The sequence below is a fragment of the Papilio machaon genome, chromosome 3 (assembly GCF_912999745.1).
Source record: "Papilio machaon chromosome 3, ilPapMach1.1, whole genome shotgun sequence".
NCBI lineage: Eukaryota > Metazoa > Arthropoda > Insecta > Lepidoptera > Papilionidae > Papilio > Papilio machaon.
Genome location: NC_059988.1, coordinates 742,795 through 814,883, shown reverse-complemented (window position 1 = coordinate 814,883; position 72,089 = coordinate 742,795). Strand labels below are relative to the sequence as shown.

Here is a 72,089-nt window from a genome sequence, read left to right as displayed (position 1 = left end):
TATAGTAGAGTTTAGTGTAAACTTAGTGGAAAGTTGTAAAATTATTAAGCAAATAGTTTTACATATTACATATGTGTGCTTTACTGCATACTCTGATAGTCCGATAACATCTCCAGAACCGGGTCAATATCGTCATAACAACTACAGTTGCTCGCATGTCGATTACCACACTAATTAGAGTACATTGACACATCTAATATAATATTAACGCTTTATGTAATGTTACAAATAAAATATAACTGGCTGGCAATAATCACGTCTCGTTTGGTGTTATTGTCGTAATGCGAATTTTTTTTTGTTACTCTCAAAAATTGAGTATCGTGTTGGATAACTATCGTGAATGGAAGTGGAGCTTAAAAATATTAACTCCAATATGTCTATCACGTTAATAACTAGATAAATTATAACCTCACGTGGTTCGATTTTAAATTAAGATAACATTTTCTATCTTTTACAATGATCTAATTGAAATATTAAACAGTTTGGTAATTACCTCTTATATTTGCTGTTGAAACTAAGGGTCGCAATTCGTAGGGTCGCAAGCTCGTATTAAATTGTTTTAGCGGTACATCGCGTATTTACACTGTTACTTGCTCTTAATAAACTCTTAAAGTATACTTAACATGATTCTAAGTATCATAAAATGAAATATATCACCTGCCACTTGGTCTTCTACGGTCCAAAGGATCTGAACAAATAATCTAGAATATTACAAAAATCGTGCTATTTGGAGAGTAAAGATGAGAGAATATAATAGCCGCTCTAGACGGTTAGTGTTTGCTACAAATAGCCTCAATCTTCAAATATTTGCCAAACATGGAACACAAGCAATCATCTCCACGTTTGTCGAACATCCTTTTGTTTGTGTAGAAAAACACAAAAAGCGATCACGAAACAAAAACAGCCAAGCTCCAATGTACACGTTCATGTTTGTTGTTTAGTGTTTTCTGTTTGCCGTTGTTTGCCAAGCATCATCGGGCACAGAGTCAAAACACAGTTATATTAACTAATTTCAGAATTAAATACGTAATATACCTATAGTAAATTTTAGCCAGAAATTGACCATTAGCTAACCACATAGACCGCTTATATAACATTACAATTCTAATGCAATATGTATTAGAATTTATAATATGGTTTCCATCAACCGCTAAATTATGTTAACGCATCATATTACTGCATGCATCGTTCTGCACATAAATTACATAGTTAATTAATAAATTATCTGATATCGAATGGCATTTGAAAGGATATTTGGCAGAGCGTCGGTAGCTCGGGGGTAAAGCATTTTGATTTGTAATCTGCAGGTCCTGGGTTCGAATCCTACCATGTACAAATGTACCAATGTGATTTTCGATTTACAAATGTACATTTATCCAAAGATCTTATGGTGGAGGAAAACCATGCAACTTGCACATCTAAGGTATGTGGGGAGTCAACCAACCCGCACTAGGCCAGCGTGGTTGACTAAGGCCTAGTCACACCCCTAACTTAGGGTAGGCTCCGAGCTTAGAAGATGAAATGGTATGCTAGACGTGGTGCATCGTGATAATGTTTTACAACATAAAAGCCAAATAATTTGCGTCACAGATTGATTGCAAACTTAGCCACTTTTTATTACCACTAGATATTTTACAAAGTAACTGCAACTGTCGAGCTGAAGGAAAATTAATAATTTTAACGTACAATTTGAATTGTCGTAATAGATTTTCAGTGTGACTATTAAAGCAACTCCGAGTTTTAACATTAGCATCTCGTATCATTTTCCCTCCACAACCAATGAAAACAAAAATATTTAGACAGTAGAATTTGACAATATAAATCTAAGAGTACCTAATCTTTATCATAACGTAAGTCTCACGTATTCGAAATACTAGCTGTTCCCGTAAGACTTCATCCGCATGAAATTTAACTCATTTGGTACACAGGAAACTTGTTTCAAATGTCAAAATTCGAATGCTCAAATGACAACAAAGGCCTTCGCCATTTGCTACGTATTACCGTTACTATGGCAACCATTCATCTGTGCTGCTATTGGCTTGCAATTTTTGTGCCTTTCTCACATAACAATTTGTTTAAAATTTAAAAGCGTGAAAATATATAGCCTAAAGCGTGTCGTAAGTATAGGGTTTTTTATTACTAAAATAATTATTCAAAAATATGCCTTGATTGCTACGATACTGCGTGATTAAATGTGTGTTTCCGCTTTATTATATACGTATAGATGATTGAATTGTTTTGAAAGCTTTGGAACATTTTAAAATGGAGGCGTAATGATTGTAAAAGAGGCAACCGGCATTTGTGGAAGCGACGGAGCGAGCATTTATAAAACATCAAGAGCCCTTTTACATTGCTTTCAATTTTTTTACCCTCGTTAAATGAAATCGGCGAGTGTGAAATCTCCTTTTATGATCATTTATAAAACACACCACAATCATATCATAACATATACTAGCTGAGGCCCACGACTTCGTCTTAAAAAAAAAAACATGTTAATTGTCTTATGTGTATTCTAGACTATGTTCTACATCTATGCTAAATTTCATCGATATCCGTTGAGCCGTTCTGGAGATACCTTCAAACAAACATACATCTATCCATCTATCCATCTATCACTCGCATATATAATATTTGTATTTATGAAGTTTTTTTTTTAATTTTAATACATATATTTGTCCGTGCAAAAAGAATTAAGCATATATTTTATAATAGAAATTATTTTTTAAAAGTATCCATTTTGACAACGTAATTGCGGCAAGGTTTAAAACGATAAATGAATTTTCAGACAATTTCATCGGCGTTTTTTCTATTTCCCTTTAAGGACTTTTTTACATTTATAAATATAATTTTGTAAAAAACTCTACATTTGTTATTTTAAATTCTACGCACATTAAAAGGTGAGGTGAATTTATGTTTTATTCCATGACAGTTGATAAAACATTTAAAGCTGTAACCACTACAAGTAACTAAAAAGTTCAGTAACCTCTTTCGAGCCAGTATCGGATGCCAGCGTAAAACTTTATTCAGAGTTATTTAGGTATAACTACGGCTTCATTTATTATGGTTACTGTATAGCTTCTCCTTTTAATATACTTTCCAAAATTTCCGTCACCTTTCTCTTATATTTTCATATAATTAATTAATTAATTTATTTAAAACAGGATAACATCATATTAATAAGATTTACGCAAGGAGTTATTCAGTCATAATGCCATCCCGTTCTGATAAAATAGAAACAATAATACGTCTCAATACAAGTTTCATTGCAGTCGAAACCCACAAAAACATTAACAAGTGACAATCTAACAATTTAAAAATTCGTTAAGTTGAAGATTTTACATTCGTCATTTGTATGGTAACTCTTTTAAGTAGTCAGTGTTCAACTTCTCCTTTGAATCTCTTGTTATTCAAATGAAACGTACAAGTTCTCGCCTCGCGTCGCGGCCGTAACCATACTCCACAATTACTGACGTCATGAATATAAATGTAGAGCGATTGTTTTTTCAACAAAATTTCCTTTTGGTTTTATGATGTATTTAAATGGATAAGTTGCTATAAATTAGTACAGACTTTAATAGTAATATGTAAAGTAATTTTTTTAATTTTCAAATTATGTCTCATTTTATTTTAAACGTATTAATCTGGTATATATTTTTAACATATAAGCTTGTGAAAAAGTTGTAATAAGCGCGGCCGGATTAAATGCGACGGAGACACGAGCTGAAATAACGTCTTCAAACTTTTAAGCACTTACTGGCTAAAAGCCTTCGTTTATGTAATACATTTTATATCATAGCAGTAAGTTTAAGCTTTTTGCAATTTTAAAACATATAAAATTTTCATTTGTTTCGTAACCATTTTTTTATAATTTACAGTTTATTGTTGGAGCATTCAGAAACTAACCTAGTCATCGATTGCAGTAACTGAAAACAGTTGCCTATCATTGGTATTTGGAAGTCAGAACAGTTTGCGCTTGTCAGTTGTTAGTTGCAGTTATACAAGATGCTAAACTCTGTATGAAACCTTCGGAAGGACCTTCGAATTTCTGATTGAACAACTTATTTATGTAGTCATATAGCAGAATGTTAGTACAAATGTGCTTTGTAAAAATAAATCCAATTTGAAGTTCCGTGCGGTGTTTCAAATAAATGATGCAGATTCATGTAAATTATTCGATGTAAAATTTATATGAATAACGAAGTAAATAAGAAATTGACGTGTAACTTTCATTTCATTTTTTATTTTATTTCAAAACATGTTTTGTTAATAACATTTACAAAAATAACTTTATTACCATTGTAATAAATCAAATATTGTTATTATATAAAATTTTGTATTTCAATAAATAAAGCATCGCAGTAAGTAAACATCAAATATTCGGAATAGATCTCGTTGTCAACCCAACTTTTATAAAATGACAAAGGACCGTAGCCTTTGTCACTTAAATTGGTACATAATATCTCCATAGTGAGACAGTAGATGTATATGAGTTTCCAAACGTTCTTTCCTGTCGGCCGATCTATTTTTATACGATAAATAACAAAGGTTGATTTATGAAAAAAAAAATGATCCCTTATTGTTTGATATAACATATTAAACAATATAAACACTCAGTATAAAAAAATATTTAACTATTTTTATTTCATAAAATATCTCAGAATTCATGTATAAAACCTAAATACCGCTCAATTATTTGTGTAAAAACTTTGTACGACTGTTTTTCATTGGAAATTGTAGGATGTTTCTGTGTAGCTTATGAGATAAATTCTTTTTTTTCTGTCGAAATTTCTTCAAACCGTCGATTTCAAATGCAAAAGATCGGCTCTCGCAGAAAGCAAACAAAATTGAATCAGGCGGCGGGATATTAAAGCGTTCCCAAACAGAGAGGAACTCAATAATGCAGAGCTTCAAGCGTTGTTAAAATTCAATGGTTCGTTCTTTAAAGTGAATACAAAGACTGGCTTATTCGCGGTGTGGACTGTATTTAAGGTATGTTTCTGTCTTTATCAATGTTTATTTATTCTATGAAATTAAGGAATTTGAACGAGTATTCTTTTACCAAAGATGTTCAGTGACTAAAATCACAAATATCGATTCATATTTTTTTAGCAACGTTTGATTTGATAAGTTAATAGCCCAAAACCAAAATAACTAGTTCATCATCATCAGCTCACTATACGTCCCCACCGCGGGGTTCAAAGCCAACCCTAACTTAGGGGTGACTAGGCCATAGTCAACCACACTGGCCAAGTTGGTTGGTTGACTTCACACATATCATTGAATTTTTTCTCAGATATGTGCAGGTTGCATCACGATGTTCTCCTTCACCGTAAGAACGTCGGATAAATGTACAAATATAAATCGAGTATCGAAAAACACGTTGTTACATACCGGGTTCAGAACCCAGGACCTGCAGATTGCAAGTCAAGTGCTTAACGCCTGAGCCACCGACGATCTCACTAATAAAGTTATTTAACGAATAAATAAAACTGTACTAATACAAAAATAAATTGACAACCGTAATGATCTTATTCTCGTTGAAAAAAATTAAATTACAATAACTTTTCGTACAAATGTTTCGACAATAAAAACGTATAGTAAGTAATTCTGGAGAAGAGCAAGAAAAAAATGCCAACCCATTATTTAAAGTACAGAAATTCAGAAACACAACAGACGGACATACATGAAAAACATTATCGTCCTATGAGTCTATTACGAATAGCTGCGACAATCGCTTTCGTATCGTCATATTATGTTAAAATTAGTATGATATTTTTGATGTAATTTACGCCTGATTAACACAAATTTTAACAAAAATTTTGTCGACGACGATACGATAACGATTGTCACAAATATTCATGCTACGCTCACTGTCAATCGATAAACAAAAATAAACCTTACATTCCTATTGACTGAAGAATAAAGGTTTAAATACAATACGAAAGTTAATATAAACAAACAAAACAAAATTGTTACAGCTCCTATGTTGATTTGGGATTGTTCTGCAATTTACGAAACCAGACCGAATGTTATCCCGAATTGTATTACGAGGAATTTCCCAGTTGGTGAAATAATTACGTACCGCGCTTGCTGCGGGCACGACCTGACAATATATTAGGGTTGTTTAATATTAAAACGTTATTAAATATCCATCCAACAATATCCACGTTGTAGCTGATAGAAATTACTTTGTTGTTTTTTTTCTATTATTAGTAAAAAAACAACAAAGGGTTAAAGGGGGCATCAAATTAATGGGTTCTTAATTACTTACTCATATTCACCTGTCCTCGCCGTAGGACGGCCATCGGTAGATAATGCCAACAAAATTTAGTTTTACTCTATCAATTTGTTTTTAATTTTTAATTCCAGCTTATATGTGAAATGTACAAGCTTGTTTACTTAACCAATTTCTTGGCTAATATTTGTCAACGAGTGAATACATTTTTCAAACAAAACCAAACAATTTTTAGTGACGATCTAAAACACAAGTAGGATTTTATACCTATAAATTGCATTACCTATTAATAGAACAATATAGTTCATTGCATAAATCTAGTGCGTCTTCAGTGATTAATACATTCAGATTATCCACAATCGGTAACAATTACGGAATATCTGTCTCCGGCAATATTCTGCTCCACCAGACTGAATCATGTTAAGCCAATTAAAATGTGAAGACGAAGAGAATTACATTTGCATCAACAGCTGCATATATTCCAATTAAATAAGTAATTTTATTTTATTAACACTCAGGCTCTTGGGTAAAACTTAATATGACTAAAACTGTTTATTTACCCGACTGATTAAGGTAATATTTTTCGCGCGTCATTTCTGACCTCTGGTAGCATTAATTCTAACGAATGAGGTTTCATGTAACTACTATTCTTCCCCCTGATTGTCCTTGGGTAATACTAGGATTTATCTTATTAATATTATAAGTGCGAGTATTTAGATGGATGAATGTTTGGAGGTATCTCCGAAACGGTTTAACGGATCTTGATGAAATTTGGCTCAGATGTAGAACATAGTCTGGAAGAACACATAGGCAACTTATTAAGTTTTTTTTATTCTGCACGGACTGAGTCGCGGGCGACACGACAGCTAGTTGTTGAATAAAGATGGGACGATTACAGTGTCATGAAATATATTTTCTAGATTTTTAATCAAAGGATTTTCATATCGCTAAATAACCGAGAGCTCATTTAATTAACATTTTAAAATTAAAAAGATTTTAAATTCTCGGATATAAAAGTAGCCTCACCACGGCGCAGCCTCCGGCGCGACATTCTGAAACGCAACAGCTCGAGAGAACGAAGTTAACCTAATTATCAAAACTCATTTGAATACCAGAAACGCTTTGAATCATAGATATAAATTTTTTTTAATATTTTCTAGAATTTTTAATTCAAAATTGCGAGATAATTTTGTTTTTAGAATTTAAATATATCTCGGACTACTTATCTGCTGCATACAAATAGTATACAAATAGCTTTATCACTAGTATTGTACAATAATCAAGATGTAAGCACGAGACATTGCAATATAACTAGGTGTCGCCCTCGATTCTGTCCGCGCATTTAAAAAAAAAGTTCTTCCAGAATACGTTCTACATCAAAACCCGTTGAGCCGTTCCGGAGATACCTTCTAACAAACATCCATCCATCTAAACTTAAACATTTATAACATAATATTAGTAAGATTACAGAACGACAAAATTATCTGACCCGGTGGTCATAAGTCAAACTAAATTATGATAGTTTACCATCGCCCCCTGTCAACGTCAATAAAGTGTCACTAGATTCTTGTCGTATTGTAGCTATCTTATATTTTTTATGTAATTCTTTGTGTCTAAGAAGGTTCTACATATTTTGTGACAGAACTAACCGCGTTAGCAGCGCCTCTCTTACCGGTCCAGTTAAAGTTATACAACTTTAACTGGACCGAAAATTCAACAATGTACGAAAGTGACAAAAATCATTTTTACACGTTTTTATTTCATTTCAACTATCCCGATGCTTGTTAACAAATCCTGCAAAAATAAATTTATTCATTTCCCTACACCTTCTAGGTTACGGTGGTGAGTTATATTACTGTTTTTTTTTTTTAATTTCGACTTTTCGATTACGATAGTGTGAATATACTTTGTCTACAGGAGCTACCTATATGCCGTTGAATAATTTTATATAAATATATTTCTTTCTTATGTAAGTTACCAATAGATTTAATATTTAAATACTGTTGAATTTCTATTAAAGAGGCAAGACGTATGGAGCTAACGGTTAAGTTAAATCAGCAATAAATTGTTCCCGGCTCACCCTTCGATCGAAGGGATCGTGACCTTTGCCTAAATTATTACTTAAAGTTTTTTTTGCGGCCTTTATTATACGAATTATATTGTAGTCAAAAGGATTACTGAAAATGATCCGCCATAATAATAAATAATAAATTCCCGTTCCTTAATATTTATATGTAACTAGCTGTCACCTGCGACTCTGTCCACGAGGCATTAAAAAAAATATCAATAGCCTATGTGTTCTTCCACACCATGTTCTGCAACTGTGCCAAATTTCATAAAGATCCAATGACCCGTTCCGGAGATACCTTCAAACAGACATCGATCCATCCATTCATTTTTATAATATTAGTATGATCTAATTAAGTATTTTTGTTCACATTTTTTATGCATGTATGATTTTATGTACACAAACATTTTATTATAAAGCTGAAAATTGTAATATGTTCAAGTTAATTTGGGTCAAAGTATCACATATCATCACGACACTTCATTTTACAGCCGCTAACAAAAGTTATATTAGCAGTATCCCTGTTTAAATTTAATTAGTTCACTAACTTTAGTTATTAACTGAAGTTAGTTCCAACCTAGTTAGTGCAAAATAGCATATAATTTGCATATTATGATGACACTAGTTCGTATTACATAACTATATACATTATAGGTTACACATAACAACTAATTACCACTAGGAAAAATAATTAAAACAGATATTTACTTCTTTTTTATATCATAAGGTGGCAAACAAGCAAGCGGCCACCTGAATACGCTTTAAAAGCGAAGAGACTGCTGCCCATAGACATACGCAATGACAGATGCATTAACTAAATCTTTTTAATCTATTACTTCTAGAGTTCAACAAAATTGACATATAAAAGCGTGCAAGCTTGTAATTATTAAAATGTGTACCGAGTATTAGAACTTTTTAATATAATAGGGTTTAATAATACATAGTGATATGAGCGTGAGCGTCGGTGGTTCGGGAGTTAAACAATTGACTTGTACTCTGCAGATCTTGGGTTCAAATCCCGCTATGTACGAATGTGTTTTTCGAATTTCGATTTACATATTATATATATTTATCCAACGTTCTTACGGTAAAGGATAACATCATGATGCAATCTGCACATACTGAAATGAAATTCAATGATATGTGTGAAAAAAAACGTAATAAGTAGCCTATGTTTTCTTCCAGACTATGTTCTGTATTTGTGCCAAATTTCATCAAGATCCGTTGAGCAGTTCCAGAGATACCTTCAAACAAACATCCATCCATCCAAACATTCGCATTTATAATATTAGTAAGATTACAATATGATTTGTTAATTCCCTTTACAATATCGGTAGCGTATCTACATTATGTTAGGGTTACGGTTACATAAGCGGCTTGGCTGTTCAATTTAATTTGTAAATGTAATAAATTAGTGCTGATCGTGTGGTCTGTCGCTGGATATGTTCGCTAGCGTTGTCACTCAAATTATGTTCACCCTCATTTCGTATTCAATGCGCATCACCGTTTAGATTGTTAATTATTGCCAAGCAAATTATGTACAAACCTCAATTTATTGCTACCACACGTTATGGTAATGAAATTAGAGTTATAAAGGAATAGTCATTCATTGTGACGTTTTACGAAGTTACTGTTTACATTGTTATATACTTGTAAGTTTATTTTCATCATCAGAAAAGTCATCACCACAACCATCATTGTAGTCGACATTATTATCATGAAAATTATCACCTATTGAAAAATCAACATCTTTTAAATTCTGGAATTTTTTGACATAGAAATTATTTCCAGTCTCCTTCATACAGTATACCATCGACTTTCTAAACTAAATAATATCATTGAAGAGTTTAAGTGCGCTTATCTCAGAACCTAAAAATTGGATTAAAACAGTATCTATCCTTTAAATATGATGTTTCATTAATAAATTGGTTTTTATTTCCTCAAATTTTGTGCCGTTACTAAAAAAGGCGGGCTCCATTTACTATGTGTAAAGAGTCGTGAAACGTGTGACTTTGGAAGCAATGGCCCGTAAATCCTGCGTAGAAAATAGGTTACTTTAGGTGATCGTTTATGGAAATTCAACGACCCAACTGGCACAACGAAAAAGGCTTTTGAACTTGATTCAGAAGTACTACGAAAATAAATGAGAAAATAAACACAACGCCTCGAAATCCAAGCAAATTTAATTCCATAAAACATTGATAAATAAAGAAGTTAAAATAGCTAATTTACTCCACGTTCCCTTTCCACCCTTTTTTGTAAGGAAAGGATGGGAAGGGAAAGTGGATTCGACGGAGGATAGGACGCATAAGAAGAGGTTATATATCTTCTTTCTGTGCGTTTCTTCCTCTGTCGATTAAAGGTAGGCAACGCATCTGCAATTGTGGATGTCTATGGGCAGGGATCGCTTCGCTATTAGGCGTATTCAGGTGAACACTTGCTCTTTTGCCACCTTGTGATATAAAAAAGTAAAAAAAAAGTCTATAGGTTGGGTAAATTCTGTGCGTCTATTCCCGTTTCATTGTTATTGATATCTTGTTCTAATAAAATGATGTCTTTATTTTATAGGTCTTATAAAAACAATAAATAAACAACATAAATTTGTATTCAGTACTTAACATTTGAATTTCTAATATAAACATATTAAATTTACTATATGCTACTAACACATTCAAAATATTCATGGTACAATAAATGTTGGAGCAATTTGTTGTGGTAATCTCGTATACGTAAGTCTACGTTAATGTCGTAGTATCTTTTGAACAGTAAACAGATTATCCCTTAGACCCAAGCACATTACCTTACCAGTCCTGAATACATTATGTCTTGTTTCAAGCCTGCACTAGTTTCATCATTCTTACAATTCCTTACAATAAGTTGGAACTTGCACACAATCTTCTCTTACATTGTTTGTTGTAGTAGTGTATTATAGTGCTAGTAACTAAACAAGAAGTAATTTACTGAGTCTAGACTTATCAGCTTACCACACCACATAGAAACAATCTAAGAATTAATCAGCTCAAAAAAACAAACCATATGTTTTATGGGAAAAGGGAACAAACGAGCAGTGGGGACACCGATCTTCGATGCCCATGGACATCCACAACACCAGAGGAACTGCAGATGCTTATGGAAGGCAAAAGACGATCTTAAGAAGAACACCAAAAATATACCATTTAAAAAGTTTACGAAGTTTATTATTGTAATAAAATGTATCCGTAAAATCAGTTCCTTTTAGTAGTGAATCTTTATTAGCAGCTCTTCTTTACGAACGGAATGAGTTATGACATCGATTGAAACGGAAATTGATGAATTGAAAATGCTCTTCGAACCAAGATTGATTGATCGAGATAACCGACTATTTGCATACGATGAAACTGTTACATTGAGCAAAACGTTTTTGTCAATCAAATAGAGATACGTTCTTGGATTTTTTTTGTTTTTTTTTTTTTAATATGAGAAGGGGGCAAACGAGCAGCGGGAACACCAAGGTGTCTTAGTTAATTCTATGCCTCGTTTTTTAAATAAAATGCTTAAATCTATTTCATTTGAGCATTCAAAATTATAAAATGTATTTCTTCCATAAAACAAAAGAAATGAAGTTCAGTTTTTAGCCGACTTCAAAAAGAAGGAGGTTATCAATTCGACTGTATTTTTTTTTTTTTATGTGTGTTACCGCGAAACTCCGCCCCTGGTGGTCCGATTTTGATGAAAAATATTTTAATCGAAAGGAAGTGCTTGCAGGTGGGTCCCATTTTTTTGATTTTTTTTTAAAATAACTAGAAGACTAGTAGATTTTTAATATAGCTTCAAAATTTGTTGCGAAAATTAGGGACATTTTTGCTTTCAGCGCTTACGTAGGCTAAACTATAGGACCTACATAAAAATGATGTATGGCGAATTGTAGCTCTTTAAATGTGCTAAATAAAAGTCAGCGATAGCATATATCTATCTTTTATAGTTTTCTCACAATAACCATTTTTTTCTTCAGAAACATCAATTAAATTCATGCCCTATTTCCGACGCTATTATTCGAGTTCAGTATTAACCCTTATGTAAATAAACATGTTCATTAGCAAGAGAATTTAATGTAGATTATATTTGCAATTGAAACTATATCATTCTGTCTAATAGTTTAGGAGATATCGTAAGAATAAAATTACGCGGAAACGAAAAATGCTACACGAAAAGCACAATTTTGCTTTCTGGGCTTATGTAGATCAAACTATATGACTTACATAAAAATGATGTATGGAGTAATTATAGATCCTTAAATTTGCTAAATAACAGTCTTCGGTGGCATATATCTATCATCTGTGGATGTCTCACAAAAACCATGTTATTGTGAACAAACTTCCATTAAAATGCACACGAAAAACAGCGTCGTAAGCTTACGGCGCTATTATATTACATTCGATATGAATCCTTATCCAAATAAAGATGTTTGATGGCTAGAGTATTAAATGCAGATTACATTAGCCTTTAAACTATGTAATTCTGATCAATAGTTTGGGAGATATTAAATAATTAAAAACTACGCGCATTCGAAAAATGCTAGTGCGGCGCGCGGCTGGACAAAATTAAAGGCACGCTACGATGTATTAGTTCGTTAATTTTCAATTTGTATACCGATTTTGATAATTATTTCATTGTTTAAAGGATAAGTGGTTATCTGCTGCATTCTAAATTAGTTTTTGAATTGAAGTACACACATATCAAATAGGAAAGTCCTTTTCTTTATTTGTCTTATTTATGTCTTTGTATGTATTAAGGAAATTTGTAATTGAACTTCAAATTCACTAAAAATTGTGAAATAAAACAAAAATTTTAAGAAAAAATAAAAATAGCCGACTTCAAAAAAAAAAACAATCTCAAACAAAATGCACTCAAAAGTAACCTAAAAAAACCAATTTCAAACAAAATGCACTCAAAAGTAACCTAAAAAAACCAATTTCAAACAAAATGCACTCAAAAGTAACATAAAAAAACAATTTTAAACAAAATGCATTCAAAAGTACCATAAAAAACAATCTCAAACAAAATGCACTAAAAAGAAACAAAATAATGACATGAAAACTTCTTTCTTTCTTTCTTCTCTCTTTCAAAAACCCTCTAAACTCTAAAGAAAGTTCTCTTCTTTCTTGTAACATGTCTATATTGTATAATTATTGTTATTTTGGAGTCGGTTTCGGCCTAAGTAGGGACATAAACGTAAGTATGTCTCATACATCTCAAATATAAAATGTATAATATGTATTATATTTACTTTGGCCGACACCGACTGCGAAATAACAATAATTATACAATATAGACATGTTACAAGAAAGAAGAGAACTTTCTTTAGAGTTTAGAGGGTTTTTGAAAGAGAGAAGAAAGAAAGAAAGAAGTTTTCATGTCATTATTTTGTTTCTTTTTAGTGCATTTTGTTATGAGAATAAGTAATAAGGCGTTAATTGTTTTGAAACGCCAGTTTTCAATGCTTTCATTTGGACCCGAGACAATAAAAACCACAATTTTATCCTCGGTAAGGAACAATACCGTAAATAGAATGTAGTGAAGTGAAATAATAAAATATTTAAAACAGTGCTAAAGTACTTTGGAGTTGTATCTTTTTTTTATTATTAAAGCCCAGTCTTCGTCGGTTGAGTATTTTTCTTTCATAAAAAAATTTAATTTTACTTTTAAACTAAAAGACTTTTGTTTTTGTTAAGTTTATTGTGACAATAACATAACGTTGTTTAAATTTTTAATATTTATTATTTTTTAAAGAGGAAAGATTTGTTTGTTTGTTTGTTTGTCTGTATTGGAGCCTATTCAGCTCCGAATCTACTAATTCAATTTGATTTTTTTTTTACTGTGAGCGGGTGACTTAGACAATATTTATTACTTGATTTTTTTTCAATTCCTCGTGGACGAAGTCACGGATAACTGCTAATGTGTTTTTTTTTTTTTTGGAGAAATCGATATCAATAACAATAAAATTTGTAATTTTATTGTTTATATAGTGTAATAAAATATAAAAAGTGCTTAAAGAAGTAATAAAATGGGCGCTATTTTTTTCGTGAGCGTACACAACTTGAGATTTAAATCTCCCACTAAGAGATTCTGCAAATAAGCCAATGCAAGATAAGCTCCATTGCGAGTGAAAGAAGCAAACAAGGATTACGTGAAATTATATTTTTTGTAAGATCATCTCGTAGATTCGCGGAAAAACTTTTAAATGTGAGAATTTTGGGTTTAGTTTTCAGCTCAGGCAAGATATTCTCAGACGTTTTTCAAAATGACATACGCTTTGGTTTGGTTATTATCACATTTATGGTTATTGTATACGGAACCTTTAAAAATCTTGAAATAATAAGCTTAGTAAAAGAAAAAAAAATTAAATCTAAAGAAAAAAAAAGGGCCAATAATGAATACAATTGAAAAGTCACCAAAATTTAAAATCACATAAAATGACTGCGCTTTATTTGTCTTTTATTTAGATGTTTAAGTAAGGTTATAATTTTAAATTTAAACTTTTTCGCTTCTTGTTACCTGACTCGCTGCAATAGGCGAGAAATCACAAGGAAAGTATTCAGCACTTTCCGATTTTGGCTTGTTTCCAGTAGCTAACTGCAATTTGCTGTCGTAAATTTTATTTCTTATGTCCATGGAGACTGATAAAGTATTGCTCAAACGCCTTTCTCAGCTTACGAATGTTTCACTTGTTTACTATTCAGAATGTAGGTTAATTAAAGTTCATATAATTAACATTTCTTAACATCAGAAACGAATGAAAAACTGTTAGTTAAAGAAATTAATATTTGAGATTTCAGCACATTTATAAAACAGATCCGTCTTTTTTTAATTCTTTAAATTAAGCTAACATGATCAATAACTTTTGTATTTACGTCATCTCTTTTGTTTTAACTTATTTAAAGAGTTCATTTCCCTTAGTCTGTTTATATCCTTTGGAAATAGTTGCTACGATATTTTAATCAGGCGCAGCAAAAACTGTATAAGTAATTTTTGTAAAGACCCGTTTCTTTATTATACATAAATTTTACAGACATAAATCTAAGAAAACATCAGTTTATAAGCTTTTATAGTAATAATTGAGTATAAACTACGACGATGAAAAATAAACTTCAGGTCAAATGAAAACATAATCAGAAAAGTCCCTGTATTTTAATGGCGCGTAATTATCTTCATCTTTGCAATATTAAGTTTTCAAGAGCATCATTAAAACTTGCTCGCCGCATGCTCACGGCGTCTCTGCCTCGGCCACTGCCACAAACTTTACACTCTTCTATAGACTTCCCACTGAATCTTTCTCATTTAGAATAGCTGCAAGATTGCTAATAATATTTTACTCTGTGATTCTCATATCGCTTCTCCGAAACAAATTAAAGAAACCTTAACAATAATAAATACATTTGGAATAGAAAATTGTAAATATTTTTTTCGGTATCGTAAAATAACCATAGAATAAAGTATTTATACGTTAAATTCTATGGTTCCTTCTCCGGTCTTTTACCTACCTGATACTCCCTAGTTCTAGCCAAGCCTAGATTGAAATATTCTCTAACTTTTCCTAATGATAACATTAACTAATAAAACATTTAGAGCGGAATTAACTTGTAATGCCAAAAATATTATTGTGCGAATCTACTGTGGCATACTTTGAAAACAGATATTCCACAAAACAAGGCATTTATTACTGGAACTGTTCTCGACGACAGACAAACACGACTCACTCACATAAATAACATTTGTAATGTAATTAACAGAGCGGTGAACCATTTGTCACTTGTTCTAGCTCCAAATTTATTTTCATGTCTGTAAGCCATCTAAAATCAAATTTGGCAAATGCCAAAATATTAATGTTTACTTCTGCGTTACAATTAAGTCTGTGACTTCTATCTCTTCTTCATTTGTTATTCTTTGATCCATGCTTTCGAAAAGACTTTTACGTACATCAACAGTTACTTATACCTACTTATTTGCATCCTTCTTGTGTAAACATACCAAAACTGTTCGTACGTCTACTTTCTATGCTTGTGACTTTATACCTTGAATACATATAAAATGAAAGAACCATAAAGTAGACGCTTACAACCTTACTGTAGGACCATAGGGTCCCTAAAGATGATTAAGGACAGACACTGGCTCACCACTACCACACTGGAGCGCAGGCGCACGTCCGCTTCGTACCGCGTTCGTCACTCAACTACCCAGAGACAGCCGTCCCTTCCAGTGTGGTACATGAGACAGTGAATTGTATCTATTCCATAGACACAAACACTACATCCCTTCCTTGTTAACAAGTTTTATTTTATTATTATTTTCAACTCAATCAACATCTTATATATATTTTTTACTGTAATTATAAATTAATAATTTCCAACCAGATTGTTTCATTCATTAATGTTTGATGTATCTTCATTTAAATTTCCATTACATTTCCATTCCCCTTCCACTCTTTTTAGATGTGTAACGTTCATTCTTAGTATTTGTCCAGTTTCTTCATTCCTTACCGTGACATGTAGTTTTTCCGACTACATGAGGCGTAGGGATAAATGTACTTGCAAGTTTGTCCTATCTAATTCTTTAACATAAATTTCGAGTCCTCTGGGGCAACCTCAATTCCAATTGAATGGAATTCTCTGTAGTCAGCAATAGAAGTGTTCCAATTTAATGGTAACCGAAGTGTTTCCAATTTAATGGTAACCTAAGTGTTTCCAATTTAATGGTAACCGAAGTGTTTCCAATTTAATGGTAACCGAAGTGTTTCCAATTTAATGGTAACCGAAGTGTTTCCAATTTAATGGTAACCGAAGTGTTTCCAATTTAATGGTAACCGAAGTGTTTCCAATTTAATGGTAACCTAACTGTTTCCAATTTAATGGTAACCTAACTGTTTCCAATTTAATGGTAATCTAAGTGTTTCCAATTTAATGGTAACCTAAGTGTTTCCAATTTAATGGTAACCTAACTGTTTCCAATTTAATGGTAACCTAACTGTTTCCAATTAAATGGTAATCTAAGTGTTTCCAATTTAATGGTAATCTAAGTGTTTCCAATTTAATGGTAATCTAAGTGTTTCCAATTTAATGGTTACCTAACTGTTTCCAATTTAATGGTAATCTAAGTGTTTCCAAGTAAATGGTAATCTAAGTGTTTCCAATTTAATGGTAATCTAAGTGTTTCCAATTTAATGGTAACCTAACTGTTTCCAATTAAATGGTAATCTAAGTGTTTCCAATTTAATGGTTACCTAACTGTTTCCAATTTAATAGTAATCTAAGTGTTTCCAATTTAATGGTAACCTAAGTGTTTCCAATTTAATGGTAACCTAACTGTTTCCAATTTAATGGTAATCTAAGTGTTTCCAATTAAATGGTAATCTAAGTGTTTCCAATTTAATGGTAATCTAAGTGTTTCCAATTTAATGGTAATTTAAGTGTTTCCAATTTAATGGTAACCTAACTGTTTCCAAATTAAATGGTAATCTAAGTGTTTCCAATTTAATGGTTACCTAACTGTTTCCAATTTAATGGTAATCTAAGTGTTTCCAATTTAATGGTAACCTAAGTGTTTCCAATTTAATGGTAACCTAAGTGTTTCCAATTTAATGGTAACCTAAGTGTTTCCAATTTAATGGTAACCTCAATTCCAATTGAATGGAATTCTCTGTGTTCATTGACACTGTATTAATCCAATTTAATGTATTCACATCTACTGAAAATCATTACCACCAATTTAATTTTTTGATTACCGAACTCCAACTAATGAACTTTATAACAAACAAAATTACTTAATGTCACTCAAATGTTTAAATTTAGGACTTGTACTCTCATAATGAACATAACAAATAAAAACATTAAGTCTAACATTAAACTCGAAAAAAGAGATAACAAACATAACTGACGTAACAAACACAAATTAAATCTATTACTCCGCGAACTATCTATGGAATAAAACTATTTCGTTCGAAGGCCTTCAAATGTTTAACAACTGTCAGACGAGATAAAGAATTGTAACAATATTAATGCTTTCAAAAATAAACTTAAATCATATATCATCGCTGAACTGTAATAATCTCTCAATCTTTTCTACATATATAACTTTGTCATTTCTGTCAAGTTAGATTCTCTTCTATAGTTGTGTTAAGGTTTATTTTGCTTTATATTGATCCTGTATTCTGTATCTATATTACGTATTAACCCGCAAGCCTGTATGATATACATATTTATTTTTCGGGTATATCAATAATTGTTCAGCATAGTTTAATAACATTTAAAAACTTCACAAAACATTTGTTTATAGCAAACGCTTTAAACTTACACCTTCCTTACAACGCACAGAAAAACTATAACTATTACTTTAAATAAATGCAATTACTCATAACTATTTTTTTAAATAAAATTACGAGCACGGATTTACAGAAGTTGTTTACGCACGGCGGTACGGTTCCGAACATATCTACTCCTTTTTTTTTTTTCATTGTATTGAAGCATTGTGTTTTTTTTTTTTGAGAAATAAAGATCTTTAAACCTAAACCTAATGGTAGTCATAAAAAATAATTAAATTAAAAGAAATTTACATCATCTGATTAAATGATGTACTCATCGAACAACGCCATCAGAAGTCATGTCGTCATAACAAGAACAATGTTTACATTTCCGTGCATGTGACTGTGCAACCAACTTCATGGATATCTGCAATAATTAACAACTGATATAGGAGAACGGTAGGTCTTGTTGCTAACAAACATTTTATGTATAATTTAGATACATTTTGTAGTACAGAAAATACAAAACAAAACAAAAGTGTGAGTCATTGTCACTATCAGTGGCTGCAATGAACTCCCCTCGAAGATATACTATGATCGCCATGAATAGTACGAAGAAAAGTATATAGATTAACCTTAAATTAAGTTGAAATCTAAATTTTTTTCATTATTTTGCATAATAATATGCATTATTATGCATAAATTTCATATAAACCAAACGGCTATGCCAATAAAGTATTTACTATTTAATCATGATAATTATGCATTATTCAAATGCACACTTAGCTAATCCATTTCCCTTTTTTTTAAAAAAAATTGCAGTTGTTGCTTTACTAAGTATCAATGTTATCATAAGTCATAAGATCATTGGTTTAAGTATGTATCAATTCACTAATCACTCAGCGTTCCGGCTGACGCCATGATGTATTATCAAGCCGGCGTATCAACAACACTCAAGCTTAATGTCAAAATTAAGTATTGAATTAAATAATTGAAAAATGTTGTATGTCGAAACTAACCCGAATAATAATAATAATATCATGTAGCATCGAATCTTATCCCTATTTTTTCGTTTAAAGAAAAGTTCTGAAGGGGTCTTTCCTGTTACAGAGTGAGGAGTACAGTTATACATCACAAAATACTAATATAATGTTTCTCTTATATTCGTGTTTTTTTTTTTTTTCGCTTGCACTTATTCTAAGGCACATTAAGATATCTTTATTTTGAAGCTCAACTTCCCCATTCATTTGTGGCCAATATGGAACAGTACTAAAAGTTTAATGTTGCAATCTTCACAAAAAGTTTTAAACTCTTCATTTACAAACTGCTGGCCATTATCTGCAGTGATTGAATGTGGATAGCCCAGTCGACTAAAGAGTTCCTTCAGGATGTTAATAATTTGTGAACTTGTTATGATCCTGGTCACAGGTGGGCACAGTTAAGCAAAAGTTAACTTCGTTAATCTATTATTCGTTAAATAAAAATGTAACTTCGTTAATCGTTAAAGCCTTTAATTAATAAAAATTTAACGCAAGTTAAAGTTGACAGTTAAAGTTAATTTTTGTTTATATTATAAGGGACAATCAGGCAAATGGCCATATGAATAATCTCCGAATCGCATGGACCGATTTTGTCGAGACTATCAATAGAACCTAGGCTATATTTTTTTCCGCGCTTACGAAATCACGGACGAACGCTAAACCTATCTATAGTTTAGTTATATTTTAAATTCAAATAAAACTTTGACGATTGGGCCGATGTACTACTGCCTGTACAATACACATGACAGCGTGCACTAGTTACACACACTTACTGAGTATACTACTACTACTACTACTACACTAGTATGCTACACTGACAATGATGGACAAATGACCTTTTCAGTCATTTTTTTTTTCGACATTCCGACGTCACGGAATTAGAGAGTTAACTAAATTTAGACAACACAAATTTTCTATTAAACTGTGAGACCTGGTAATATTCAAAAGAAAATAATCAAACTTTTGTGCAGTATTTACATGTATCTGTTACTATTTGCACCCGTATATTCATTTGTTCATGCTCCCACAATTGAACATTTAATTTTACGTATAATTTGGTAATATATATATATATATTTTTTTGCTAAGGACCCACGAACAGACTTTAGTATTAACTACTTTTTTATTTATTAACATAGGTTTATCAATAACACTTCTTAACATCAGAGGGAACTTATTGTAACATTGATAAATAAACTATATAACCAATCCAGTGATACATCTCAACGCATCAAACTATACAACTGAGATGCCATCGATAACTTCTAGCATCTAATGATATATCGTCGGATCTAATGTTATATGTTAAATAAGTTAAATTGCTCTCAGTGTACAGAGTGTACGTCACATGACCACGACATAACGAAAACAACCGATTGCGGGTGATGTCTTCTATCTTTCTTATCACCTATAAAATCGTTATAGTCAATTAGTAAGAATATGTTTTGACTTATTTTCAACAACATTCGATAAATTTTAAAACAATCTTTCTATATACGCAAAAATCATAATTACACTAACACAATTATTCTATCTCTTTCTTCATTTTTTCTCGTTTTAGCATATACTTTTTTTTGTTGTAAACAAACAAATTATCTTCGCTATTGTAATAATATACCTCTCTTTTTAGCAGTCGTTCAGCTGCTTCCTACTGAAAATGTTCGATTTAAATCTAAAATACCTTCAATTTAATGAAAGTTCTTTTGTTTTTTCTAATGCTTCTTATTTAAAAGAAGTCGGAGACACATTAAATTCAATCTAATGGATTTCATTTTGTACAATGTAATAAAATAGTTTAGAATATCTCTAATTTAATAGAAATCCAAATTATAAATGTATACTTTTCAATACTCCGAAGGTACCTTATTAGGTTTACCTATTTATGCATTCATATATCCAATTTAATGGATATCCAAAATAGACGAAGATATATATATCTCCAATTTAATGGAAATCCAGAGCACTACATATCTGTATTATCTATATATATAAAAGAAAGTCGTATCAGTCACACCACTCACAACCCAAGAACGGCCGAATCGATCTGACCGAAAATCGGTGGGCAGGCAGCCCAGAACCAGGAAACGGATATAGGATAATTTTCACCCCGCTCTCCATCCTTTTTATTCCGCGCGGACAAAGTCGCGGGTAAAAGCTAGTTTTAGTTAAAATGATAGCCGATTTTCAAAATACGGCCTGTACCTGTCATTTTACGTGAAATACTTAGTTGCAGTTAATAGATAATAGACCCATATTTCGTATGACACTGTCTTAGATCCTAGAACGGTTCGTTGAAGAAGATTCACAAATACCTTTGCCAGAAATATAATTATTTCTGAACAAAATAAATATGTCAGTTGATACTTATTGTAGCATTTGATGTGTCTCGTTACAGAGAATATTTGATGACCAAATAGTGAGTAGATTAATATAACAGATTTAAAACATCTTTACAAATAAATCAGGCCACCCGTTGACCCCGCCTTTTATTGACGTTCCTTACACTTATGAAGATTGATATTGTTAGTACTCGAAGGTATAATAATTTACAATAATTTCAATCGCTTTTTTTACAATTAATTTTTTTTACAGTTAGCTGTAATAATTTGTAAATATTATTGACAATTAATATTTTTGTGAACTAAACTTTAATAGACAAATATTCCTACTCATCATAATAAATAGATACGGCGGAAGTGATATCGCATGCTTGCAATATATCATCATTACTATTTTACGCGTATACAACTTATAAAATCGGTTAATACTGTAAACTAATGTTCCCCATATCATATTGTCATCTTTCTTCTATTATGAAATCTATAATAATTGTACTCTACTTTTAGGCATAAAATTAAATATCTTGATTGCAATGTTTTAATTTACACACAAGTATTTTATTACTTAGGGCGCAAAATACGGACATAGTTACCAATTTTCTATTTTTTTTTTTTTTTTTTTTTTTTTCACCTCGTCGCCATTTGTAGGACCATAGGGTCCCTAAAGATGATTAAGGACAGACACTGGCTCACCACTACCACACTGGAGCGCAGGCGCACGTCCGCTTCGTACCGCGTTCGTCACTCAACTACCCAGAGACAGCCGTCCCTTCCAGTGTGGTACATGAGACAGTGAATTGTATCTATTCCATAGACACAAACACTACACTTACGATAAGCTGTAACCATAAATTATTACGACCACTTTTATGTGTATCATTATTTTGTGTTTTATACTATTTCATAAAATGATGACATAAAGAAGCTTAATTATGTAACGTATGTAATCTAAAACACTATGTTTACTTAGAAAGATCACGGGTACATTGAATAGAACGTCCATTATCTCATCAGTCAATTATACGTCCCCGCCGATGGGCCAGGAGTCTACCTAACTCAGGATAACTAGACCACCCGGACCACTAGGCCAATCGGGCCGACCACTTCGTGAAACAGATGTTGTTGTTCTGGCGTTGTAGACCACGCTTGCCCAGTACGTAGACAGTTGGTTGACTTCACATATGTCTTTAAATTTTCTTCCTCGATAGGTGCAGGTTGCATCGCGATGTTTTCGTTCAAGACTACATGGCGGAGATCGTGTCCAGTCAGGTAAAGTGCTTAACAACTGCGCCACCGATGCTCTGGAATGTCTGAATGAATTGTGGATTTGTCGTTAAAACTTTCCGACGTACATACCAATTTTTCATAAAGTGACGACACCAAACCTATGCTTATTTATAAAACAACAAGATTTAATGCTTAATCTACCAGAACTACTTAGTATCTTTAAGGAATAAATTTATTTGTACATTATTGTTCATTTTTTTTTATAACGTGAAAATGAAACGACTAGAAGGGTTATAAATCACATTCACAAATTATGGAATATAAATGTGTTTATTTCATAAATGCATTATTATAATCACCTTTTATAAAAGATCTCTAGTTATAAATCTAGGTACATAAAGGAATAATTACAGATAAAACTTGTGTCGATGAGAAACACTATTAGTGCAGACTTTTTATTATTTTGTAAAATATTACTGTTTTAAGTCAACTTTTTTTACAGTCCCAGTACTGGTCTCTGTGTCATTGGAGGATCCTGAATTAGAATGTTCTAGTTTTGTTGTTGGGTCATTTCTAATACTGTCACTTTTACAACTCTTTAAAGTTTTGTTTAAAATTACAGTAGGATTGATTGTCTTTTTTTGCTTTACTTTGACAGTTTTTTCTAGAGGCTTATTAATACTTTCACTTCGTTGTTGAAGCTTATTCAAACCAAAATTAGGTTTAATTTGTGCAGTTTTTTCTGTATCACTAATACCGGGTAGAAAGAAATCTGAGACACAAATGTAATCTTCTTTAGGCATCACCTGGACTGTATTTAATTTTACAGGTACGATTTCTAGTCTTTTTTCGAATATTGTTTCTGGTCCCTTGGAATCTAATGTTACTGAACTGGTCGGTGATTCTACTCCTCCTACTAACTCTTGAATAAGTTTATCTTCAGCGAGATCTTCAAGAAAATCGTCATCTTCGTCTTCTACATTATCATCTGAACAAATAGATGTAAATGATTTAATAGATCCAGTTGTTTGCGAGTGAAAATCATCTGGTAATCTAACTCGTGGTACATTTGTCGATATTTCAACCTGACTATATGAAGGTTGTATTAAGATTTTTGTATCTGAATTACTGGGGACATCACTAGATGCTATTATAACTTTTGGGTATTCCCGTCGATGGTCATTTATGCTGTAATTACTTTCAAAAGATTTTTTTGAGTTTTTGAAATCATCGTAACACGTCGGAAGGGATTCTATATTTTCATAATCTTGTACTGACTTTGGTTCACAATTTGAAGTGTTCGACTTAATGCCGAATGAAGAAAATGGCTTAGAATTTTGATAGGCAAGTCGTCGTTCCAATGTTGTCGTACGCGGTGGAGGTTGAGGCGGAACTTTAGGTTTTTCAAAAATATTTTCTGAATTCCCTTGAAAATTCCTAAATGTTTGCAGATTTGTAGGTTGTAATGATAGTCTTTTTTGTGCTTTTGGAAAATCTGGTAACACTTTCGGGAAATTTCTTCTTTTAATAATCATCAGTGATTCCTCAGGTGATAAGGGTTCTTGTTGAACATTGTCTTTTGAAGTAACGTTTATGTCATTTCGAAATGTTACCGGAGGCAGAACATCAAATACGTTGGCTCCCAAATTCATTTTTTCCCTCATCAATAACTCGTAATTAACGTCGGTAACGGGATCTGACGATGAATGTTTATGGGATATTTTCAGCGGCGTTTCTTGCTTCAATGATAGTGTAACCACATTAGTAAAAGTCTTATTTTCGTTTTCTTTTCTTCCTTCGCATTTGAAATCTCCTTCAGTTTTTGATCGTTGTAGTTTGTTTTGTTTTGTTTCATCCATTGTATAATCAAGTGATTTAGAAAATTCTATAGGTTCTTGTTTTAAAACAGAACTTGTACGTGCACCAGGAGTAGCGTCAATTGCCACAGAAACTTTCTTGGACTTGATACTTTCAGTTCCTTTACTCTTCAGGGAATCATTTGACTTTGTAGTATGTTTACTAACCAATGACTGTTTATTACTACCTATTGAAGAGTGCGAACCTAATGCAGACGTGGATGTAGTTTTTTCTGAAGTTTTAGTTTTATTGTTACGGTAATTTTTCGACAGCAAATTCTTTGGTGTAACACTGTCACTTATAATTAAACCATCTTTATTGTTCTTTTTACCATCTGATAGTAATTCTTCAGATCTTGTGAATGGTATTCTAACATTTATACTTTTAGCAGTATCCAATTCTGAGTTAGATTTTCTCAGTATATTTGGAGAACATCTATGCATAACTTCATTGGTTATCCAATCTCTAACTTTAGTGTTAGCATCTAAAGTACTAGTAGATAGATGTCTTCTCAATTGAAATCTTTCACGAAAACCCCCAGAATCATCAGATTTTGGAGTTTTACAAGGTTCTTGTTTCTTCTTATTTTTCTTACTATTTGTGCTGCCTCTCATTTTATTAAGTCCAATAGTTTTAATAACGCTACAACTATTTTTAAGTGTTTTAAGTGCACTTTTATCATCTTTGGAACACTTTTGTCCAATAACATCGACTTCACCAATATCGGCACGAGAATGATGCGTCGTTTCAAAGGTCCTTTCACGCAATCTAATTCGTCGCTTCTTGAAATATAACACAGCACATATTCCGACATTAACAGCTAAGAAAAGAATTCCCAATGTAACAATAAGAGTTACGGTCGCGCTGGAAGTTTTTACGGGCATATTGTTTAATGTCGTAGGCTTAGCAGTCGTCGTATAAGTATTGTGAACGACTTTTTCCATTAGACCGGGTGGAATGGGCCTGGATGGTGTTTTTATTGACTGTATTTCTCGATATATCATATTCGTGTCTGGTCTATGTTCCGGCTGCGAGATCGGGCGTATTTTACCATAAGAAGTCGAATAGTACGGAGGATTACTTATTTGAGGTGACCATATTTTTCTTATAGGATCTGAAATAAATAGACAATATTACTTTTAGGTTCACTTCTAAGCTCTTGGATTGGTTCTTTATTGCAAAATATTAAAACTAAATTGCTGAAAACTAACCTATAATCCTATGTGTAGTTTTAGGTTTTGCTGTAGTTGGTCTTGATGTGTACTCAAATAAAGGATCTATCACATATCTTTTTGCTTTATTAGGTAATGTTTCTAGCCAAAATTTGGTGAAGTTTTTTCTGTATGAACTGCTTATTGATGGTGGAATGTCTGCAAAATTCAAAACAATTAAACATTTATAAGATGCATACAATTAAAGCGAGAAATATTAGTTATACATTTTGAACCAATAAATATTTCAAGAACTTTGAAAATTACCTAGTCTTAAGTATGGCTGCTGCGCTTCTGTGTACTCGGGCCATTCAACATTGTAAAGTGACCATTGTTTTCGATCCAGAGAATAGTATTCATTCACGCTCTGTGTGTTGGGTGACCTGTGTAAATAACACTTTTTTAGATTTAGATGTTTCGTTTTCCAGACAAGAATTTTTCTTAATCTGTACAACTATTTGTTATATACTTCACTTAGATATATCGTTATTGTTAATTTTTTTCGCTAAATGTAGCTGAATATTTACCCGTTTTTAACGAAGTTGGTCCACAATCTCATGACAACCTCGCTAAGTAACTTTTCTTGGGGAGTGTACTCAGTATGGAAATGAGAGTTGGCTCCTCCGAGCGGTATGCCTAACACGTATGGCATTTCTTCTCCATGAACACTCTTGTTTAGCTGAAACATCGTTTGGCAAACTTTACTTGTTTACACTTAACTTACCTTGTCTTTAGAATAATAATTATTCTGACGAAAATAGTACTGGATAAATCAAGTATAACTTTAAATGTACAAAATAACATCCTTTACTATTGGGTCAAAATAAACATTTGAACTAAATTTAATAACAAATGCATGTTTTATTTTATAAATATCAAATAGAACAATACAGATTCCAGGTATAAATAAGAAAATGTGCATACACATAATTGAAATAAATATAAAATGCGGATAAATATTTCCTACTAATGAAAGTTTTTATAAACATATTCAATAGCTATATAAATATTAATCAGGTTAATGGCGCTGCTTCGCGAGATGAACTGATTAATTCAAGTGGACTATAAAACGACGCGAAATTGATATTTTAATGATGAATAAAAAATCAGAAATACATGTATTTAAATCCACATAATACTGCATTCCAAGTTTGCGCATTTTTTAATGATGTAGAGAAAAGAATTCACATGTGACATGAAATCTGTAAACCATTACCAGTGAGTGCCAAGTTTGCTCATTTAATTCTTACCCATATTAAAATATTGTTAGTCCTGTAATGACGAAGAAAATTGAATAAATCTCACAATAATGAAAATTATGTAGGCAATCTTTACTTCTTCAATTTCATTTTAACGCAGATAATCTATATATATAAAAGAAAGTTGTGTTAGTTACACCATTTATAACTCAAGAACGGCTGAATCGATTTGACTGAAATTTGGTGGGCAGGTAGCTTAGAACCAGGAAAAGGACATAGGATAATTTTTACCCCGTTTTCTATTTTTTTTTATTCCGCGCGGACGGAGTCGCGGGTAAAAGCTAGTACTTAATACTTAAACAACCACTTACCGCTGCGTACTCTGTACTTATTGAATTATGTCCAAACACATAAAAGTACGATTGTCGATTGGCTTTTGACTGGTAATTAGCAAAACTGATCATGGGAGCTAATGTCCTCGCATCACTAAACAAGTCAAGTATGACGTCACGATTCGTATCAACATTCCAACGTTGCGGGTCCGCCTTCGACTTGGAATACCTGGAAAGATGAAGACAAAGGTATATAACACGTTTCCTGCTGTATTTTTCTTTTAGAATACTTTTCACATTCTACTTCTTTATACCAGAAGGTAGCAAACAAGCAAACAGCGTCTCTTGGTATCACTGAAATTAAGAAGTAACTGTTGCTCTGAGATTTTTGCAATTGAGAAAACAGATGCACTGCCCCTTAAATTGACAGAGAAGATGATGCACAAGAAAAGAATACTAGAGATTTCCTTTTCCTTTACATCCTGTCCTTCTAGCAATCCACTTCCTAGTGCTATTTTCTCATTATTATCTAATTATACTTACTGCTTAAGTATATCTTTCACTGCTTCTTGTTCGGCTCCTTCGAAAGTTATTTTCATGTATTTCTTTATGAAATCATCTCTTTGATTTTCTAAAATTCCAGAGTCTAATTCTATGACACCAAAGTCATGGTAGCTCTCTAATTCTGTTACACCACTTAGTAATTGATATCTGAAAAAGGATAAAGCATTATATGAACGGATTGATTTAGAATATAATTTATGCGTATTGTGAAAGCAATGGGCTAGGCCTATGGCCAGCAGTGGGCAGATAAAGGCTGATAATGATGATGATGATGAATTTAGATGTTTTACAGTCAAACTTAAAGTTAATAAGAAAACTTAATACAAATATGTTATGAATATAGTCTTCAAATATTATAACTACAGCATAATCAATAGTTGATTTTTTATATTTATTAAAAGGAATAGAAACCTTTATGAAAAAATCAAATTAATCTGACCACAGCGTATTAACTTTTAAATTGAAACATTAGAGAGGTTATAATTCTCACTTGCTTAGTAAATTGGGAAATGATTCCATTGTTTTCTCCGGTTCATTGGGCACGAAATATCCGGCGACGCTCGGACCGAGCGGCGTTTCAAATTCTCGAGCCAGGATTTGTACTTTCTTTATATCAGATAAACTGAAAAAAAAAAACTATTCAAAGAAACTTTTTAAAGATTATATATAATCTGTAATGTGTATCGTAGAAGTAAAAGATGAATCTGTTTGTGAAGAAATGTCAGCTCATTCTATGTTACATCCCAAACGAGGAGGCTCGAATTATACCATATAAGAAAAGACTAGGCCAGACAACCACTCTGACAATGAGGATTGAATGTATACACTCATCTTTACATTTCTTCGCATATAGAAGCGTGCATCACGATGTTTTCCTTTACCGTAACGATGATAAATGTATAATGTAGAAATAGAATATATTTTTCACAGCTACGCTTCAATTCTATAGTTAGGGCCCAAAGGTCAAATTATGTACATCTCCAAATTTATACGAAGCTGTAAGATGTCTCACAAATCTTATCACAAAGGAAGGCGGAGTGTTCGGCAGCTAATGCATAATTTATGTCGAGCTCTGATTCTTATAGTTACGTTACGATGTTAAGAAGCATATCTGCTCCATAATAATAATAATAATAATAATCAATTTATTTGCCAGAATATGGTACAAATGGTGTTACATGATTAGACGAAAAAACATATTCTGCCACGTATGGCATGCAAATATTATATTGAATGCAAATTTAACCTTATTATATAAAATCATATTAGTAGGATTATTTTAGTCATTAATTATTTATTTATTATTAGGTCAACATTTTGTAAATTGTCAGCTAGGAAGTGTTCAACACTATAATAGCATTTATCCAACAGCAAATTAAATAATTGATTTCATATCTTATCGAACTATAAAACAAAGATCTTGAAATAAACTTTATTTCTAACATGCAAATCTCATCAGTGATATCGTTTCAATGTTAAACTTTGTTCCAACAAAGCTTATAGCAGCTTAGAGAAGTGAATAATATTTGTAATAATCCTAACAATTTTTTTGTTGTGTGTCAGAAAATGACCGAAACTTAATTGATACATATTATTTTAATAGGTACATCGACTACTAACGGTTTGTTCTGCAAGCACGTCATCATGTGCTTGGAGGTGGGGTTGCAGCCGAGACCCTGGGCGACTTGCAAGGTGTACTGAGCTGGGTCGCGAGTCATCGCCCAGTCCGACAGCGCCGAACCCGACATCAGAATCGCTCGGTGGAACAACGCTGTAAATAATTATATCATTATCAGCCTGTGTCAGTCCAATATTAGACTTTTTTCTTCTAAAATGCCTTCTACTGTATGCGGAAAAATTAGATAAAATATCCAAATGTGCTTACTTTATTGAACTGAATAATCGGTATATAAGTTACAATAATAATTGAACGGCAATGATAAGTTCCACTTGACTATAATGCCTTACATGGATAAAAAATGCAATTGTTGCCAGGCTGAACAGTAGTACAAAAAGTAAAACATCATTATGAATTCATTGTATTGTTATATCTGAACATATTGGAGTTTGATGCAGCACTAGCTTCAATTACCGTTAGAGATGGGTGAGAGCATGAGGAAGTTAACGCAGGCAGCGCCGGTGCCGTGGCCCATTAGTGTGACGGAGTCAGGGTCGCCGCTCAGATCCTCAATGTTGTCCTTGATCCACTTGAGCGCCGCCAGCTGGTCGAGAAGGCCATTGTTGCCGTACTCGTGCTCTGTCAGACTTGGCTTTACGAAACCTAGAAATAACATTATATTATTCTTATTAGAAGTAGCAGCAACAAGCAGTTCAACAGTCAGTGTTCCAAATTAATACAGACGTGAAATATAATACTGCATTTCGTCTAATTAGTGAATTACTATAGACCTCAGTTCTGAATGTGAGATCTTAGATCTGTAACACCGATGTTTCTTGCTTATTCTCCATGTACATATAAACATATACATGCAACAATTAGAATAAGTTTCGGCAATGGAAACTCACATTATATATATTTACTAGCTGTCGCCCGCGACTCCGTCCGCGCGCAGTTGAAAAAAATTTAATAGGTTTATGAAAAATAGATAGTAGTCGATTCTCAGATCTACTGAATACGCATATGAAATTTGGTAAAAATCGGTAAAGCCGTTACGGAGTTGTACGGTAACTAACATTGTGACATGGATACGTTATATATAAGACTAGCTGTCGCACGCGACTCCGTCCGCGCGCAGTTAAAAAAAAAATGAAAAATAGATGTTGGCCGATTCTCAGACCTACTGAATATGCTCACAAAATTTCATGAGAATCGGTAAAGCCGTTTCGGAGGAGTACGGGAACGAAAACTGTGACACGAGAATTTTATATATTAGATGTACCTACCTAGTATTCCGAGACGAAAGTTGACAGTGATAACCATAATATTGCCATAAGCAGCCAGTATTCTGCCGTCGTAAGGGTTCCCTGAACTCCATTCAAAGGAGTCGCCGTGTATGAACACCAGTACCGGGAATTTCTTTGATTTTTGTTCTGAAAACAAAAATATAATAATTTTAGAATATCGTATGTTTGCTTATCGAGATTATTAAGACATATAATAAATATATTTAAACCCTAATGATTTCGCTATAAGACTTGTAAAGATTTTAATTGCAAGCACTAACAAATTGATTAATTGAGAACGACAAAACATACTATTCTTCACATATAAAAGTTTTATCCGATATAAAATAAATTGTCAGAGTTAGTAACTAACTAAATGAAAGTTAGATGATGTAACTTTACTCATATAAGAAGAGCTGAGTTGGCATAAGTCAAATAAATGGGGAGCCTCCATTACGGGCATCTATTACGGTCCCTCCATTTGGCCGGAAAACGTTTCTTATGAGGTAAATTTAGCGGCGAAGTAAATTGACCGCTATTTGTATCGGTTGCAAAGTGGAGAAGTTTCGCCGAACATCCGATAGTCGGAATGCTTGATGAACTTTGCTTCAATGTTTGTCTTCTATAAATCTTTGATTATACGTTGATTAACCTTAATAATGCTTAGAATTGGATCTACAATATAATTAAATCGTGTTTAGGAATATAAGTTTCAATAAAAACCGGAAGGCGACGTAACTGAATCCGGTAACATTGATCCGTAACCCCGGATATAAATAAAAAATAAAATAACTTTATTATTCTTCCCCTTTAGGTAGGCGACTGGTGTCCAAACTATGTATACCCTATGTGATTGATCAACCCCCCCTTCACACTCCACAACATGAGTATGATTTTAAAAATGTATGGTAATCCTATTGAAAGTTACAATGGTGTGTGTGTGAGTGTGTGCATGTGTGTTTGAACTATATATCGACGCTGGAAAGCATAAACGTTGTAACCCTTGAAATCGCGAATATGTTTTTCACACGTTAATAATTTCAACCATTATCAAACGATAATGATTTTATTATAGGTTAGCACAAACTACACAACATTGCTAAATACCGCATGCTTGTTGTCGTATCAGCTCACGAGTTATGATTTTTTGGCTCTCCTGTAAAGTTTATACTTTCGGAGTTACAGCGTTTACGCTTTCCAGCGTCGATATGTTGTGGTTTAATTCTTGTACAGAACGTTCTTTGTTCATAATCTAAGTCTTCAATATGTACCATGCAAACCAAAATGAGTCAGGTTGAACCCGAAGAATGAAATCTGTGTGAAAAATGTAGTTTCCTTTGTTTGGTTGCAGTTGAACTGCTGAGTTAATTTTATTACAGTTAATGTTTATTTTTTATTTATTCCATAATAAAACATGTAACACGTAATGAAGCTATTGTCTATAATTACACGAGTTAAAAGGATTCCTTGCTAATGCATTTTGTGATTTGATTGTTTAGAGAAGATCAAAGGCGCGTTTGAATGAAACTCGCCACTCGGAATTATGGTTCTACTTTGATATAACAATGCTTTACTCGACCCAAGCTGCACGATTCAATTCAATAGTAATAACCATTTTGCAAAATTAAGTTAATGCGATATATTATTTTCAACCTCATTCCTTTGAATAATTTTTAATTTATGTTAGTAAATTTATGGAAAGATGTGTGAAATAAGAAAAAACAGTTTTCGGAATATAGTATAATGTTTGTGACATAAATAACATAATTTACATACCCTCAAAAACTTGACACCCTTATCAGTCGGACAAATATGACGTGATGGATCATAATTTTTGGTTAAAAGGTTTTTAAATAACGTTAGTTATATTTTGAATAATATCGCCATCTACGTGACACTCAAAGCTTTCGTCAAATTGACAAAAATGTTGAGGATTTATGATGTTGCTATTCGACAATAGATGGCAGCTAACTAAATTTAGCTATGAAAAGTAAAATAAATTATTTTATTAAAATTTTAACATTATCGTAATAAAAATTACTACTTTATACCGAATATCGTAATTTTTTTGTAAAAATTAAATTTAAAAATTTCAAAAAACTGACAATGGACTGGCTAGTAGATATCGAAATTAAACTTTTGTAAAAGTGCCATCTATTGTTGTATATTCGAACGACAACAAACGTTTTGTTTCAATCACCATTTTCCTAATAATTACACTATTTACCAATAGATGCTGCTAATTTTTTATTTTTATTCGAAAAATCAAATTTTTAATAAAAAAATGTAATCCGTCACGGGACGCCTGGCAGATGTGAAACATCGTGTGTGTACAATATGCATAAAGGTAATATTATTAAAATAACAATATATATATATATATATATATATTGTTTATTCTATGAATAAAAACTTAAATCTTCACAAGAAGTACATTTATTTTCTACAAATTTTCGTTATCTCTTGTCACGTCGTTGCTATGGTGAAGTCGCGCTCATTCGTCGTTAACATACTCCCCTCCCTTGAAACTTGTGGTTTCAAGAAGCTAATAGGAATCCTTTGTAGGCAGATAGCAGACCCTGTTCAGGGCTCTCTTGATGACGCCCTTGGATGTTGTTACATCAACGACTCGGCATATTCCGTCTGGTCCATTGTGCAGTGCGTGAATACGTCCCAGTATCCACTTCATCGGTGGTTGCTCGTCCTTCACCACCACCATGTCGCCAATCTTTATATCTGTTCTACTGTATTGTTTCCATTTGACCCTCTGCTGAAGCTCGGATAAGAATTCTCTGGACCACCTTGACCAGAAATGTTGTCTCAAGCGCTCCAGCTGCTGGTACCGATTAATAGACATCTTGGTTGTTATTGGAGATGGTAAAGACGACAAAGGACGTCCGATAAGGAAGTGGCCAGGTGTTAGAGCAGTAAAATCGTTAGGATCCGCAGACAGAGGTGTCAGCGGTCTTGAGTTTAATATAGCCTCAATTTGAGAGAAAAGGGTAGTCAACTCTTCAAAAGTTAAGCTAATCCCTGGTCCTAACGTACGTTTTAAATGAAATTTTGCCGACTTTACGCCAGCCTCCCAGATACCGCCAAAATGAGGTGCATACGCGGGACTGAATTTAAACTCTATACCCTCACCGGCACCGAAGTCAGTGACAGACCCGTTAGCGGCTTTAAGCATTCGACCTAGCTCGTTATTCGCTCCTACGAAATTCGTGCCGTTGTCACAGTGTATCGTTCGTGGTTTTCCGCGTCTAGATATGAATCGGCGTAAACATAGAATGAATGAATTTGTACTCAATTCACTCACAACCTTGGCAAGCAATCGCGCACCTAATAGAGCACCCTTTAACTCCAGCCTAGGTATAGTCAATTCAGGTTTTAATGTGGTTACCTTTGTTTTGGCGCAAAACAGATGGACTGCAGTCCTGCCTAATCTGTCAGTGGACTTGAGGTACAAACACACTGCGTAAGCCATTTGCGAAGCATCCGTGAAGCAATGTAATTCCATACAATTTGGAGCCTGACAAGCGACGTGCCTAGGAACATCAAAGGTGGATAAAGCGTGTAAATTACTAAAAAAATCTTGCCATTCTTTCGCGATTTTATTTGGAATAGAATCGTCCCAGCCGTTTTTAGCAGCCATAATTTTTGTAGCAACATTTTGGGAATTATAGTGGTAGCTGACAACAACTAAGAGGATCAAATAGTTTTGACGATGTTGAAAGAATATTACGTTTAGTAAAGATTGGATCAACGTCGCTCGTAGTTAAAAAACGTAGCGTATCAGTCTGAGGAGACCAGTTAAGACCTAGAACCGTAGACTCTTTACAGAAATCCTGACCGTCATTGGTTGTAGGGATATCATTGAAAATATCAGGTACATTCGTACGGAACTTCCGCAATGGCAAACAAGCTTCTGATAGTTTATTAATTACTTGTTTGACGTTACGTTGTAATTCTTTATTAATTACGATAGGGAAGTCTCGATATTGCGTGTAAAATGACAAGCCTTATTAAGGGGTCCAAAACCTACACCGGTTGGTCCAGATATCAACCACCCCAACTCGGACTCCTGAAGAGTGGGCTTGTTTCGCCCGAGTCTTATTTGTTGATCGCGTACGATCTCCCAAAACACGTCCGCTCCCAGTAGCACATCGATGTCGGAGGGACTAAAGAAGCTCGGGTCAGCTAGCTCAATGTTCGCTGGTAAGTTGAACGTCGATATATCTATTTCTACACATGGTAGTCTTGTAGTTATTTGCGGTATAATATGACAAGGTACGTTTACATGGAAATTATTAATACGAGATTTAATTTGTAATGTACATTGCTGAGAAATATTACTTATATTATTATTAATGTCAGATATTTTAATCGGATAGTTGGTTTCAGAGATGGATAAATTTATTTTCCTTTGCAGATTTTGTGAAATAAACGACGACTGGCTGCCATTATCTAAAAGCGCCTTAACAGAAAAATATTTATTCGAGATTGGGTCTAAAACGTCGACTTGCGCAGTACATAATAACACTGGGCCGGGCATCACGGCGGACAACGAAACTTCGGTATTATTATCGTCGCCGTGAACGCTGCCGGGTGAGTGAGGTAGTTCACTGTCTTTGCCTGGAGAATGAGATAGAACATTATCTTTAATTAATTTAGTATTACCTACCTCTTCCATATGCAAAAACGTATTGTGTTTTATGTTACATAGACGACAGCATTGACGAAAGCATCGAGAGGGACGATGGCCCGGTCGCAGACAGTTGGCGCAAAGATTAAGTCTGGCAACTTCACTCAACCGAGTTTCCACTCTCATGTTTCTAAACTGATCGCAATTATGTAATAAATGATTCCCTTTGCAAACAACACAAGATTTATTATTTGTGCGTTTATTGGTTATTACAAAGGATCTTGTTACTTTTGGATCATATCTATGAGAACCTTTTTCGTATTTAAAATTATCAGATTTGTTAAATTGTAGTGTTTCTAAAATATCAGCTCGATTACGAAGAAATATATAAAAATCGTCCAGGCAGAGAGAGTCCGGTAAAGAACTTCTATATTCCTCCCATTTACAACTAGTGACGCCATCTAGTTTGGTCGTCATCATAAATATAATTAATGTATCCCAAGAATCGGTCGGTTCATTTAAAACATTAAGTGATCGTAAATTTTTGGTAAAATAATCAATCATATAACGTAATGATTGGTGAGATTCCTTAGTAAGAGGTTGAAAGGAAAATAATGATTTCAAGTGATTATTCACTAACAGCCTAGTATTATCGTACCTATTACAAAGCATCTCCCATGCTAATTTATTATTTGCAGCCGTAAAAGCAATTGAGTTTATGACGACAATAGCGTCATCTCTTAGCGAGGAACGTAAATAATGAAACTTATTAATCTCCGGAATTTGGTCATTTTCATTTACTAATGAATTAAACGTATCGCGAAATTCTAACCATTTTAATGAATTTCCATCAAAGTGAGGCAAATCTATAGTCGGCAATTTGATATTAAATGATTTGGAGTGTTTGGATGAATGTGAATTAACTACCAAATCATTTTCGCCATTATTATGAAAGTTATGAAACCCTTCAATATATTTTTTCACTTGACAGATTAATGAACCAAAATTATCTTCCATAACATCCCTTTCATTTATCTGTTCTTCAGAATCAGAAGACAACATTTCGATCTTTCCTTGAATTTCATCAAATTGCGACATTAATGATTGGAACCGATCTAGTTTAAATTGAAGTTCATCAATTTGTATTTCAGTAATAGTTTTATAGTCATTCGTTTTGACATTATTAAAATGTTTGGTGAATATAGTAATTCTCGATTTTATGGTACTACGAGCACGGACCAGTGCCTTAAGTCTTCGGCCATTGTTAAAATCAAGATAAATTAAAAATACGTACGAGCGAATAACGTGCCAAGTAAAGCGAAATAAACAAAGCCAAACCGCGCAGACTATTGCTAAAAGAACAAAACGGCCAGTCAGCTGATCCCGATGCGGACACCGCGGTGGCGCGGTGATCGGTGACAGCGAGGCTCGGCGCACTCGGCTGACCGGCAGAACTACGGACAGCAGCACGCAGGATCTGGAGGCTGGTGCAGCGGCGGCAGCTGGAGTAGTCGGCATACACCGATATACTAACTGCGATTTACAAAGTATAATGTAGCTATGATTTCTTTAATAAGAACGCCACATACTTATTTTTTGTATGTATAGGCGTACATAAGTGCGCGAAATCAATTTTTATTTCGATTCTAAGCGAAATTAAGCAAATGGAGGCAAATTAAACTGGAAAAAGTCAAATTAGAATTTACGTTTTTAACTAAAATTGTTACTTCCTTTGTCGTTTGTCAAAGTCCAATGCAGCAATCCTTTATCGTAATAACTGTTCTTAATGATTTGTTCTTGACGTCCATCCACGTCGAAGCCTGGCGTATGGAAACGGTCTACTTCCACAACGGGAGTCGTCGGGTACGAGTAAACCACGTTGTCCCCTCAGCCTTTATTCTCCAACGTCCCCAGGTAGCGTCGGTTCGTTGCCGTGATGTATATTCTTCGACGATTATTTTAATAAATAATCGGACCTTTACATCACGTCGGCAGGGTCACCAATGTTTATTCTATGAATAAAAACTTAAATCTTCACAAGAAGTACATTTATTTTCTACAAATTTTCGTTATCTCTTGTCACGTCGTTGCTATGGTGAAGTCGCGCTCAACAACAAACAATATTAACAATATTCTAAAACACGATATTGAAGTTTCTCTAGTAGCTTAATATATATGCAAAGCAACGATTTAAAATGTTCGAGGTTCCGATCAGTTCAATTATCGGGGTTCCTTCATCCTGTGGAAAGTCCCCGGAGACAAGGACGGAAAGCATCATATTATGGTGGATTCAGGCCGGGTTCGGTATATATGATGTATACCTTAGTATAGCTTGGCGACCGTCGCCACGGCAAGCGTCGCCAACTCAACGATTCGGTTTACAAGTAATCCTATAGATGTTTCACATCAAAAATAAGATCGCATGTAACGTGTTGATTGACATAACATGACGCATAGGTGAAATTGTAAAAGAATATATTTTGTGGAAACAATAACAATTGAAAGGCGCTCGTTTTGCCCATAGCTTTTATTGTAGCTTAGCTTTTGTTCAAAGCTTCCATTGTACGCGGGCAGTTAAATAGAAAATTCGCTTCCATATACGATTTATGACTAACTTCCGACTTACCTTTTGGATTCGATTCAACTTGCATGATATATTGAATTAACTAGTTTGTTCTACTGGAATAAATAACATTATGTATATGTTATTATAACAATCGTTATAATATTTTAAAACGACGTATAAACAAAATATTAAATTAAGATTTGAATGTGGCTTATAGATAGAGGACGATCCAAGAAAGTATGGATGGATAGTGTGAGAATATGTCATCATCATCATCTTCATCAGCTCTCTATACGTCCCCACCGAGGGGCTCCGAGCCTACCCTAACTTAGGGGTGTCTAGGCTATGTTGGTTGACTTTACACATATCATTGAATTTCTTCTCAGATATGTGCAGGTTGCATCACGATGTTTTTCTTCACCGTAAGAACCTCGAATATATGTACATAAGTAAATCGAAAACACATTAGTACATGGCGGGATTCGAACCCAGGACCTGCAGATCGCAAGTCAAGTGCTTAACCCCTGAGACACAGACGCTCAGACCGGTGAATATGTACAAGAAGGAAATGTATTGAGATCTGACCGCTGATGGAGATGTAGAAAAGTAATTCGGACAGGAAGGTGACGACAAGCACTTTGTAACAGTCAAGCACTTTTAAAAAGTTTCTAAATATCATTAATATAATAAAGCAAACTACACTTACATAAAATTCACATGTAATTCATTTTAATGTTAGTTAATATCTGTCAACGTTTTTTGAATAAGAACAACTGTAATAAACAGTTTATTTGTATTATAAATAGAGGAGAGCTGTTAACGAATTCGATGGCGCCAGCGCATATATCGATTCATATGTTATGTATCTATTATTAAACATATCCGTCGCGGTCGTGTGTCCAAATTCTTAACATAAGCGAAAATAGATGTGTCGCTTTTAACAAGTTTTGTTAGTGGAGTAATAAAGGGACACACGGCTATTTATCTTTAGGTAAATTTTAAGATATTTTAACTATAGCACGGTTATTTTGTCGTGTTCTTACTTTGAAGTATGCGGATCGAATCGGAACGGAAAAAATAACTGGGAAATTTATACAGTGGAAATATATCTTCCGCGACTTCGTCCGCCTTTTCTATCCGTAATTTAATTTAAAAATACTTCTTCTTGGTACTAAATGCATTATTTATATCACTGAAATCATCATCATATGAAAAGTGATCATAGTTTTTTTTTAGTTAAAATAATTTTTTGGTAATTAATATTAAATATCAGGTCTTTAATAATTCTAGTAGATTAATATCAAGAGGAATTGTGGGTATTTTACCTGCAAATCTAATAAATATTTCGAGAACTATAACATCTGCCAAATGGCACTAATATTGCGGTGGATTTGTCCTCATTCTCAAGGAGTCGTCTACCCACATGTGAAATTGGAACTCGCTTTACTTCTAATTAAAAAACTTATACTGCGACATAATCTCTTATTCGAATGCTATAAAAAGAGTATAATATGCTATCTTAAAGTCACATCATATAGACATAGGTAAATTATAGATGTGCCTTTCTCAAATTCAAACTTTAGTGGTGTTTACTAATATACTGTTAGTAAGAAAATTTATTCTTGCCATGATTAAGTCGGTTAAATCCCAATATATCGGCATAGTTACATGCGGAATAGTGAGAACGCGGACAGTAGTAGTGGTCGCCGAATCAGAAAAATAGACCGATATATCTATATCTTTGACATCTATTCACACTACAGCAAAACACCAGTCAGCCCGTGGCCATGGTGCATGCCACTGTGCCGACATATCGGGAACTCAAACAATTTAATCGTGGTAAGAATCCCGTTTCTTACAAACAATGTATGTGCCTTACTTGATTTAGCAACTACGTTTTGGGTAAACCGTACCCGTAAACCGTTTGGAACCGACGCGAAGCATTTGAAATTAAATACATTCAATTAATTCCGACCATACTCTTAATGCTAAAACGAAACTAATATCAAACTCAGCGTTCCGTTTTCTCTTTGTATTCGTATTTCAATGTGCTAACAAGTTAGAGGTTTCGTTTCGGTTTCGGATCGCTTTCGCAGCTGTTTGCTATAGGCGTTACTTTAAAAATAAATCCAACAAGACATACTGTCAATTAGTACAATCTCAATTCTCCGTTCAAATAACGATGTAGAACAGTTGGCGGCAAAATAGCAACGTGACACGAGCTGTGTATAATTAATGAAACCAAATGGGATTCAGAAATACGTAAATATTTGGCGAACCAAGTACTAATGACATCTTACTAATATTATAAATGGGAAAGTGTGGATAGATGGAGTGATGGATATTTGTTATCCAAAACTTATAAATGGATTTCGATAAAATTTGTTACCGATGTAGAACAGTCTGAAAGAACGCATAGTCTATGGACTAAGTATTGTTTAATTCCGTGAGTATGAAATCACTTGCAAAAGCTAGTTTATAGTAATCAGAAGCTGTTGTTGTTTGTTCAAGAATTTTAATAATAAATATATTACTTATAGGAATTAACAGAGTTAGAAAATCTTACTTTTACTAATATTATAAATGCGAATGAATGGATGTTTGTTTGAATGTATCTCGAGAACGTATCAACAGTTCTTAATGAAATTGGATATAGATGTAGAGTATAGTCTGGAAGAACACATAGACTTCTTATTTTTTTTTTTATTCCACGCGGACGGAGTCGCGGGCGACAGCTAAGAAAGAGACATTAATTATTAAAACCACCAATAGATTTTTAATCGACAATATTTGTAGCTATGACTTAAAAGTTGTAAGTGTTAGAGACAAAAATCAACACTGTGCCGGTGTATCGGCGCAGCACTAGACATGTCAAATATCAACGCTTACGTCGCCTCACTACAGCTATCTGTCACTTGGTTTTGGGAACTTTAGCGCGCAATACGCTCGAGATGATCTTGACTAACAATTCTCTAAAATAAGTTACTTCATTATAAAGTTGTATTGTCTGTTAAGATAAATTATTGAAGGTTCGGAATACTTCAAATATACACCAAGTTATGGAAAGTACAACTTCCTTTAGGAATTCTTTACGTTTTTGTTCATATTTTCTGCCTTTCGGTTGAATAATGTTTAAGATTAGATATAGTTTAATGAGTAATTTTCCTACCCTTAATCAACTTAGCAGAGGACGCTCAGAAAGAAGACATTTCTCCTTCCTATGCGTCCCCTCTTCCGCCAAGTCTACTTCCCCTTCCCATCATTTGGTAATAAGAAAAAGGTGGGAAGGGAATTTGACGTAGATGTAGAACATAGTCTGGAAGAACAGATAGGCTACTATTTTTTTTTTTAATTCCTCGCGGACGGACTCGCGGGCGACAGCTAGTGTGTCATAAAATTGAAAAACACTTAGTTTTAAGGCATATTAACCTTCTCTACATTCCTATGAATGTCCTACCAAAATTTCATCACAATCTGTCTTGCTTAGGAGTGCATAAAAAAAAACATATAGTCATTTTATTTAGATAGGTTATTATCAATATTTAAAATTTATACACGTTTAATAATTCCATCACAATCGTAAAACGTTTTTATTAAATAGCGCCAAAAATTTTCTAGTCCCGCGTTAATTTTAGATTTGGGGATTATGGTCCGTCGTTGACAGTCGCTGGCATGTGTACTCTAGTTTGGTGACATGCTTCAACAAAATGGAAATAAACGAGAATTTATGTAGCATTTGCAGTTAAACGTGATTTAAATGAGCTTATTTTTGTCTAGTTACTTCTAAGAATATTGACAGTAGTAGTCTTTATTTGGTTAGTTTCCGTATTTGAAAATGTATTTTATTGTGAAATTTGATTAATTTATTAGAATCGCTGTTTGATTTTAATAATTTTGCAGTTGAAATTATGTTGCATAACGAAATGTTTTTTTTTTGCAAAACCTTGTAATTTTCTTTTTATAAAATGTTATGTTAATGTCATTATAAAGTACAAAGATAAAAGAAAAGTGACTTAATTTATGAAATACCAAACAGAAAACAAAGAATCAGAAATCTAATATGTCCCAAGATTTTTTGTATCTAGGCCAAGAAGCAATTTAAGAAAGGTAAGTACATCAATAAGATTGAGGTGAAAGAATATAATTCTTCATACCTTATTTACAGCATAAATATTTATTCTATTTTAAGAAATAGAGTTTCGGTGGAACAACAAAAAGATTGATTGGCGTGTATTTACTCTAGAAATTGGGTTGCCGGATCAATCGCACTGTTTTTTATAGCTTTGTTTGTCCAATACAAAAAAACATTAGCGATGCCTGGGATTGCTGAAATATTTGCATCTAAATTAAAAAGGTAAACAAATAAACATTTTATAATAAAAGATTTATCGATAAAGATTTAAATTAATTTTTGGTATGGAATTTTAGACTTTTTATTGTTACTATTAGGTATCTAGCATGACACTACAGTGGGTAGAGTATCCCTGAATGCTTATAGAGTTTGTAGGGAAATTTTTTCTAATGTCCGCTCTATACTAAATTTTACATGATTCTCTTTATTTTATTCTATGATACTTGAAAGTACGTTGATACTTTTATTTTGCTCACGTCTTCACATTCATTTAAAATACTACACATTTTGATGAAATAAAAATTAAACGTATTTTTATATAAGTTTCATTCGTTGCATGCAAATTTTACACTAGGACATGGCTTATTAGGCTGCTTGAATTCCAAGCGAACCTACGAATGAGACATTTTAATGGAGCTAGTGACTTGCACATAGCATTTATTTTCACTACTGACCTACTTTGGAATGTTTGACGAGCCTTCAGTGTAAGTTTCATTCAATTACTACTTTCATAGGTTGTGAAAAAATAATACATATTGTAGTAATTGTGAAGCCAAAATGCATATTAGATTAATGAATTCCAACGTTGAAAAAATTAAAACTAGTAAAGGAGGTACTACCGTAGTAAACTAGTAATGAATGGACTGTAAGAAAGAGGAAACGGGTAAAAAGAGAATGCATTTTGATGACATACGATGTCTGATAGAGATGTATGGAACAGCGCATACTGTGTCAACTTACGAAGGAGAGCAGGAAGGTGACGATGGAGAACATTATTAATCACCAGACGACAACATTTTTGGTTAAGAAATATAAAAACACTCACCTCTATAAGGAACGTAAATGTTTAAATATAGACAGTCTTCTGATTCTTCTTTAAGGAATTTCTTCAGTTTGTTCATGTAGTTCTGTCTTCCTAGTGATGGAGGATCTCCTTTCTTTATTACTGGCAATGATTGTGGGCACACCGGCGCGAAACGGGTAGCCATTTTGACACCTGACCAAGGTGGCGCACTTACTGAAAAAATTTAAGATATTTGTAATTTTAACCTTAACACTTTATACATAAAGGTGATATTTGAATAGCAAAATTATGTAGCAGTAATTAACTTTGCAATAGATGAACATCAGACAACCTACTCTGGGCGTTAGATATGCACTAAAGCGTGTACGATGGAGTTCAATGGAAATTTCTATTAAAAACAAATATTAATGACTAACGGTTGTTTTCTATTGATGTATTTTGAAATATGTATAATCTACATTGATCGATAATCATCTGTGTATAAACCATGATTTTTTTCTTTGGTTTATCATAATTTTTGTTTATAAAATTACAGCTTGAATAAAGGGGGACACCTGCTTACAAACAATATTAGTAAGTTTACTAGAATTAAAAAAGGTAGTTTATTCCTGGTCATGGAATCTCTTACTTCCTTTGGTGAACTAGTTAAAGACAGTTTTGTATTTCGATTATTACCGAATGAACTGATGTTACGTAATACTTCGACTGATGATTTTTATCTTACTGATATCAGAAATGCAAAAGATTAGATTGATGGATGTTTATTAGAAGGTATCTCCAGAATGTCTCAACACTTCTTGATGAAATTTAGCACAAATGTAGAACATGGTCTAAAAGAACACATACGCTACTTAATGAGTTTTTTTTAATACCGGAGTCTTTATTATTTAAATAAGTGATTATTATTATTTTCGCTTATTTCTTTCTTTTTAAAGTTCTTTTCCGTCAAAGCCTTGTAACTTTTTTAACTTTATACAATATTGTGTATAACAATGTATACTTCACACAAAAAATCAGGCGTATTTTACAATTCCAATGCCATTATTATTCAGAGGTCTGAGTTTACTTTTCATTTCTATGTAAATTTTTTTCTGGTGTCTAGTCCAAACGGCTTTTTAGTAAGCATACTTTCGTTATTTTTTGATATTTTAAGTCTTATTAAATGTTTAATTTTTGCCTTTTATTTCCTAAACGTGGTGAAGCATATTCTTACGCGGTTATTTCTTGTTTATTTAGGACTTCTTTGTGTATTAATGGTTTTATTTATGTTGTGAAATTTAAGAAATAACTGAACATTGTTAAAAGTAAATACAAGAAATTTATTTTAAGTTTATCCGCACTAACAAGTGAAGCGACCGAAAGTTTGTTAGAGAGCAATGTGCGAATGCCAGTGTCTCTATTCCTTTCTCTTGCTTCCCTGACTCCTTCCTCTCCCCTGAAAAATATCTGGCCTTATCTAGCAAGTTAAACCTTGATAAAAAAAATAGCTGTGTTCGCATCGTATCACTTAATAATTACATCTTGGTACGAATATGTCTTCTTAATGACTTGTCATATATGTCATATATTGTATATCTTGATATGCAATAGTATTTTCACTTTGTGAGGTTCTTTTCAAAACACTAGATGAACAATTAAGCATTTACCTGGAGGCATAAACCTCAAGGATCCAACAGGAGCAGCGGCGTAGGGTATACCTAAGAACATTTCCACTTGCTGCAGGTCGTACTGCCGGCCTGGCTTCACTATTAGCCCCCGCAGTGCCCCTTGCCTTAGATGATATTCTCTCGTCAACCTCTTCTCCTCATTCCCGAAGTTTCGTGTGTTGTCGTATATCTTTGCATCGCCTTCGTTCACCATCGGCAATATGAGAGAGACAGCAACAAAAATAAACACTCCGTGGCGTATAAATGGTGTCGCGTGCCGGGTCGAAGCCATTTTGTTTATGTCCGTCGAATTGCTCGCTTTTCAGCCTACGGTCTCAGAATAGTATGGATTTTATTGTTTCGTTTTGCTCTTTGGTTTTATTGCCGTTGGAAGTGGACATGAGTCACGCTTGAACCTGACACGACACTCGGAAAATATTCCGAATTGAAATTTTCGTAGTGACTATAAAATGTATATAAACTTCCACAAATTGACCAGGTATATTTTGTATACTGCTACAATCTCACTGTTTTGTTTTTCATTGTACTTCTAATGCACCTTTTCAATTTTCACCAAAAATATTCAAAACAATATCACAGTACACGAAATCATTTAACAAAATCAAAGCAATTATCATCACTTCCAAATTGAAATACACATAATTCTAGTACAATCTAGAACTAACTGCACATTGAATGACAATTGTTGTCTCAACTTCGATCATGCAATCTATGAATTATTATTTTTTTCATCACGCATATTTTTGTTATGAGACTCGGTATCCAATATGATCAGTATACCGCGACCTAAACGCAGGCGCGCGCGCGACTGGACCGATTCCAAACTGTCGCACCCATCTAGTACCGAAATATTACAGAATGCGAAGCAGAGGGGAGAACATAACAGAGATACTGTAAAACCAACACACTTGCAAACACTTCACATTAAACTTGTAGGTACATCTTGTTCGATTTCATTAGTATCTGTTCTGAATTCGCTATTAATCAATTCTGTTTCTGGTAGTACAGATGTCTTAATTATGTTTTTAATTTTGAATCTATGATCTCAAGGATGTATTGTTTTGTGCGTTTAAATCACAGACTATTTTTTTACGTTTATTGATTACAATTCAAAATTGGGAATTCAAAGGAAAGGTTTTATAATAGTTCAGATAGTCTTATATAAATATACATTCAGAAGATATAATGATGACTACGTTAAGTATAAATAACGATATTGAGTTTCTTTTTTGCAGTTTCCAGAAGTTAAAAGAATTATGATACCGAAGAAAGAAGATAAAACAGAAGAAGAATATCAGAAGAACAATATCACAGATATGCCTACCTTGACTATAACAAAATAACACACACAAAACACACACACATAATACATAAAATCGAACTGTTAACCTCCTTTTATTGAAGATTTTTAACTAGATCTGCAATAAACAAGTTCTTATTTTCCCCCCAAAAAAACTCGAGAATTTATGGAAATTACATTTTTATCCGAAAACAAATTGAAAACTAAATTATTACACAAGCAAATGAAGTATAGAAAATGTGAATAAATAGTTGCGGTGTCTATAAAGCTAAACTGAGAAAAAGTTTGCGTCGACTGCAAAACCAACTCTAGTCTCAGCTTTAAAATGGTAAACTTTTTACATAAAATCATCATTTCTTTATTTTAGAATTTTCCGACCTAGTTTTATTCTTCTAAACTCCATGTTATAACATATTCCAGTAAATTTGGTTATTGCATTATCTTATCGCCGTACCCAGAGTTTCTAATTTGACTCTAGGGTAGACACTGTAGGTATCTTATAAATCTTCACCATAAAACTCTGAGGACGGATTAGAGTTTGTTTATTAACTGATTAAATAATTATCTTAAGACAAGTCATCGAACAGTATCTCACGTGCATGCGTTCTCGGGCACGCGCACTTATCCGGGCTGTTATTTCTGTCCTCGCCACGTGCTCGCGGCCCGCGCGGTAAACATCCGGACGATGCCGAGGAAGCGCTCCACTCTAAATTATCTTGTTAACTATTACGATAATTGTAGCTTCTAGTGTGTTGATTTTATATAAATTATTACAGCTCAGCCAGTAGCAGCAATCAAAAGCAATTTATAGTACAACGAGTAAGGTGCTAAAGTGCAACATTCATTAAACTTTTAAACATTTATGGAGCAGTTTCATCAGATATTTCTAAAAGAAAAAAAAAACTCTAATATCAATTACATGGCATTCTGAAAAATATTGTTAAACCTAATAAATGTGACTAAACTGGGGTAAATATAGTCACGAAAACTGTCAACGCTTATTAGACTAGTGTCACGCAAAAGGAGGTTGGGAGTTGACAAGCTGTCACTGTGCACGTTGTTTGAATTATGGATAGTTTAAGAATTCTTAATTTATCGTGGTTAGGTTGTTAGGTTCTAAGTATTTTTTACAGCTTTTACCGAGTTGTATTGAATAAAACTAACAGCATAAACAAAAGAAGAATGCTATTGTGACATCTCGAGTACTCGCCGTGTTTTTCCTAATGAGTTACACCGACTTCGACATATATCGTTGCTGTTGACTTTATTATAAACAAACATACATTACTTTATACTTAAATCGATATTATTCTTGCCATTCCATATTTTTATTTCTAGGTATCGTCTATTTTTATTTAGTTCCGATTCCTGTTATTGAAAAACAATTTTCAGAACGTGGTTTGTGTAAATTTCTTTTATGAAATAAGAAATGAACAATTGGTCTAAATTCCACTGCGCCGCGATTCCAAGTAATACGTCGCAGTAACGAGTTCCTCTTGTTGTTCGTATTTGAATTGACATAGGGAGAAATAAAGGCAGTGTTTCACTAAAATTGCATAAAAATATGCATTTACTTTCTTGTGTGGCGCTACATCATAAGTACCAATAACGTAACGTTTAAAATAACATAACTACTTATCTTTCAAGCTTCTATAGTTAAATTTGTCTAAATTTGACGTTAATTCATGAATTCAAGTTGACGATTGTAATTAAAATTTGATCTCTTAATTCATTTTTAATGCTTTGTTTTAGTAAAGACCTATGTTACATAAAAACTTCTTCATTATAAGCTTCTCAAATTCTTCTCTCTGTGCTTTATAAACGACAAACGATTTGAAGCGATACGTTGCGCCTAAAGCCTCGGAAAAATCTCGTAACTCTAACCGTTAACAAGGGCTTGTGTGCACAGCTCTCTAACTCTGTTTGCGTGTACTTTTTGCAATCGATACCTCTGGAACAGAGCAGCTGTGCCATCTAAACCCGATGCGCGGATGCCGCGTCTTTTTGCTCGCAATCGTGTGGATGGCGTTTATTTACGGAATGACGCGAGTTATCCTTTTTAGTCTTGTGTTTTTAGTTTATTAAATGTATAGCTGTATCATGAACTGCGTCTAAATTGTATTAATAAACTTCGTATTTGTGAGTTAACTAAGAACTGCTTTGATGTTTAATAAGCTACAAAATAAAACAATTTCTTGGCATATCAGATACGATGTTATAGATTATATTATTCTTGAGGATATTTGATATTTTTAGAGGGTAATGTAAACTCTCTGGATGGGACTGTTGCAGCCATAAAATTTGGTATTCAAATAGCATTTGTAAAATGATACGGGGAAGTCCCAACGAGGTGCCAACGAGATATTAAAACGCCATTAACGATCGCATAACGATAAAACAAAGGGAGAATTTAAAATGGAACATTTAAGTAACAGTCTCGTTTTTTCGTCTTTTTCGGGTCGTGTTTATTCAAATTAATTGCTTCTTTACGGCCACGTTGAAAACGTGACGCTACGTGGCGACGACAACTTTTCAACGCGAATATTAAAATATTTCTATGCCTTTCTTTTTTAACTCTTGGATTGAATTAATTATGGAGAGGAGTTAAAGAGATGATGGACCGGGCTTAGGATTTAAGATATTATGGTTTGCTCGTGTTCTTATTTGACGTTAATCAAGTCTTAGATATTACATTCTCTTTATTTTATTACTATATTTTACAAAAGCAAATATATACTTGTATCAATCTTTTATATTTGGTATTGTGAATTGAAGCAGAATTTTTTATCACAAATGAAACAAGTCGAAATGAAATTTGTTACATAATACATCTTATGTATTTTGAAGAAATTTAAAATGAGTAAAGAGAAAATTTCGCCGGACAAACTTACCTAAGAGGAAAATTAAATAACTTTCAATTTCCCTCTCTGCTTAATGAGGCATAAAGTTGATTGATCGTTTGAAATTTATTGACGACTTCAATGAGTAATCGAAGAGAAATTAGCTGTACATTTTAAATGTTTATTAAATATTGAAGACTAATGGACAATTTACTAGTCACCAGCGAACGTAGAAAATGATGAAGATGAAATTCAATTAAATAAAAAATGATACATTTTTTTCTTTCTTTGAAAATGAAAACTCACTATTCTGAGTGTTTATTTTTAGCATGGTATGTAACCCTCCCAGAAGTTAAACAGTCCGTGTTTAAATTACAAAGAGGTAAGAGTTGTAAAAGCTTATCCTTTAATTAGCTTCAAGTTATAAGAGATTAACAAACTAGTGAATTTCTAGAGATTCCCTCATAAACTCTAGTGACGACTAAAAACTAGATTTGAAAGATGCATAATAAATTTAGACATATATGTCGGAATAAAATGTATTCTGCCGACCCTCCGTAGGATAAACGGCAGTCAGGTGATGATTCGTTCTATTATAAGATATGTTCTATGTGAGGTAATAAATTTCTTTTTTTTTTCTTTCTTTCTTTCTTTCTATACAAATTAAAAAGATTTTTTAAAGAGTAGGGACAAAAGAGCGATGCGAACTCCGAGGTGATCAACGATTCCCATGGACATGTGCAATACCAGATGAACTGCAGAAACATTACCGATCTTTAAGGAGATGGACTCACTTCTTGAAGGACCCTACGAGTAACAAAGTTTTAAGTCGTGCTGCTTTAGAAATGCCGCCGAGGACAGAACATTCCACGACTTGGCTGTGCGAGGCAGGAAATTGCGAAATTGAAATTAATTAATTTAACGTACATTTATTTAACGTAACGTACTTTTCATTTAAAACCACGGATGGTCCTACGTTACAACTTGTAGCAAACAACAAAATTACATTGTCCAATCTTAATTAAGCGGAATTGTTTACTAAGGATTGTGTATACAGAGGCGGAACTCGTTTCTGCCACGTGGTAGGTAAATTACACTGGCCAGCATTTTAAATCTGTTTTGTAAACTAAAAAAAAAAAAAACATGGTAGTAATACTGATAATACTTTGCGTAGAATTTAAATAAAAAATCTTGTAAGCTTTTTGTTAGTTTCCTTTTGTTATGTATAGATTAGATTTTAAGTAAGAATTTGTTCCCGCTTTTGTCTTCTGCAAAAAAGAAACTAACGATAATTAAACGATAGCCATCGGAATTTAAAAAAATAATGTAACATATTTTTTTTTTAAATTCCGATATTTTTTGTCTGTCTTTACTCTTTTGTTATTTTATTTGAAATATTCATATAAATAGGTATGGTATTTAAATATATTTTCAACTAAGTTGAGCGAACAAAAAAAAAAATTTACAAACGCTTCCTGAAAGTCACCGAGTATTTGAAAAACGTTCTACCCTTACGATATGCTGACGTTTTCCAACAAAAACGCTTTGTTTTTACGTCGGTTACGTAAGGAATGGTAAAGTTGATGAGGGTATGAAATGGGCAGTTTGTAAAAGCAACGCAAGGATATACGGCTTTGTCTAATATGTAATACCCAAATTATTTTTAAATTATAATTTATATAAACAGGCTTTATCATTGGCGCTTGAAGCTTGACTCAGGAAAAATCTTTACTAACCTGTAACTATATGTGACTTTTAAATTTAATAAAGAAATTAAGAAACACAAAGTCCCTGATCGCCATGTCAGGGGGCGCACGTTAGCAGCCACGAAAGGACGGCACAGCGCCGCCCAAAAAACAAAAAACAAAAAAAAAAATTAAAAAAAACTGTAACTATAGGTGGCCAGAATTTTTGAAAAATTCCAATTTTAGGTTTTTGTTCCGTTATCTTCAGTAACCAATCTATTTCTCAGGATTAAAAAGAATACAATATATGAATTGATTTTTATATTTTTCAAAGAAAAGCTTTGTATCACAGTCACAACGGTTTTCGATTTATAAAATCCATCCCGTATGTGCATCCGTTTGTGATTCCTATGTTATTGCAATCTGCGTGGCCCGGTACAAATGCATAGTTCACTAACTCCTGTTGGACTCATTCATGTGATATCAGTTCGCATTTTTACAGACAGAATACACATATGTATAGATTAAAAATATGTAACATGTTACACATATTGCTTGCACACTGATATATTTTTGTGTAACAAATAAAATATTTTATAGTATTTTTGTTAATTAAATATCGCTAGATAAATCTATATTGAACTCTTTATCTTGATTTTAAATTGAAAAGTAGGAAAGTAATAGAAAAAATGTTTTGAAGAACTTGAAAAAACAAGAAGAGGGATGAAACAAATTAAAAAATACTAGCCAGTGTTTTTATTTTTAATTTGATATGGTTTTGTGTCAACATATGGTGTTTAATTCTATGGTTTGAAAAATTCCTATTAGTTCGATCGATCGTTGGTCTGATCGGTCCAACGGGAAACACCCACAGATTAAAAATGTATTTACAGTTGACTTTTGTGTCTGTTTATACGTGTTAATCCGGGTTGAGTAGTCTCTTAAAAAATAAGAATACCAATGATATTAAATAATATAATTTATCTGTTAAAAACGTTAATTGAATGTCGTGAGCGAGTTTCTCTTACTTCCCGGGTCCGTGTCGGCGAAACTTGTATTGCCGAGGGACTGCCTCAAAAATTAGCGCCGTTCTGGATAAGCCAAGATTTAAGGTAAAAGAATTGGGCGGAATTTACTATAAATGTCCATTGCTAATTAATTGGTTCATTAGTTCGTGAACTTCTTTGATATTATGGTTTCAAATGAACCTGGTTAATATTTTAATCTTTATTGTTTTGTTTTCATTTTTAGTTTCGAAACTGTAGGTGATTTTTTAAAAGGATCCTCAACTTAAACGTATCTTATTGATTTGGGAACTAATTAATTTAAAATTAAGTGTCAAACGTGGAAAAATTTTAAGAAAAAAAAATAGCCGACTTCAAAAAAAACAATCTTAAACAAAATGCACTCAAAAGTAACCTAAAAAAACCAATTTCAAACAAAATGCACTCAAAAGTAAAATAAAAAATAAATTTCAAACAAAATGCACTCAAAAGTAACATAAAAAAAATTTCAAACAAAATGCACTAAAAAGAAACAAAATAATGTCATGAAAACTCTCTAACCTCTAGTAGATAGTAGTAGGGGCTCAGTTTTCCGCAACTCCACGACAAGCGCGTATTTTGCGTGTCTCTAATCTCTAAAAAAAGTTCTCTTCTTTCTTGTAACATGTCTATATTGTATAATTATTGTTATTTCGCAGTCGGTTTCGGCCGAAGTAAATAGGTGACATTTTATATTTGAGATGTATTAGACATACTTACGTTTATGTCCCTACTTAGGCCGAAACCGACTCCAAAATAACAATAATTATACAATATAGACATGTTACAAGAAAGAAGAGAACTTTTTTTAGAGATTAGAGACACGCAAAATACGCGCTTGTCGTGGAGTTGCGGAAAACTGAGCCCCTACTACTATCTACTAGAGGTTAGAGAGTTTTCATGACATTATTTTGTTTCTTTTTAGTGCATTTTGTTTGAAATTTTTTTTATGTTACTTTTGAGTGCATTTTGTTTGAAATTTTTTTTTATTTTACTTTTGAGTGCATTTTGTTTGAAATTGGTTTTTTTAGGTTACTTTTGAGTGCATTTTGTTTAAGATTGTTTTTTTTGAAGTCGGCTATTTTTTTTTCTTAAAATTTTTGTTTTATTTCACAATTTTTAGTGAATTTGAAGTTCAATTACAAATTTCCTTAATACATATAAAGACATAAATAAGACAAATAAAGAAAAGGACTTTCCTATTTGATATGTGTGTACTTCCATTCAAAAACTAATTTAGAATGCAGCAGATAGCCACTTATCCTTTAAACAATGAAATAATTATCAAAATCGGTATACAAATTGAAAATTACCGAACTAATACATCGTAGCGTGCCTTTAATTTTGTCCAGCCGCGCGCCGCACTAGCATTTTTCGAATGCGCGTAGTTTTTAATTATTTAATATCTCCCAAACTATTGATCAGAATTACATAGTTTAAAGGCTAATGTAATCTGCATTTAATACTCTAGCCATCAAACATATTTATTTGGATAAGGATTCATATCGAATATAATATAATAGCGTCGTAAGCTTACGACGCTGTTTTTCGTCTGCATTTTAATCGAAATTTGTTCACAATAACATGGTTTTTGTGAGACATCCATAGATGATAGATATATGCCACGAAGCCTTTTATTTAGCAAATTTAAGGATCTACAATTACTCCATACATCATTTTAATGTAGGTCATATAGTTTGACCTACGTAAGCCCAGAAAGCAAATTTGTGCTATTCATTGTAACGCGATGTAGCATTTTTCGTTTATGCGTAATTTTATTCTTACGATATCTCCTAAACTATTAGACAGAATGATATAGTTTCAATTGCAAATATAATCTACATTTAATTCTCTTGATAATGAACATGTTTATTTACATAAGGGTTAATACTGAACTCGAATAATAGCGTCGGAAATAGGACATGAATTTAATTAATGTTTCTAAAGAAAAAAATGGTTATTGTGAGAAAACTATAAAAGATAGATATATGCTATCGCGGACTTTTATTTAGCACATTTAAAGAGCTACAATTCGCCATACATCATTTTTATGTAGGTCCTATAGTTTAGCCTACGTAAGCGCTGAAAGCAAAAATGTCCCTAATTTCCGCAACAAATTTTGAAGCTATATTCAAAATCTACTAGTCTTCTAGTTATTTTTAAAAAAAAACAAAAAAAATGGGACCCACCTGCAAGCACTTCCTTTCGATTAAAATAATTTTTATCAAAATCGGACCACCAGGGGCCGAGTTTCGCGGTAACACACATAAAAAAAAAAAAAAAAAAAAATACAGTCGAATTGATAACCTCCTTCTTTTTGAAGTCGGCTAAAAATAAAGTAAACAGATTTTCATATACGCTACGTCTTACAACTTGTGACGTCATTTTTGAATACTTTTAAGTCGTCGCAGAGCTTTTGCAGAGTTTAGTTGGGAGATTAAGATAATTAAAATACTTTATGCTGAAGTTCCAAGATCGTGGTTGAGACTTTAAAAAAAGTCAATTTTTCAAACGTGGAAAATGTGAACTGGCATTTCTGTGAAATCTTTTTTCAGTCTTCTTCATATTACTTGAAAGAATATAAAATGTATTTATATCTTGGTATTGTACGATATTTGACATCACAATTATAGGTCGGTCAAATAGGCTATGTTTGACATCTACTAAGTTGTGACAAAATGGTAATGGTACCTATAGGTCTTCTAATTATTGGCTAACATTGAATTATAGTAAAACGGTAGTTTGAACATAGTTTATCCTTGCCTGAAGGCAGGTTAATTTATATAGTTTGACGGCTAAGAATATTGAGATAAGGTAAATTACGAACAAGCTTCAACTTGCAGCGGCACTGTTCTAAACCATCGAGTCGCTCCCAATCCACTTTCGAATGTCACAAAGTTGTAGGAAACTTCGTAACAGATAACAATGGCCCGGCGTTTGCGAACAGACTTCTGGGATGTCCCAGTTATTTGGTTAAATGCGCCTCGAAGATAAACACTTCTTTATCTTTTGCGTCCTTTTCGATGTTCTTCATTTTATTCCCTTAAAGCCTTAATTTTCTGAGTAAATCTTTTAATTAAAAATCAAAATAGAAAATTATCTTTATAATTTGGAGTAAAGTACAAAATTAATGGACACTTCATTTTTCAAATCAGCAAAGTTTTTTAGTCCATGGGATGTTAAAATCTGAAACATGTATACTACATATTCGCCAATATTATCTATCGTCAGGAAAAATGTAAAATTGTAACAATTTGAATGTTTTTTTTTTTTAATTTCTACTTCCAACGTCTGTTAAGTGAAATTTAGTGCACACAGCGCACCTTGATTGCAGAACGTATTTTTAAAATAGAAGCTTCCGACTTGCAAACCAATTTTCTTTGTGCCAATTACGTTGAATGAAATACAAAGAGGAAAGGGGAATATCGAGGATACAGTTTTGCGCTAGTGAGCAATTATTGTTCTTTGAAAAATGCAAAAAGAGCTTCGAACTATGTTTCTTTGTGTGGACACAAATTTGCTTATGAACTTAATTTTACTGTTCACGAAGTTATACAGTAAGTAATTAATGAAATCCACCGAATTATTTGCAAAATATGCATACCAACAATGCTTGTTTTGAATTTCCTTTAGCTACGCATTTCGTTATTGTTTTTGTTTATTATAATAATAGAAAAACGTTTAATGAAATCCTTTTGTCTTCGAAGTAGAAATAATTTAACAATTTTTGTTACGAACTAACTATGACTCCGTCCTTACCGGATTAATAAAAAAATACTAAATTAGTAGCCTATGTGTTGTTCCAGACTACACCTACCTACTGGTCTACACCTATGTCAAATTTCATCAAGATCCGTTGAGCCGTTTTGGAGATACCTTTTAACAAACATACATCTGCATCATTCGCATATATAATAATAGTAAGATAAGATGTACTTTGTATTACCTATGATATTACTTTCAAGATTGTTTCTTTTTTCAAATTTTAATAATGTGTCTTTGTACTTAATGAACTTATATTTTTAATAAAACGAAGTGTAAAGTTAAACGACTTTAAAACTACATTAAAGTTTGCAAAATCTTCAGAGCGAATAGTTAAATTGTTTAATTAATTCATAGCGAAAACCAATTAAAATGCTTAAATACTTTGAACAGTCTACAGTTCAAGTCCAACGTCGAAATTTGTGTGCTATTTCTTTGTTCAAACAATCCTCTAAAATGCTTGCTATTCATTTGTTACGGACATTTCTATTTCGTTTTAAATGTCGTTTTCTCTTTGCCTTATAATTAACTAGCTGTCACCTGTGACTCCGTCTTCGCGGAATTAAAAAACTCTTAATAAGTAGCCTATGTGTTCTTCCAGGCTATGTTGTACATCTGTACCAAATTTCATTAAGATCCGATGACCCGTTCCGGAGATACCTTCAAACAAACATCCATCCATCCATCCAAGCATTTGCATTTATAATATTATTAAAGTAAGATTGTAATTAAGTACATTTTTATATCATAAGGTGGTAAACGAGCAAGCGGCCACATGAATATGCCTAAATAGCTAAGCGACCGTTGAACATGGACATCCGCCATTGCAGATGCGTTGCCTACCTTTACTCGACAGAAGAGGGGACGCACAAAAAGAGGATGCAATCCATACATGCATTTCCTATGCATACCCTCGATCATCAAATCTACTTCCTCTTTCCATCCCTTCCTTATAAGAGAAGGGTGGGAAGGGAAAGAAGACCAAAATTAAGCCTCCGGCACCACACTCATCAAACGAAGAAAGGAAAATATGCATCTGCATTTGCGGATATCTAGACAACAGTAGCCTCGCTATTTCAGCGAATTCAGGTGGCCGTTTGCTCGTTTGCCACCTTTTGATATAAAAAAAAAAACGTGTTCAAGTATTGCCTAACAGTACTTTTTGGATTAATGCAGTATATTTATTACAAACATAATTGGACAACTGTTTTAATGCAGATTATTATACCCATTGTTTGGTAATAAATTCGTACAATAAACTTAATTCCATTCAATTAATTCAATGTATTCGATAGAGCATTGAGATTTAATGCGTGGAATAATTACATGAGCCCGGTCCTGCCACTGTTTCTAATACATACTAATAATACATAATGAGATAGCCCAAATGGATTAATTAAACAGTAATTAAGGCGTATTAGGCTTATTTTTGCCATAGTAATAATTATTACATCAATTTATGTTCAATAAAAATACGAAAAACATTTTTTATTTACATACACAGTAATGGACATGTCAACTTGTATATAAAGACTAGCTGTCGACCGCGACTCCGTCCGCGCGCAGTTAAAAAATGGGGGGGGGGTATGAAAAATAGATGTTGGCCGATTCTCAGACCTACTGAATATGTTCACAAAATTTCATGAGAATCGGTCAAGCCGTTTCGGAGGAGTACGGGAACGAAAACTGTGACACGAGAATTTTATATATTAGATAGTTGAAAATCATTACATATTCAATTTGGAACAGATAATAAATATAGTGACTGTAATCTTACTAATATTATGACAGCGTTTAGATGGATGGATGGATGTTTGTCAAAAGGTATCTCCAGAACGGCTGCATTAATCTCGATGTTTGGCGTAGAGGTAGATAATAGTCTGAAAGAACACATGTGCTACTAATTCAACTTTTTATTCAGCGCGGACGGAGTCGCACGCGTCAGCTAGTTAATTATCTCGCAAATTTTATTAAGAGAGAATACATCATACATAATACTTGTATACAATTTACTAGCGAACTTATGTCAAAGAAGACGAAATAATAGTTGAAAGCTTTTTAACACGTTAACTGCGGATTGAGGCAGGATAGGCCCAAAGCGTGACTTCTCGCTGGTGCGGCAGTCAAAATCGGGTTGTTTCGCTCTGTGCGGGAGGCTCCTAGATCAGTATTTCTATGAGTACGACAGAAACAAATATATAGAAATGTTTCTCTTGCGATATCTAGCCCAATGGCGTAATTAGATAAAAATGAGGTCCCACAGGCCCCAAACGCACTGAAAAGAAATTAATTACGCCTAGTGCGGATTGAGGTCAAATCTATCTCAAAATTTGTAGGCCTCATGGCCGCACTGCACGAAGCGCGGGCGGCGCGGGCGCCGCGCATCCTAGCTTAGTGTTGTGGAAAGTTTCGATAACGTTTCGAGTTTCGAGGACGTTTTGGCAGGATTTATTAAAGATTAAGCGTAGAACTTTATTTTAAAATCCTTAACGTTTTAAACCAATAATGGTACTTCATCTGACTTATTTGAAAATGTTTATTGGAGTTATGAGAAACTATGTTGACCTCGGTAAAAATTTTACTTATACCATACAAAACCTAAATTACTGCAACTTTGAATTTTAAGGGGGTGGCCTGTGTCTATGATGAACCAAAAGTGCATAAATCGGACACAGAATGTATTTACGAGCCAGAAACACAACACTAAAAGCCAAGCTACTATTAACTAATTCTACTTAAATAGCACGATTAGTACGTCTTATACTTAATATAATATTCGCACGCACGCACATTCACCACTAACAATACTCAATTATCATCATTATTTTGTTTTGCACATGGGTGTTGCCTTAAAATGTGTGCTCAGTTGTGGATTATTCTTCACTGTTATTTTAAGCAAGTCACAGTTCCATTCGAAGTTTAGTCCATAGTGGAAATTTTTACCATTGTGTGCTGATCATCGTTTATGTACAGAGAACGTTGAATGTTTTTGCTGATGATCTAAAATATATATTTTATTCCAAGATTTCCTATCGGCAGATGTGCTGATCATTTGTTCCAAAGAGGTGGTCAAAGAAAGCGCTGCGTAGGTTGCTACGAAAAATTAAGATTGACATTGAATGGCACGCAAGCTGCTAAGAAAACTAAAAAATTTGTGACTTTTTGTGTCCAGTGTGACAAATCTTTTTGTTTACCATGTTTTAATGAAAAACATTTTCTGTGATTAATACTTAATAAACATTTATCGTAACTACAACTCTCTTTTAATCCCATCACTAGTCGAGGCATTAATTGACCTTCCTTTCAGTGCGATTTGAGGCAGAACCGATGACAAATTTTTAATTTTACTTTATTCATTAACGAAACGTCCTAACTCCAGGCGAAGCTAGATTCATATTATGCACATATTTAAGTTCATAAGAGTAAAGTTTCAAGCAAATATCGTTTAATTTGGATTTTTTAAAAATGTTTTTCGAAAACATAATTTTGTGAGGCAGGAGAGGCCTCAATAGCACTGGAAAAAAGTTCAACTTTGCCACGAACAGGCCTCAAACGCACTGGCTGAAAGTTCCGCCAAAATGGCCTCGCAGTTAACGTGTTAACATGAACAAAGAGCAAGTGTGATAGATAGACAGAGAGGAAAAGAGAAGAGGAATATATTACCGATACCGTCTCTGTTTCCACTCTAGTACGAAAGCTAGAAATAATTGGAGTTAGGGGCAATCAATTAAAACTTTTAGAAGATTACCTAACTGCCCGCACTCAAAGGGTAAAAGTAGATAAATATACCAGCGATGACCATAAAATTAGCTTTGGTGTCCCACAAGGAAGTATCTTGGGTCCGACGTTATTTTTAATTTACATCAACGACTTATGCAATCTAAAATTAGAAAATGGACATGTAATTTCGTATGCCGATGACACTGCTGTAGTATTTGAGGGAAAAACTTGGGAGGAGACACACAAAACTGCAGAAGCTGGTATGAGGGATGTCTCAGCGTGGCTAAAAACAAATCTATTAACACTAAATACGTTAAAAACTAATTACATGTGCTTCTCTATTAACAATCGTACACAACCTTCAAACTCAAATATAAAAATCCATAATTGTAATAACCAACAAGATGATTGTTGTTGCCCGGTTATAGAAAAAGTTTGTTGCACCAAATATCTTGGGGTTATGATAGATCAAAAATTATCTTGGCATAGTCATATTGAAGTGGCTACTAGCAGAGTGCGTAAACTTATTTGGATTTTTAAAACTCTGAGAAATGTAGCTCCATATAAACTTTTAAATCAGATATACTTTGCTCTAGCTCAATCGGTTTTGATATATTGCATCCCTATCTGGGGGGGCAGTAATAAAGCTAAATTTCTAGAACTTGAACGTAGTCAACGGTCCCTACTTAAAGTTATGTACAATAAGCCGTATAGATATCCCACAAAAATGCTTTATTCAGAGAGTATGTTACTGAGTGTACGGAAATTGTACATTCTTTATTTGTTAACCGAACGGCATAAAACAGTTACTAATGATTCTATTATAACAAGTAAAAGAAGGCAAAAAGCAATATGTGAAATTGCAGTAAAAACTTATTTTGCTTCTCGCCAATATAATAGGCAATCAGAACGTATATATAATAAAATTAATAAAATATTAAATATCGTTAAATTAAATACATATGAATTAAGAAATAAAGTTACAAATTGGCTTAACAATCTTGAATATGAAGAAGTAGAAGAGTTACTAACCGAACTTCAATACTAAATAAATAAAAATAAAGATAAACATATTTCGTACCTTCGCATACATATACACAGACATACATCTACAGAAATACACTACACAACCACACACACTGACATACACACGCAATCACATCACATAAAAAATATACGATAATTTAAAATTATTTTTATTAACACATATTGAACCCAGTGTGAACGGGTCCCTATACTCGAACATTTATAATAAACACCCGCAATGTTCCATTGAATGTATGCACTCTTTTTAACTACCCAAATTGTTTTTAACTTTCTTGTTGATTTGTAAGGTATATTGAATGTAAAAAAAAAAAAAAAAAAAAAAAAAAAAAATGAATGTTACGGAAGAACGGAGCATCCTGCTACAAGTATTCTATACTTAAAAGGATGCTCCAACAACTGATGTAATATGTATAAGTGTTTTTTGTTTAAATAAATTATTATTATTATTATTATTATTATTATTACGGTAACATTATCATGCAGAACCGGTGACTTTTAATATTCATTTCAGATAAAAACATGACAGTTTAACATTACCCGTATCAAATGATACCGAAATGCAAACCTTTCCAAATATTTACGACCGAATTTCCATTATCGGTTTCATATGCTAGCATACGAAATTGCTGGGAATGCTACGTGCTCAGAATTTATAGTTGAATTTGGAAAGGCATTTGTCTGCAAGATTCACTGCGACTTTGTCCACTATAGGAAGGACGTACCAAATTACGTTTAGTTGATACTAAATTTTGGAGACAATGGTATTATTAATAATATATTATGCAATAAACATTGATAAATATTTAGCCATTTATCAGCTTATTTTAGAGTACAAAACCAAATCTAAATTGAGGCGAATTCTGTGTTCCATTTTCGATTCAGTTTCACTTTTTTTTTTTGGTACGCTGCTATTCGTATGCGATTCGCTTTTACGGTAACTTGCTGTAATATATTTTTCCATATGAGCGACATGGGCAACCATCGACTATATCTAATGGAAAACGCTATCAAGTAAGAAAGATACACTTTTAAAAATATACGATACGTCTGGAATGAAAAATACCATTCAGGTATACAGATAAACATTATTTGCCATAGAGATATCTCAGCACGTAACCTCTGGCATTGCTGTCTGCAATCTCAGTACTCTTATCTGCGGGTCTTATGCCAGTTTTCCACGTGGGTAGAGCAATGAGGCAGAGCAGTAGACAGTGCTGCTGTTTGAACGTACACTTACTCGTACTGTCACATCGGTTCTACCTCAGCATTGTACGTTAACACAATAACAGTACTCACCATCGTTAGCCTTTTTTTTCCAGAGAGTAATGCTTTATGCATACTCCGTGCCCCGGGGGCGACGCGGTATTTATGTGGGATTGTCTTCCTCATTAAACCTCTCTGGTCTTCCAACGCATCAGGACGTGACCACGGGCACGCTTTCGCTTTCGTCCGCGATCCCGTCAGTGTCAGCTGCTGAGGCAGCTCCCTCACAAGGGGGAGGCCTCCCTCAATGGCGGGCAATGGACTCCCCCGCATCTATTACTCACCGTCGTTAGCCTACCGTTTTCCTTATTGAGGGTCGGCTCAATACGTACTACTCGTCCATACTTCTCTATCAATGTCTCTGAATTCACTATCTTTTTACTCTAATCATCTTTCACGCAATTCATCTGTACGTTGATTTTAAACTATACTACACTCATTATACTGAACTTTAATTTATAATAATAAAGCAATATAACTAACTATCTGCGAGAGTGGTGTTGTCTCTATACTTGTCAGGAATCCAAGTGAGTCACATCGCCAAGTGCGTTGCTTTAACAAAGCTAATAAGGCAACTTTATCTATTGGTTAATCTGAAATAACCAAGTATTTTGGGAATACCGAAAATGAGGCCGACAAAAATATATAATAGAAGTAATGTTCTGTCCTACTCCTCTGCCTGACTGTGCTACCCTTGTGTGAAAACAGTATTACATCTGTATGCAGAAAGACAACCGCGCGCACTCACCTGTGAAGAAGAATAGGTGAAGCGATCTTTGTCTTAAAATGTTTGTGGTTTTAAAAATTGTACTTGAGAAATGTTTATTTTATATCTAGCTTTGTGTTTTGAACAGATGTCCAAAAAATAAGAATATGAAATAAGTAGTAAAATTAAAACAAAATATTATAAGATTGTTTTTCAAAATTAAATGTTATAGACGTGTAAAATAATACAGCAGAAGTGGAAAATATGTTTAAATACTTCTTTGTATTTAATATTTTTGCGAACAAAGTATTTAATAGAAAAGTTGACGATATTTTTGCATTATCAATAACTACAATAATATTAGAGAGTCGCTTAATTTATTCAACCGGTGATAATATTTCGATACAAGTTAACAAACCACATGTTTATTTTTGCGGTGAACATTTACATGAGTGGTTATGAATACCGCGAATAAAATATTATTGAAAGTGCTTCAGTTACCTATTGAAATAATTTAACTATCCAAATTAACATTTACCGCAAATGATGTTTGTTTAATTATAATAATAATTTAATCTATAGCTGGCGCCCGTGACTCCGTCCAAGCGGGATTAATTACAAAAAACTTACTTAGCCTATGTGTTCTTCCGGACTATGTTCTATATCTATACCAAATTTCGTCGAGATTCGTTCTTGAGATATTTTGTAACAAACATCCATCCAAACATTTGCATTTATAATATTAGTAAGATAATCAAAAATTGAGTCTACAAAAGACACAAAATGTACTTTACAAACAAATCTTACTAATATTATAAATCCGAATATTTAGATACATGGGTGGGCTTTTTGTTGGAAGGTATTTCTGGAACGACTCAACGGATCTTGATGAAATTTGGCATACATGCAGATGATAGTCTGGAAGAACACATAGGCTAAATATATAATTTTAGAACAAACCATATTTATATTAAACAAAGTATAAAACATACAATTTACGCCAGAGAAGAGAACGTTAATTCATAATTGGATTAATTACAAGAATTAAGAGTTTCGTCCGACCGCTTCTAATTTATTCAAACCGACCTCCCATTTTAGTACTAGGGATTATGTATTATTTGTACACAAATTGCAGTCGAAATCCAGTTTAGAAAATAAAAAAGTTATTTAAGTAAAACAAACATTAAGCTTTTGGTGCATACTTAATAATAAAAACGTTAGCTGACTTTACATATAAAAAGTTTCTTTGGAATTGTTGCAGAATTTTGAATAAAGATCATTTAAGTTATACCTAAAAGTAATAGTAGTATATAGAAGTAACATTCGAAGGTAAATTGATATGTTTTAAATATAATATAAAGTAATGAGAATATATTAAAGTTTCTCAGCGCATGTACAGATGATGAGAATAAAGTTTTAATTGAAAATATTTACAAGGATGCTCGTTGCAGTGTAATACAGTTAGTTACATATATACTGCAGAGTATAAAGTACCTGTTTTAAAAATTATAAGCTTCCGGAACTTTTTTTTAATAGTAAACTTGAATATGTTTGTACAAAGTAATCTAAAACATTCGAAACAATAAACATTAAAAAATTATTCATTTAATTTTAGAGACGAGTGTGTTGGCTAAGACAAATTAAAAAAATATAGTTTTAAGTCCGGTTCACATTCCGTTCTTTATTCTAACAAAACCTACAATCTAAATCCAGATTGGATTCCGCATGTTGGATGCAGTTTGAAAAAGAACGATGCTGACAGTGAGAGCTATACTTTTTGTGAAGCAGCAAACACGCGTGTTCTATTCATGTTTGTTTTACTTCGCTTAAAGTTTACTCTTAAAGGCATTATGTTAAAATAAACAAGACATTCATTACATCAGTGAGAAAACGTTAAATCATGATGTACAATAACATTTATGATGTTTATTCCCATTTTATTTATTCATCATTTTTTCAAATAGTTCAAAGCTGTTTTGGTGTGAAGCTCTTCGTTCGTTCATCTATTAGACGCCACAATTATCTATCCCCTCTCTCGTGTATTCTTGCAACTTTGAACAGTGGTAGACGCCAGCTACAACAACAACTATTGTATAGATGTGTCGACTTGACCGGTGAAATACCACGACCACACGGAAGACATTCGTGAATTTGAAGCGATTCCGTGTTTCATCAGATGAGTGAGCGTACCGGAGTCAAATTTTAGTTCCCTTTTTTTCCCCACCCTTTTCTTATTAGGAATGGATGGGAAGGGAACGTGCATTTGATGGAGAATTGGACGCATTGAAAGGGGGAATATCCTCTTTCTATGTGACCCCTCCTCCGTCAATTAAAGATTGGTAACGCATCTACAATTACGGATGTCTCTTGGCAGCGGTCGCTTAGCTATTTCAGCTAATTAGGTTAGCTTGCTTGTTTGCCCACTTTATGATATAAAAAAAATTACAAGACAAAATCGACCAGTATATTTATTTTACAAAACAAAATTACACAGTTTTAACTCCAATAATTAAAAATGCAACTTTAAGAGTTACTAAAACAAGTAAAGCGAAATATTCCTTTTGTTCAGTGTATCTAAATAATCATTTCACTGGATTACTGAATCCGAGCCGGAAGAGTGAATTAAAACAAGCTCGTTCCGTGCTGTTTTATCTCTTTTAGTAGCGTTTACGGTAAACATTGCAGCCGATTTATTTCAAACTAGGGTTTTAGTTTGCATTCATTTTCACAGAGTTTCAGTTACGGCCAGCATTATTTGCCATTTTTTGGTTATTTATAAATAGCAGTTTTTATTTAAAAATTAGCTTAAATAATGCATTCTTACCTATCTTCTCTAGATTCTCATTTAGTTTTTTTTTTAATTAATTTATATCATTAGATGTCAAACGAGCAAGCGGCCACCTGAATTCAAAGAAATAGTGAAGCGACCGCTACCCATAGACAGCGTTGTCTATTTGTAATCGACGGAAGAGTGGAGGCACAGAAAGAGAATGCATCCCTTCTCCTGCCAAATCTACTTCATCTTCCCATCCTTTCCTTATAAGAAAAGGGTCGGAAGGGAAATAGAATAATTAAGCCTTCAGTTTTATTCCACTTACTATTTTCATTAAAAGTGACACTAAGCCCAATTTTGGCTTTGTGATTTGTCTCAAACCAGTGATTTTATGCGTGGGATATTAATATCAGTGCATAATACAGACAATTCTAGTTATCTTACGTCACAGAAACAGAATGCTAAAGCATTGTTAGATTGTGAAGACATGTAGAAATTTTATAGCAAAGCGTTGTTGTGACGTCATTGTGGAAGCAATCCTCTTTGAGAGAACGTGCGGCAAATCAACATTGAATAATATGTTATTTTACCGGTCGAAGGACTCTTAACTTCAATAATATTTGCATTTCACTTAATGATATCCTTCATTAGTCTGTTATTACAACAGACTAGCTATCGCTCGCGAATCCGTTCGCGCGTTATTTAAAAAATATAATAAGTAGCCTATGTGTTCTTCTAAACTATGATCAACATCTATGCCAAATTTCATTGAGATCCGTTGAGCCGTTCTGGAGATACCTTCAAACAAACATCCATCCATCCATCTAAACATTCGCATTTATAATATTAGTTAGATTTCATAATTACAAAGCATTTTTGTAATAATCCTCATTTAATTTTTTATTGGAATGTTGAAGAGGCTAGTCTTTCAGTATGTTGATAAACCTAGGTTTTAATTAGTTTCTTATATATTCTAACGACGATGATGATGATGATGATCTTTAAATTTTAACATATTAGTCACTTCAATCGTATTTAATATGCAATCTTTGCAAATACGAGCAGTACATCATTTTATGCAACTATGAAATCATTACATTATCATGTGACCCAGCGAGCTAGATAAATGGAAATGCAACGAATCGTGTCCGAGGCTCGTGGCTCCCGGAGGAAATGTCTCAAAGTGACTTGCAATATTGAAACTGGAACCGCATGGACTTCAATAAAATAGTCGTGAAATCACTAAAATAGATATCCATAAAATCAAATCTTTAACCGTGAGTTTTCACTGCCGAAACCTATGCAAAAACAAATTGTTATCTCGCTTTTAAATAGTAAGTATTTAAAAAGTTAGTTATGTATTAGTGTTTTGTTTCTTAAAGAGCTTTGTTTTTATTTAAAAAAGAAATAATTATTATTTCACACGAACTAGTTTACTTAGTTTTCAATGTACAGCCAATTTTCAAGTAAAATCTTACTCAAATAATTACTATTTAAAAATTATTCATAGTACCATTTAGGAAACCTACATTTAAACAAAAGAAAACAACAAGGTAATGCTGTTTTGCTATGTATAAAGACCTATGTTTGCTGATCAGTGTAAAAACAAAAGAATATAATTGTAATGACAAACTAAAGATAAAGAAGGTTGATAGAGTTAGTACTCGTAATCGACGAACACGTATGCGTAGCTACGGCGTAGATGCTTTGTAGACCTTTTTAAATATGCAAAAATGTTCATAAAGTTCGTTACAGCTCCTCTAGTCAACACAATTACGATGGCCTAATATTGTTGGCTCTAAGTGTACACTCATTTAGAATTTTAATCAGACCTCACTCAATTCAAGTACAAATTAATCCCACTTAAATGAAGTCAAAGCGACGGATTTCGTCCAATCTTTTAAATGAAGCAGAAGATAGACGATGCTTTATGAAAGGGACTGGGCGTGATACTTAATTAGATATTTGAATAATAGATTTTGTTTACACTTAAATAAGTCGAATTTGTCTTTGAATTGAGGATACTGTTTCATTAGTCATTATCGTTTGAACGTTTTGTTCAGTATTTTAAAGGACGATGTAATTTAGCATCATTAATTAAGACTACTTTCTATAAATAGCGTTATTATATGTAAATATTCACACTAAATATACAAGATATTGGTTATGAAAATATATTAGATTTTAAAATAGTGTAAGCAAAGTTTTACTTTGAATCATTGCTATTGCCAAAAATCAGGCGTCAATGTTATAATCTACAGACAGAAAATAGTTGAGGGTCGTATGGTACGCGCGGCTATAGGAAAATAAATATTGTATTTCTTGTTTTATAGAATGAAAAATTTGCACTAATGTCTTAAAAGATTTTATTACGCAATTTTAAAAGCACATAAATTGGACTTCCATTTTCGAACTTCTTGAATTTATTTAGGGTATTAACTCTCTATGGGTCACTAACAGGCTTGCGGCGGATCTATCCGGATTACCTTCGCCAACGCCCGCGAAGCCTCCGAAGTTCGATCGAGCGAATTTCAGCGCTTTAGTTAAATATAGTACGAAGATATACCTAAAACTTTAAAATAAAATGTAAGGTAAAAACCAAATACTCAACATAACACCTTTTTAGACTCTATACTTTAGAAACAAAGATAACTTTTAAAAAGTATGAGACTTAAAGTTATTTAAAATATCAAAATGTAACAATACATGCTAGTTTATAATGATTAAATATTTAGAGCTGAGAATTGAACAAGCTGAAGCTTCTCTTAGTTCCGTTGGTGTTAAATTGGTATTAAAGTTTTAAAAGGCTCGGCGTTGGCTGCTCTCAACTCCACGCGGGTCGCTGCGCAGAACACAATTTTCAGTTTAGCTGGGCGTAACGGTGCGAGGGGAAGTCACTGCGCACCGCACTGATGACCTTGGGCCGCCGAGATGTGAAAAGAATACAGTTCCAACAGAGTTCTCCTCTTAATATAAGCAAGATTACTCTATAATTTATAGATAAGAGTCAATTAAAAATAACCAAGTCCTTAATTTTCAATTCCGTACATTTACAAACCGTAATTTAACACTTATGTGCAAATTATGATACGGCATTTTTTTTAATTAAACAAAATTCTAATATGCTATGGTTAATACTAATGTTTCCGCGTTACAAAAAATCATCAATGTTTTTTAATGTTTTTTTAAAGCTAGAAAACAACAGCAGTAGAGTTGAGTTCACAGAATAAATCAGTGCGCAAGCGGACCGTGAAATCTTAGGCGGCGTAGCGACAGGGGCGCTAAATGCGGCCCGTACCAGTAATTAACGATTTATAACCCGGTATTTCGTTGCGAAAATATTTTAAATTAATAGCGCTGTTTTCAAGTGTTGGTGTTTTTTGCTTGGTTATTAATTAATTTTGATAAAGGATTAAAATAAAAAAAATGTCTTACTTTGTCCATAACTCCTAATATTATCATTATCCAAGGGAATATTTTAAATAAAAAATATTAATTATTGAATAACGATAAATAAAATTGCCTGGTTTGATTTCCTACCTCTTCACTCTGTGCACTTTTCCACAAAATCACAATTTTTTTTTTTATAATAATTGAACGTTCGTACGTTTTCAATGTTCTTATTTCAAACGAATAAAAGTTCGTTATTAAGGTTGAAATAAACCTCATGAAGTGAGTTGCGATAAAAAGTTCATCCCCGTTAAGAACAGCGCGCGAACAATCCGTCACTGTCGGCGCGCTCCTACCAAAAACTACCAAATGACTTGAAAGCTCACTTTTTGTTACAGATTGCACGAAATAAAGTTTTGTTAACTTATAGTTTAGACGATTACTCGTACAAGTCTTGCTCAATCTTTCAAACATGTTTTTTTAACTGAAAAATAATTATTTTCAGATATACGAGTACTATGAGTAAATTGGTACTAAGTCAGATTATTGTCTGATTGAGTTGTACATACGTTGAAGAATGAATAAAAAATAGTTTTTTTTAAAAGTGTTAGTTTTTAACATTTTTTTTAATTTCAATAAGAAACAATAAAAAGAGAAAAATCGTATAACTAATATTCCAATTTCACTATATAAGTAGGATGTGTAGTTTTTTTAAACACTGCAAGATAAATAATTCTTTATGGGACAAACGTCAAAAATAGCAAAGAGTTAGTTTATGTTTCTTTGTAGGTTATTTGTTGTTAATTTATTGCGGCCTCTTGGGATTGCTTGAAACTTTTATAATGTTGGAATTTCGCCAGGATGAAGTGATCATTGGGTTATATTTCACGACGGGTAAGTACCCTACGTGCGGACATGTTTCATTGCGGTATATCGGAAAATAGATATATTAGTAACACACTAATAATTCAACATAAGTATAAATAAAAAGTGTAACTATAGTCCGGTCGCGGAGCAGGAAGAATTTCGTACATTGAACTCGCATTACCTGTCTCTGTCGCTCCCGCGTAAATACAATGAGTCTCGCTCGCACAGAAACAAAGGCCGCCGTCCTCAGGGATTCTAAACCTTTAGTTTGTTTGTTTGCATAATAAAAATTTTATGGGCTCCGTTAGAAGGATTACCGAAAAGGTTAATTATTGGTTAGTTCGAAATGAACAATCGAAACGAATATTTGAAAGACGAAAGTGCAGGCATTCATCTATTTTATTGCCGGCTTTCCGATAATTAATTTTTGGTTTTAAAATATTATGCAAATGAATTCTTCACTTCTCGAAATTGAACAATAGAGCAAAGTAACAGTTACTCCGAAACAGAGGAATCAGATTCTGTTTTTTGATTTTTTATTATTAGATACTTGTCTAGATTTTTATTTTTACTTGTATTATTAAATCTAAATAAATGATTTATATAGTAATAACTATATTTTATAAGTTGGTAAATTTTCTTTCACTTTCAAATAATTCATGTAAACCGCACTTAATACAAAAACATTTGGAACCTCTGTCAGTAGATAAAGAGGTCATTGTACGAAATTCTTCCTGCTCCGCGACCGGACTATATAAGGCAATTTTTTCCAATGCTTTTATAACTTTGCACGGTATCTAAGATAACTGAAGATAAAATAGATGGCCATTTGATATACAGTAGATTCTGGATAAGTGAGGAACCTCTATGAACATTGTCCGGTCCCGACGTATTCCTTACAGAAGCGAGAAACTCGGGTTAGAGAGAAAGGAACCAAGACCACACAGAAGAAAGGTGTGAAGTTAATTGCGCGTTTCGTCTAATAAGTGTTGTGCCGGAGGTCTAATTTTAATCCCCTTTCCCTTCTCACCCTTTTCTTATAAGTTGAGAACGGGGAATGGGACGTATAGAAGTAGGTGCTCTCTTTCATCGATTGAATATAGGCGATGCATCTGCAATTGCGGATGTCTATGGGAAGCGTTCGTATTCGATTGTTCGTTTGCCACCTTGTGATATAAAAAATTCCTTGGACTCTCACTTATAAAGGTTCGACTGTAAATAATTATTATTACCAGTCATTTACTCATTGAATCGCAACGCGTTTTCGTCATTCAGAATTCTTAATCTTGTCACGTTTTAAGGTCTATTGCATAACCCTTTGTTATTACAGAAATAAGTATTGAAAACTACATGCGGTATACTAAATATTGCTGTATTATTTTTTGGGCTTAGAAAAGAAAAGCAGAAAGTTTCAGTGAAATCACGGCATTAGTCACGAGGTAGGTTCGTGTCTCGTATTTTCTTATCGGAAACAAATGCGCCGAAGGGACCACTCTGTTGTAATGTATGGATTCATTTGTTACCACACTATGTAACTAGGAGACGTAGGTTTATTTCTACACGTTGGTTTATATTACATTACTGTATAATATGCCTAGTTATTTTTTTATTTTCAGGGCCAACTTATTGATTGTTTACAACGATGCTTACATTGTTATGCTGTTCGTAAGAAAAAAAACAGGATTCTTAATGCGGTTAAGATGTTTGACCTCCCGATATATCAGCACAGTTACATGCACCATGCTCACGGGCTGACTGGTGTTGTGCGGTAATGTGAAAAATGTTAAAGATAGTACTGTCTACCTTTCTTTCTGTTTCCGTGACCATTACTACTGTATTAGTTCTCATTGCACCTTAGGTCTGTACTCGATATTACTTTGTGTTATCGACAAATACTATGACCACATTTGTGCGCGTTCTCGAAGTCGAACACGAACGTTATAGTAGTAAAAACTACGAAAGTTTAAAGTTATATATTGTTATACTTGTCTTTATTTTTTTAAATAATGAAAATGTGATATTATTCGGAAAACACAATGTTGCAGAGTGTTTTAAAATAACATAATTTTGTACAATTTGTCAATGATAAGACTTCCCTAAGCCCCGGCACGAGCATGTCAACGTCACAAAGGAGTGCGCGGAGTGTGCGCGACAACGCCGCTTATAATCTCTTTGAAGCAAGCTAAGCTGAAATTCAAGCGTTTATACAATAACTAGCGAGCATTCGCTGTAAACAATAATAGTGTCGCTCTAGTTTAAAATTATTTAAATTGTTTTCCTTGCTCGAGATATTCAAGCTTTATTCAAGTACCAAGTTTGTATTCCTGGTAGTTATTTTTTTTTTGTACCTGGCAGTTATTGTTTTTGTGTAGTCGTTTTAAATTTAAATAGAAATAAATCTGATTTGTAACGT

General features: G+C 33.2%; 2 protein-coding genes across 2 annotated transcripts; both read right to left on the bottom strand.

Annotated features, from left to right (window-relative positions):
• Nucleotides 1-23,516: 23,516 nt before the first annotated feature.
• LOC106716590 lies at nucleotides 23,517-45,877 on the bottom strand. Its single transcript, XM_014510128.2, has 12 exons — nucleotides 45,260-45,877; nucleotides 43,635-43,826; nucleotides 31,250-31,396; nucleotides 30,438-30,626; nucleotides 29,966-30,116; nucleotides 28,836-28,967; nucleotides 28,325-28,492; nucleotides 27,821-28,010; nucleotides 26,778-26,929; nucleotides 26,518-26,633; nucleotides 26,251-26,409; nucleotides 23,517-26,153 (listed from the first exon to the last, which is right to left on the bottom strand). Exons 1-12 carry the CDS (start codon nucleotides 45,549-45,551, stop codon nucleotides 23,656-23,658), a joined length of 4,386 nt encoding a protein of 1,461 aa, XP_014365614.2. The 5' UTR covers nucleotides 45,552-45,877; the 3' UTR covers nucleotides 23,517-23,655.
• LOC123723508 lies at nucleotides 33,788-37,484 on the bottom strand. The gene is made up of 2 exons (XM_045686318.1): nucleotides 35,692-37,484; nucleotides 33,788-33,957 (listed from the first exon to the last, which is right to left on the bottom strand). The coding sequence occupies exons 1-2, from the start codon at nucleotides 37,407-37,409 to the stop codon at nucleotides 33,795-33,797; spliced, it is 1,881 nt and encodes a 626-aa protein (XP_045542274.1). The 5' UTR covers nucleotides 37,410-37,484; the 3' UTR covers nucleotides 33,788-33,794.
• Nucleotides 45,878-72,089: the final 26,212 nt, after the last annotated feature.

Coding starts and splice junctions, on each gene's coding strand:
- LOC106716590 (XM_014510128.2), bottom strand. CDS start 45,551: ATGGCTTCGACCCGGCACGCGACACCATTTATACGCCACGGAGTGTTT. Junction 30,117..30,437: donor GCTCTCACCCATCTCTAACG/GTAATTGAAGCT, acceptor AATTATTTACAG/CGTTGTTCCACCGAGCGATT. Junction 28,968..29,965: donor ACGTGCTTGCAGAACAAACC/GTTAGTAGTCGA, acceptor TTTTTTTTTCAG/TTTATCTGATATAAAGAAAG.
- LOC123723508 (XM_045686318.1), bottom strand. CDS start 37,409: ATGCCGACTACTCCAGCTGCCGCCGCTGCACCAGCCTCCAGATCCTGC. Junction 33,958..35,691: donor AATGGCAGCCAGTCGTCGTT/TATTTCACAAAA, acceptor CATGGTGGTGGT/GAAGGACGAGCAACCACCGA.